The sequence below is a fragment of the Pongo abelii genome, chromosome 3, assembly GCF_028885655.2.
Source record: "Pongo abelii isolate AG06213 chromosome 3, NHGRI_mPonAbe1-v2.0_pri, whole genome shotgun sequence".
Classification (NCBI taxonomy): Eukaryota; Metazoa; Chordata; class Mammalia; order Primates; family Hominidae; genus Pongo; species Pongo abelii.
In genome coordinates, this window is record NC_071988.2 from 175,656,900 (window position 1) to 175,728,988 (window position 72,089).

General features: G+C 41.6%; 2 protein-coding genes across 2 annotated transcripts; both read right to left on the reverse strand.

Moving 5' to 3' along the window:
* Positions 1-859: 859 nt before the first annotated feature.
* On the reverse strand, positions 860-9,475 carry SFRP2 (secreted frizzled related protein 2). The gene is made up of 3 exons (XM_002815226.6): positions 8,605-9,475; positions 6,154-6,234; positions 860-2,035 (listed from the first exon to the last, which is right to left on the reverse strand). Exons 1-3 carry the CDS (start codon positions 9,104-9,106, stop codon positions 1,731-1,733), a joined length of 888 nt encoding a protein of 295 aa, XP_002815272.1. The 5' UTR covers positions 9,107-9,475; the 3' UTR covers positions 860-1,730.
* An 89-nt stretch (positions 9,476-9,564) lies between these two features.
* Positions 9,565-13,201, reverse strand: LOC134761343 (uncharacterized). Its single transcript, XM_063723841.1, has 5 exons — positions 13,085-13,201; positions 12,697-12,893; positions 12,252-12,555; positions 11,804-12,077; positions 9,565-9,968 (listed from the first exon to the last, which is right to left on the reverse strand). Exons 1-5 carry the CDS (start codon positions 13,199-13,201, stop codon positions 9,565-9,567), a joined length of 1,296 nt encoding a protein of 431 aa, XP_063579911.1.
* Between the last annotated feature and the right edge of the window lie 58,888 nt (positions 13,202-72,089).

A 72,089-nucleotide genomic window follows, 5' to 3' on the forward strand; every position in this document is an offset into this window, starting at 1 on the left:
TTCTCAGAACACTCCCCTGTTCTTAAGTTCTTATATATGACAAGAGGCAGACATTTGGGTGATGCCAGAGCTGCTAACTCCTCAAAACATGACCAAAGGTTGAGCCCCATGAATAGCATTAGTACCCTTTTAAAATAGGCTAGAGGGAGCTTGTTCACCCCTTCTGCCACGTGAGGACACAGCAAGAAGGCACCATCTGTGAAGCAGAGAGCCCTCATTAGACACCAAAATCTGCTGCCACCTTGATGTTGGACTTTGCAGCCTCTGGAACTGTGAGAAGTAAATTTCTGTTGTTTATAAACTACCCAGTATATAGTATTTTGTTATAGCAGTCGGAAAGGACTAAGAGACATTTAATGGACAGATGTCTGTCTCTCCCTTTTTACCCTAATTCAAGTTTTCACCATCTCCTTCCTCCTCCTTGCATTCCAGTGGATACTCTCTAAATCATGGCTCTCTCTATCTGAGGGTTAGATTTGAGTCGGGGAAGGAATTAACATTTTTGCAGTGGTGATTCTTTTTTGGTATGAAAAATCTCAGGAAATGAAAAGCACAACTGTAAAGCTCATAAACCTTAGGTTTAGGGTACTGTTTCCACATAGCTGCAGCTGGACTGCTCAGAAGGGTCAAAAGAAGGCAATCCCTTTCTAGAGGCTGCAAGTCGCTGCTTCTGCAGGGTCAGCAGTGGTGAAATCTGTGAGATGTGGGGCATGGTGGTGGAGGGGGAGACACTTTCTGAGTCACTTGAGAAGTAGATCTCTTTAAACTGCTGGAGGGCTGGGCTCATGGAAGGAAGTGACCACCCATGCATAGCTCCATTCCCAGTTCCTTTTACTAAGACAAGACAGAAGACAAAGAATAGGTAAAACAGGATGTAAAGTTTATATACAAGAATATAATGTTTATCTGAAATATTTACAGTGTTGGTTAAAGCAATATTTTTACAACTTTTAAAGGTAAACTACTATGTATATTACAGGTAAGCTACAATGGGTTTAATTTGCAAAAGTTAAGTAAGAAATGTTTTAAACAAGGCTTAAAGTACTCAAGTCAATTATAAAATTTGTATCTTTTGCCTTTTACTTGAAGAAATCATGCTATAGAAATGGTTAATGTGCTTTTAATAAATGGAAGCACTGTAGCTGGAATGTAATACATGTAACAGTTTAAGTTCCCATTGAAGGTATAAAATGATGAATTGTTGTAAGACTTAGACACTGAGTCTCAGTCTGGAGCTGATGAAAATGTTGAGATAACAGCCAGCTTTATCTCAACAGGGTTTGTGACCCACAAGTTTGGGCCACAGAGCAAATTGAAGCAATTTGCATGTTGTGACCTCAGTGGGAAGTGAAAATCAGCTGACTCAAAACAACAAACAACAACAAACAACCAGACCCAAGTCACAGTTGCACCTATTCAAAACTAGCTTTAAAGTGAGCTATTTTTAAACTTCATAAAAATATTCATGATTTTATTAGTTTGAATATTTCTACAAGATTCGGGTGGGCTTTTCCTTTATGTGAAAACAGCTATCCACTCCTGTGGCCTCCTGGGGCCTTATTAACTCAGGAAATGCTGGGGATGCAAACGTGCAAAAGGCAGGGGGAAGCTGCCCAGGCTGAGGCTGGAGCAGCTGGGAGTGTGCTTGGGAAACGGGAGCTGAGATCCCGGAGCAGAAATGGTCAGCCGTGCTCTGGAGCAGGCCTGTCGGAGCCATCAGGATGCCGGGACTAGCACTGCAGCTTGCGGATGCTGCGGGAGATGCGCTTGAACTCTCTCTGCCCCTTCTGCCACCGCTTCACCGAGGTGATCACCAGCTCCCCACCCTGTTTCTGTCCCATGACCAGATAGGGCGCGTTGATGTCGTTCATCTCCTCACAGGTGCACTGCAAGCTGTCTTTGAGCCACAGCACCGATTTCTTCAGGTCCCTTTCGGACACACCGTTCAGCTTGTAAATGGTCTTGCTCTTGGTCTCCAGGATGATTTTGGTATCTCGGTTGATGTAGGTTATCTCCTTCACTTTTATTTTTAGTGCTATGAGAGAGGGCAGAAAGAATCGTGCCAGTTATAATGAGGGAATACAGTATACCTCCCCCCATTCTGCCTACTCGTGTGACTTGGCCTGGATGAGGAAAGAGAGGTTCCTAGAGCTAATGGGACCCTCAGAGGCTGCAGATCGGGGGTTGGGAGCTAGGGACAGCAGGTGGCTCCACTGCTAAAGCCTCAAAGCATTTGCCAGGCACTTTGTTTCCAATCAGCCATTTTTTCAAAACTCTTTCTCTTTGCGGGACTCAATTAACTTTTCTTCTCCTTTCCTCACCCACCCTTGTGTTTGTAAGAAAGTTGCATGTGGTGCCTGCTCTCCCCAACAAATGACTTCCTCTGTTGGAAACTTAAGCACGAAAAGAAATGCCTGACTTTTAGATGAAATATGATCCCTCTGTGGCTGTAAAATTTAAACTCAATTTATTATGCAGGAGGTTTTTGGACAAACCTGTGAGGAAACTGTGTCACACAGTCATTGTTTTCTAAAGAACAGATTACAGGGAAGGAGAATTGATCTTACAGCTGCATTTGATTTGGTAAAGTAGGAGAAAAATATGCAAGTCTCTTTTTAACAGCACATGTTTAGTCATAAAAGTGTTTTTCTGAAGACCTCATCCTTATATGCTCTCATTTGCCTGTCCAAGGCCAAGGCGTTTACAGATCATGTATGTACGGTTTCCAAAATGTATATGTAGACTCGTTAGAATGCGAAGACCAAAAGTAAGTGGTTTACTATAAAGGACACGTTTTATAGTCATGAACAGTATGCTCTGGGAAAGAAAGCCCTACAAACGTGTATGCTGGAATTAAATTTCAAGACTCCATGAAAGCAGGAAAAGAATAGAATTTTAAGGTTAGAAGGGATCATCCCATTAAAATCGCTTGTTAATACACAAAGAATCTTAAATCCAGAGAAGTTTAGTGACTTGCATGAGGTCACCCAGTTTAGGTTGTCTGCTAGAACTCCGGTTGCCAAACCTCCTCCTGCAATACCACTGTGGTGTCTTGAGGCAATCTCAATGTTTTTGTAGTGGTTGCAGCATAAACTTGACCAGCTGCAATGTGTCCTAAGACCCTGGGTGCCCCTGACAGCTATTCTGTATAAATGATGTGTAAGTATGACTTCCTGACTTTGATGGAGTTTAATCTATGTTTAAATTAGTAATAGAGGAAGATTTTCCTGTGTTGCGTACAACTGTTTTTGAGATTTTCTTTTTCTTTTTTTAAATATCAGAATGGGAATTTGACTGAGTATGGCTTTCTAGTCAACCAGGAAATTATAGAAGCTCTATCAGGTAAATCAAAGATACTATGACTTGGCCAACCATGGTTTTGTCTAGTATGATATGCATCTGAACTATGGTACTGAGTTCTCAGTTTTTGAGACTCAAGTCGTGGAATAAGCCATACTTGTGGAAATGTTTCATGCTCTTGTGTCCTCTGCATTGGGAGTAGGGTGTTGGATAGACCTCACCATGATGGGAGAAATGGACTGATTACACTTTACCTGGGAGCCTTGTCTGTAGTACAGATAGGGCATATATAAGATTTCACCTGGCCAAATGAAACATTCTCAAGCTCCAAACATCAGAAAAAACCATCACTTTTAACCAGGAGGAAGATTTATTGGTCATCTTTGTCTAGGTCTAAAATAACTAATTTTGCAAATGTTTATCATGAGAAAACATTAGGGATTTTCTCCTTGGATTTTCAGCTAGGCCCAAACAGAGAGAATTGAATCCCCCACATAACCTTTCCTGTCCTGGAGGATGTGACTGAGGATGCAGAATGTGATAGGAGGCAGAGGTGATGATACTTTCTGGTCCTACAATGGGTTGTATATATAGGAAGGTAGTTCTGAACCATTTTTTATTCACCAGTACTTTCACCACTGAATTTCCCTTGTACTTCAGGAGCACAGTAGGGAAGAGGTGATGCCTTCCCAGAGTAGTCAAGTCAAATAAATCAGATTTCTATGCTCTTGTTCCTCCTACTCTTCCGTTATTCACAAAGAACAGAGGCCAGATGGAATAGTGCTTATAAACCAACAATCTTATGATGCAGTTCTTAAAATCCTGCTTCATTATCCCTCTATGGGTCAAAAAGAGTGAAGAAATAGAAAACAAAGCTTGTGAGGTATCTATGCATGTGATACCTGAAGTGTGATAACTTCTGTGTTGTTTTGAAAGGCTTTCTCTCTGTAAGGAGAGAGCACACTAAGGCACACAGGCATCCATGTTTTGGCTCATGTCTTGATAGGGCATCCTTAGAAAGGGGGTCTTCTGTAAGGTCAGCCACAAAGCAAGCAAGTAATAGGTGTGTGTGTGTGTTTCCCAAAGCCAATTGTTATGGAGCTCCACAGTGTAACAATCAACTTTTCATGGAAGTCAGGAAGGATCTGTTTTATGTGCAGTGCAAAGGATATAAACTGCCAGAAGAATATATTCTATAGGCTTTTTAATAGAAATTTTATAAAATGATATTTTTCTATCTTGCCCTTAATGAAATAATGTAGCATGGGGGCTGAGAACTGTGTTTTGGTAAGGCTCTGGTGATTTGGAATTATCTGCTGCTAACATGCCTGGCCCTCAGCCAGTTTGAGCGTTGTATACATTTGAAAACAGGCATATGAAACCCCGTCAGCCCCATTTGTGGCTCCACCTGAGGGGAAAAGTTGCTAAGGACTTTGAGCTACCTCCCTTCTTTCTCCTTCCTCAGCAGTGTGAAGCCTTTCCCAACACTGGGACTATGATAGTTCTGGGACCAGTCAGAGTTAAACCCAGGACACTTTCTGGAAGAGACCTGGAGCTGTCAAAGAGCAGGGATTGGATGGTTCCAGAGTTTTAGGGACCTGACCAGGCCTGAGATTTCTGGGATGGCAAGGTAAGGAGAGTGAGAGCTGGAGTGATTTCCCTCAGTCTTGAGGACTATGTTGAATATGTAGAAGTGTTAATATGGGTCTAGTAGACTCCATTATTGATTGACAGATCAGGGAACATACCTGCTTATGAGTAAGTTCAGCCTTGTGCCTGAATAAATACTTTTTTAAAAGGTACCAATAATTCCAACACTCCAAAAGGTACCTGCCCTTGGAAAAGGATAAAAGCAAGAATACCTCTGGGTGAAGTTCCTGGTCGTTCCCAACTCTGAATTTAGCATTGATCCTGTGTCTAGCTGGGCTCCTCTTCTGACCTGAGAGCCCTGAAGTCAGCAGATGAGGTGCTGGTGGAGTTCTATGTAGACAAAATCCCACTCTCTTTCCCCTTATAATCCTGTCTTCAGGGGAGTGACTTGCAACTTATGGAACCTATCACACATGTTTTTTATTGTCCCCAAATACCATGTCATCTATCATGTATCTTGCTAAAGTAAATTTCTAAGCTTTTTTTTTCTTTTTAAAACTATTTTCAAAACTGTGGCAAATGTGTCTAGACTTAGTCATACAAAATTTACAAAAACCTTTTAAAAGGGATTTTAAGATGGTGTTTTAAGGTTGTTAGGTGTTCCATGTTAGGTGTCTTCTCAGTAAGCCACTCTTCTTTTTCAATTTAAGGAACCCCTCCTCGACAAATTATTAATCAGTGCCTTGGATATATTCACTAATGGTAGAACACAGAGGAGCAAATCATTATGGGTTATAAAGTAAAAATATTTTTATTTGTGGCCAATTTAATGCCTTGAATCTGTTTGGTTGGGGCTAATATTTACACTTCCATCCCTGGTGCACATGTGAAGTAATCAAAAGAAAATAGAACTTGGGATTATGCCTGTCAGCAAAAAAAAAAAAAAAAAAAAAAAAAAAAAAAAAAAAAAAAAAAAGGATTTAAAATGTGCCATTGGAAATTGATAATCTGAATAATTTTCATTATTTGATTATTGGCTTAACAGAACAATGAGTCTCACCTAACAAGATACAACTCAATGCTAGACAGTTACATAAGGAGGAAACTAGGATAGATCAAGTTAGATGATTTTGGGATACATGAGCTATAATGGTGTTTTACCCAACCTTTATCCAGCAACATCATAATGATTTGTACCTTGAAATTTTACTGGTAAATAAAACTTCTGAATGTGAAATCTGTTGTTGTTATTGTATTACTTACCAAAATCATTTTTACAAAGTGTTTCCATTATGTCGTTGTCATCATCATTTTTATTTTTGCAGGCTTCACATACCTTTGGAGCTAGAAATGTGAAAAACAGTCTTTAGTAAGTTTGCTTAAAAGAGAACAGCAGGTGGCATTTGTAAACAACTCAAAGGGACTTATCCAGGCAAAAGTAGCAATTGTCCTATTTAACCTCAGCTTCTGCCGCCTCTATAAAAGCAGGAACACTCATTCCTAAGAAAGTTCTCCCATGCTTCCCAATTTTTTTGGGGGGGCGGTGGTGGGAGCAAAATGAGAATGCCTATATGTTGTTGTGTTTAATAAAGTATGACTCTCAAATAAAAAGGGAGTTGTGGGCAGAGTATACAAGTGTATGTAGTTATAGTTAACTGAGACACGGTGCAGCTTTTCGGCTCATCCTCCCAACCTCTGGGAAATTCAGTCTGAAAAAGTTATTCCCAAGGCCTTTTGAAGGAGAAAGCACCCAAAGAACCAAAGATCCTTGAGGGGTTTGGGAAAACTGGTAACTAGAAAATATAAACAAAAGATTGTCTTTCTCAGCCACAGGACACCAGTGTAGCTGGCTCTACTTGGCAGAGCTCTGTATCTCAGGGGGGCCAAATGTAGACTGGGAGGGGTGACTGGCTAGCGTTCCACATATGGGCTGTTTCCACCTTGAAAACACATCTCACTAATTACAACAGCCTGCTCTAAGTGGTTCTGTGTCACCTTGTGCCTTCTGCCGAGATTGTGCTTGAGTTAGGCAGCATTCATTTCATTGTTATCTGCAAGCTCCCTGGTACAGGTTCTTCTTGGCCTTCTGTGCCTGTTTCAAACTCTCAAACAAACAAATAAACAAACAAACCTGTTTCTGAAGCTAATCAAAGATGAAGCAAAATGGTTTAGTGGTCTGATCAAACCTAGGGATTGTATACTAGCACAATTATCAGAAGACCTGCTAAAAGCTCTTCTAAGAGTCTGATTTCTTGGGAAAAGTAAAAAAAGAACAATTATATTGCCCTTCTCTCATTTATAAATGTGTTAATTATGTCTTTAAAATTTAGGTGAAATTAGATTTTCACTAATGTGAAATTTAATGTTCATAGAAAACTATGTGACTTAATAGAAGTGTTATTTGTCAAATTAGAAAAATCACAAAGATGGAATTTTGAAGAACATAAACTTTTATTTTGAAGGAGAAAAGTGGCTTTTTGGAGAAATGTAAGATGCATAATGTTGCTGCTGATAGTGGGAAGAAATAAAAGCAACATACGTAAAACTGCCCTTAAGTCCCCTCACCCAAACAAAATCAAACATTTCCAATTTGGAGCTCTGAGAATGTATATAAAATGTTACTAACCTGTATTGGTTGGTCTATGGTACATGTTGGACAAATGTTTGAAAAATGCCAAACATTTGCAATAAATTAGAAATCTAACCAATAAGATGATTGCAAACTCATGGTCCCTGCCAGGAAAGATTGCTAAAGAACTTTGCATTTGCTTTAACTAATGATGTCTGTAGGAAAACTACTAGAGATTGAAAGGAAGAGGCTGCTGAAGCCCTGAAAGGGATTAGGAAGCTCCCTTTTCCAACCCAGGGGACCCAAATCAGCTCAGAGGCATTGTATATGTTTTCCTTTCAGAAAAAATATCGAAAGCCCATGAGGTTTTCATTGCTTTGATGGTTTTTGCACAGGAACTCTCCCTCCGTTTTCTAAAAACTTGGGAATCTCTTTTGCATGATTTTCTCCAGCTAATCAAAACCACTCCTAAGTTAAAAACTGATAGCAATAGAAAAGTGATTTCCAGAGATTCCCTTTATGCCCTCTTCCTCAAGTATCTGAGCAGTTACAACCAATGCTCAATTTTCCACACACTCCGTGCCAGTCCTGGTTTTATTTCCAAAATCTAAATTGACAAAGGACAAAAAGACCCTTAAAAGGTTATCTACTTGTGCATCCTGGTTTTCCTTCCTGTACAGGAAATGTTCCTGTGACTAGAATCCTGTCCAGTGGTAGGAAGGTGCAGAATGAGGCTGAGCGAGGGGCCTCTGGCCAGAATGCTCACCACCAACTCCTCCACCAAACACCACTTCCAACGCTCTGCGCGGCTCCAGTGCTAGCATCTTTTAACAATAATTGTGTATCTATTTTTTTTTTAAACCGCCGTTCAGTTCTTCTTTTTTATTTATTTTATTTTATTTTTTAAACTACCCTTAAGTATAACTAGTACAACTCGGGAGGAGAATGCGAGACTTGGGCGGCGTGGGAGGGGTGCCTCAAATTTGATACAGGCTTGTCGTGATGACAGACCAGGTCAGGAAGAACTTCTGCCCTTCCCGCTACTGGCACCCCAAGCAGGGATGCACTGGGATGCGTGGCAGGGGCGGGATCTCCTGGAGCGTCTCAGCCGAGCAGGGAGTGGGGAAGCAAGAGGGAAGGCTTACCTTCCTCGGTGGCCGGCAGGATGTGGTCGCTGCTAGCGAGGGGGATGCAGAGGTCGTTGTCCTGGGGGAAACGGTCGCACTCAAGCATGTCGGGCCAGGGGAAGCCGAAGGCGGACATGACCGGGGCGCAGCGGTCCTTCACCTGCACGCAGAGCGAGTGGCACGGCTGGATGGTCTCGTCTAGGTCATCGAGGCAGACGGGGGCGAAGAGCGAGCACAGGAACTTCTTGGTGTCCGGGTGGCACTGCTTCATGACCAGCGGGATCCAAGCGCCGGCCTGCTCCAGCACCTCCTTCATGGTCTCGTGGCCCAGCAGGTTGGGCAGCCGCATGTTCTGGTATTCGATGCCGTGGCACAGCTGCAGGTTGGCCGGGATGGGCTTGCAATTGCTGCGCTTGTAGGAGAAGTCTGGCTGGCCGAAGAGGAAGAGCCCGCGTGCCGAGCCCAGGCAGCAGTGCGAGGCGAGGAAGAGCAGCAGCAGCGAGCCAGGGCCCTGCAGCATCGTGGGCGCGCGACCCCGAGGGGGCAGAGGGAGCGGAGCCGGGGAAGGGCAAGGCGGCCGGAGTTCGAGCTTGTCCCGGGCCCGCTCTCTTCGCTGGGTGTGACTCCGGGGGCCCGTAAAGCTGGCAGCCGGCGGCCGGGGCGCAGAGAAGCGGGACACCGGGAGGACGGCGCGGGCGAGACGCTGCAAGACCGCGAGCAGCTCCGGGGGGCTCCGACCCGGGGGAGCAGAATGAGCCGCTGCTGGGGCACAGCCAGAGTTTTCTTGGCCTTTTTTATGCAAATCTGGAGGGGGGGGAGCAAGGGAGGAGCCAATGAAGGGTAATCCGAGGAGGGCTGGTCACTACTTTCTGGGTCTGGTTTTGCGTTGAGAATGCCCCTCACGCGCTTGCTGGAAGGGAATTCTGGCTGTGCCCCCCCCCACCCCAGATGCCACCGCGCGCCCGCCCTAGGATTTCTTTAAACAACAAACAGAGAAGCCTGGCCGCTGCGCCCCCACAGTGAGCAAGCAGGGCGTGGGCTGCGGGAGTGGGGGGCACGCAAGGCACCCCGCGAGCGGCCTCGCTTCCTCGCCCCGCGTGCCGCAGGGGCCCGGGCTTGTTTTGCCCCAGTCCGAAGTTGCTGCTGGGTTGCCAGGCATGAGTGGGAGAGTGTGTGTGTGTGTGTGTGTGTGTGTGTGTGTGTGTGTGTGTTGGAGGTTGGGGGGCTGCGTCCCTGGTAGCCGCGGAGCCGGCAGCCCCTGGGCTCTTTGTGCCCTGTGGTTGAGCCCGGGACCTGCCCGCCCGAGGCCGCCTCGGCGAACTTCGTTTTCCCTCGAATCTCCAGCCACCGTTCAGCAGCCTGTTGGTGTGCTCCCCAATGCCCTAAAAAAAAAATCAGAATTATAAATATATTCGTATGAGCAGAACTTTACATGGAAAACAAAATGCTAATAAAATGGGCTTGTTATTTTGTTGGGGTGAGTGCCTAGGAAGGGTTTTGTCTTTGTAGAAACGCCCCTACAAGAGTCTCACCAGTCACACAGGACTGCCCACCATTTCCCCGTTTTGGAGAAGAGATTTTTCCTTCTTAAATGAATGGCATGACTCAATACTCGAAGGCATCACGGGCTCTAACACACAGCCGCCCTTGCAGCTGTGCGCTCTGGAAAGCTGGAGTATGGGCCCCCAGGGCACTGTTTGTAAAGACTGGTGGCCGGCACTAAAGACGGGCACAAAAGATGGGCAGGCTGGGAGGGAGGGAGGGAGCGAGGTAGAGGAAGGAGTCCTGCCTAGAGATCCACGAGGGCTAGAATTAGCTCATTCATCCCCTACGTACCAGGGGGCACCATGCTGGGCGCTGGATGTGCAGAAATAAACAGGCCGGCCTCTGCTCTCGTGGAGCCTGGGATCTAGTGTCTCTGACTGCAAACAGTAAGTTCACAGCTGTAAACCAGGAATAAGGTGCCAGGAAAGGCAAAGTGAACGTGTGTGTGTGTGTGTGTGTGTGTGTGTGTGTGTGCACGCGCGCTCGCTCTGGGTTGTGGGGGTGGGCTCCTTTTGCCTGATAGTCCCTAGTCTCCCTATGGGGACAGGAGGCCTTCGCTCTCCTCAACCTCTGTCTCCGGGTGGCTGTGAAGATCCAAAGAGATAATCTCCGGAGGGCGAAGTTCTTTCATATGTAAGGTGGGCGCCTTGTTATTACTTCCCGACCGCTTAAGAGCCATTCACAGGCTCAGACCCCGGCTTCCTAATTTCCCTCCTTCCGGAAGATGCATTGGCCTTGGCGGCTCCCAGGCCCAAGTTATCAGGCACGCTTTGTGGTCCAGCTGCTTAGATGAGCCAGGTAATGAATGAGTGGGTGGCAAAAGCCCACTCAGTGTTATCTGCTGACCGTAAACACGCCAGGAAAATCGCCATCTAGAGAGAATGCACATTCTGAACTCCAAGCATCTGCGTCCCCAAGAGCCCAGCTTCCGGGTGCTCTGTTGGGGAAGGGCCCGGGGTAGCTGCAAAAGGCCTCTTTCCCCAAATTGGTCCAGGGCCTTTTCATCTCTAACGAAAGCACTAAGAGGCCCAAAAGCCCCTTCCCAACATAAACTACTTTGCAATGAAACCACAAAGGAAACAGAAGCACACCAAACGAAAGAGCTAATAAAGAGCCTGAGCTCTGAGAGATGCTACGACTTGGGCCTGGGAGTGGGACAAGGGCCCTCTCGCTTTCACGTCCCCCCCACCCCCCGCCGGCCCCGGCCAACCCCTAAATCCCCAACGCCCCCCGCTGGGGTCATCTCCTCCCCGCAGAGCCCCTTGCTGGGAGTTCAAGGAGCCCGAAGTGGGTCTGGCTGGTTTGAGCCCCGCGCTGCCGCACGCCCGGGAGTGGCTGGGCACCCCCCACCCCCTGCCAGCGCTCCGCGCGCCTGCTGCATTGTTTTGGGAGCCCTCGCTGCACGGCTCACCGCCAGGAGGCGCTGGGAGTCGCGCCTGAGTCTCCATCCCTGCCGTGCGCAGTGTCCACCTCTGGCCAGCTTGTTTGCCCAGCCCGCGGCGTCCCCTGCGGTCCATCGCTGCTCCTCCCGGAACCCGCGCCACTTAGTCTCTTCCCGACCCTGCACTCGCTGCTGCTTGCCTTTCCCACCTCAAGTCGCGCTCCCCACTCCCTTCCTTCTGCTTTTGGGCCAAGACCGGTCCAGTTGATCACTGGGGAACAGGGCACTAACCTCCCGCGGAGGCTGGGACGCGCCCATATGAGCAGTGCACGGACTGGGACACTGGGTGACCATCCCAGCGCGCCTCCCCAGACTGGTCCCTGAGATGCTCACACGTGGCACGGCCCCGCGGCGGCGCCTTCACGAACCCGGACTCTTCTCTGCTGCCAGTTGACCTCAGTTCCACAGGTCTCCTTCGATCCTTGCAATTGATCAAAACCCACCAAAGGCTTTTATTTGTACCAATGGACCGTCCATGTTTACCCTCTCCCTGCCCATTTAGTCCCTGCCCATTTTAGGCATGGAAAATCTATTCGCCCAAGCCCAGGGTAAGTGATGGTGGATGCCCACTCCACCGGGCATCTTGCTTAGAGGGGCCTGCCCATAGGTCCCTGGAGAGGGGCTTGGTCCAGACCACACACAGAATGAACATCATCCCACCCCAACGCTGCAGGCCTACGGAAGAGCCTCGACCTCCCGTGTCCTGGGTTTGGCTCTGCTTCTCTGCTTGAGTGTTTCCTGTGCTCAGAGCACTGAAGAAGCTTGAGGCACAAAGAAAGCCCCCAGCAATCTCTCCAGAACAGTTTGGCTTCTTGTTTAAACCTGTGCTGGCTACAAGAATTTCTGGACAGGCAAGAGCTTCACTCTCACGTTCAGATTCTGTCCTGTCGGGGAGTCCGCTTGGCCTCCACGAAGAGCTGGGAAAAGCGAGCCTCCCAACCCCACTCGCGAGTCGTAAAATGAAAGCGGATGGACCCTTATTTCTGAGGAGTGAAAGCGAGAAGAACGATGCGTGTAATATGCTAGTTCCTTAATTCACACAATCCAGCACCGGCTCCCGGATGATCATTTTGCACAGAAGCAGTCACTAGGAAACTGATGCACGGAGAAGTTAAGTAACGAACCGGGCCACACCGTAAGTGGTACAGCTGCTGACGTTACATGTGCCTCGGTGAGGTGAAGTGACTACCGGGCTAGCCTTGGGGACCTGTCGCGACTTGTCGGGTGTCTCCAACCGCGTTGCCGCCTGGCTTTCAGCCTTGCGCTGGCCAGCCGGGCAGGTGACGTCACCTCTCCCCGGGTCAGTGCACCCAGGCCTTCCCTGCTCCGGGTGAGTATTTTTTCATGGGATTCAGCCATCTGGGGGCGCCATTTCCCAAAACAGAGATTGTCCCTTTGTGGTTGCAAGTCAGGTTCCTTTACGCTGAGATCCTTTACATTTTTACTTGTAGGAAGGTTTTTTCGAGGGGTGGGGGGATGACCTCATTCCTTCGCCTTTGACCCTCCCTCTACCCGGCCCCACAACGAGGACGCCCCCGCCGCTGGCTGGGCCGCTTCCTCTCGCCACGCTGGGGGACCTGTGCCCGTGGCCGTGCACCTCCGTGTACGCTTCTGCTCCTCGGACCCCATCGGTTCAGACGCGGATTTCCGAGAACGAGACCAGAGTCAGCGTCTGGAGAGCCTTTGCCCCTCATCTTAGGAAGAGTCTAGTCTGAGAACAAACAGTTTGCCAACTCCTACCCCGAGCTCTTGCGAGTATCTCCTTAAATATTTCAAGGGTCTGGGCCCCAGATCGGTGCTCGGAAAGCAAACGAAGCGTCCAGGGAGGCCGAGGCCGACGCGGGGCTCAGCGCCCCCTTCTTGCCTGAAGGGGCGCGCTGGAGGAGGAAGGGCGCGGCGGAGACGCAGAAGGCGGTTCCTTGGGGGCAAAGCAGGAGCCAGCCTGGGGCCTACCCCTCCTCGCCCCGAGGGATTCCGCCCTGGAGAGAACTGTAATTGCCCAGGTCTGTGTAAGCAATCTGGTCTGTGGGTTCAAAGCCAGTGTGAACCCCACGTTCCCGAGACCTCTTTGCCCCAAGTACAGCGAAGTTTTGAAGCTCAGTAGAAAATGACTAAAAAACAGTCCAAACTCCAAAATGATAAAAACAAGTACACCTACAAGGATAATCTCCTGCAACAGAACATTTTCTTGTTCTTCCCCACCCCATGAGTGTTTTAGTCCACAGCTGACCGGGAATAGACTGAACGCTATTTTGCACCACGCTTCTCTCAGGAAGATAGAGGCACATCATGGAGGCTGGCTGTGGGTTGGTGCCTTGGGAGAGACCAGTTTCTGTTTCTTGTGTTGTTCCTTCAATAAGAAAATAGCCCTAGAAATTTTGGGAGAAGGAATGGGGCGAAGGCATGGCATGTCTTTTTTGTATCTTTGGGCTGCTTCTGATTAAAAAAAAAAACACAAAAAACCTCGAGGGCAGTTCGGAGAGTTCGACTTGTGGGAAGGAAATTCCATTTCTGTTTAGTGCATACGTCCTTACTCTAGCCTTTTATTTATAGCATAAGGTCTCAAATTTGCTGGACCAGTAGAAATTCTTTGGTCTTTGCATTCCAAAATTTGAAATTTATGTTAACGGTGTACATCTATTTTGCAATCTTAAATACTGAAATATTTATTGGCACTTCTTTTCTCTCCCCTGTCCCTTTCTTCCCAACTTTCCCTGTCTCTTTTGGGGGTCCTAGTAGGTTATTGCTCACTGATGTGTTGCAACTACTGATGAGACCCTTGAAATGAAGTATCTCTTAATTGCTCACATTAGGAAATCCTGAATGGAAACAGCAAAAACCCAAGGCCATTCATGCAGGGTGGTCCAAAAACCACAGAGTGTCTCCAAAAAGACCCGTTCCATTGTCTGATTTGAACAGCAGGGGTCACTGGCTAAGCTGGTGTTTCACTCTGGTGAGAATTTATTGCCATCAGATAAGAGCACAAAGTCAAGACAATAGAGCCTGTAGGCTCTAAAGCAACAGATGGAATCTGAGTTCCTGCACACATGTATGATCTTTCCAGAGACAAATCCCAGAATAAAAAGCCCTTTGTCATTCTTACTGAAGTGACTTTTAGGAACACTTTTCCATACCCTACCTGTGTGTGTCTGTTTGGGTCTTTCTCTATAATGATAGGTTTTTATGCTGCCTAAACTGAGACATTTGTCAGAATCATTAAAGCAATTTATCCTTTTATGACATATACTCAGCTTTAGTAAGTCACAGGATTCACAGCAACACAATTAAATCTGTTAATCAGAAAAGCATGTGTTTTTGGCTGATTTAGAGCTAAGTGTGTAATCTGTAATTTCAAACCATAGTATCCAGCATATGCAGATTTAGCACTCTGACTGAATTTATTGGCACTACCAACCAAGTTTCATTAGTAGGCCTAATATTTCCGAATAGTTTGTAAATCTCTGGTGGTACAATGGGGAGTGACATATTATATAGAAATAATATTTCCAAATGTTAAATTTGGTTCCTGGTGGATTTGGTTCCTTGGTAGTCTGTGAAATGTCTAGTGATCATCTTGGCTATGTTGTCCAGAGTTTTGCTGTTTTGCCTTAGTTTCCTGGAAACTTAATGAATTAAAGAAATTTATGATTAAGTTCTGCTCTGGAAGAAAATAAGAGAGTGCTTTTGTGAGTATAGTTGATTTGTTATTATTCTTTATGTCCCAGTTTGTCTAGAGTTTGAAGATGAGCAAGATTATCTGAGGTTTTTCTATTACCAATTCTTGTCTGGAACACATACTGAAAACCTGTCTTTAATTCCTTTCCATTGGTATTAATAAGTTGAAACCCTTTGCTTGTTATGCTAGTTATTGTTCCATTCAGAGGAATTAAGGGTAGTAGGGATGGGGTAGGGAAGAAGAAGGAGGGAGTCACTCTTGCTTGTACCCAGCTTCAAAATCAGATTCCTTGCATTTTGAATTTTTTTGGGAAAGGGTACATTATTCCCCAGGATATTCCCATGGTGTCTGAATGATTCCATAGGTAGTCACTGGAATGATTTTCATGGGATGTCACCATATCACCACAGGCAGGACAAGTATTCTGCTCTGCTCTTCTCTTTAACCATAGCTGATATAATTAGCAACCTGAAACCTTAAAGATGGAATTCCCCAAGTTCTTTGGGGTTTAATTTCATTAATCCAGTCAAAAGACTGTTGGGCCTCTACCATGTGCTATGAGGGTAATAAAAAAGATCTATGCCTTTGAGGGATTTGTCTTAGTATTTGCAGGTAAAAGTAAAATTTCTGCTTGTCTGAATTTAGCTTAAAGGTGAAAAAGGCACATATTTCTGAGAGTAAAGCCTTGTTCCCAGTATACTTGGATAAAGGGTGAAGGCTTATGAAGATCCTCATACCGTGAAATAATCAGTGTTGCTCAGTAAAGGAGTAACCAAGCAAAGGCTAACAATTCATTTGCTGGTCATGTCTGAGGACTTCAGTTGCTTTTTGAATTGTGATCGAATAAGCTTTATTAGAAAGCAGACTACTAGAGAAAAATTCTGGAAAAGATCTTGAGAAATTTGTTCCTTGCCCTTCTATAAGACCAGCTTAAATGAACAAAGGGAGATTATACTCTGTTCAGTTTATAAATTTACTTTCAGAGAATTACATTCCATCTTAAAAACCCTAAATTGTAGTAGATACATAGGAAGTTCTCATGACCTACCGGATGAATGATGGATCTTGAACAATTGCATTTCCCCAAAAAACAGCTGAGAAATATGCTGATAGTCATATTGTGTTTCCCAAATCAACAGGAATGAATTTAAAATTAAACTGAGTTAATATGAAGCTTTTCACTCACAGCTTGCTTCCCCCACCCCAAATGCTTCTTTTTGTGTATAAAAGTTATACAACTCCATGTAAAAATTTCAGACAAGACAGAAAGTTATCAAGAGAAAAGTGGAAATCTCTAATGTCACTGCCTGGATCCACACAAAAAAGTTATATTCTTTTAACTTAAGAAAATAAACATACATGAAGCTGTATAAAAATGCAGTAACATGGCACATACTATTTGTAACAACTTTCCACATGTCAAAATGGAGATCTAAGCTCTAATAAGTTACCTTTGAATATACTATTCAAGTCATATTCAGTTTCGGGAGTGGATACGTGTTATTGATGGCTCCTCTCTAGTTTCCTCCCGTTCTCAGGTGGCGCTGCTTGCACAGTAGCTGAATTATGCATTGTGATCAGGATGGCTCTGGGTGAGCATCTTACTGTCCAGATTTCTGCCAATATGCAAGTTTGATTATAATACCTCTGACACTTGGGCAGATTGGCCAGAACTCAGAAACTGTTTTTCTTGTACTTTTCAATATGGTATTTCCTGTATCAACTTATTTGAAAACAGGAATTTTAGATTTGCAAGGAAAAAAAGAGCTGTTCTGTTAACCTCAAAAATGACGTGGTTAGAATTTGAGAAGGGTTAGCTCTTACTTTTCTGAATCAATTTTTCCCATCCATGTATTTCAAATATTGCTTTGTGCAGAGAATGTACTTTGGGAATCAGAATTTTCTGGTTCCTGGAGAACAGGCTTGGAAGGCCCAATTCTGCCTTCCATGAGGGTGATTGACAGGGAAGGTGGGGGGAAGTTGAGGCAATGTAGTCTGGGAGACGAAGGTGTTCACTGTTAAGTGTAGCTTTGGAAGGGGACAGTGTCAGAATAGATCTGACACTCACAGGAGTGGTGCTCCTTTTGTTTACAGAGTGTGTGCCTACAAGTCCTCTAATAAGGATCTTTATGTTGGCATGAAATAGCTGGTAACTGATTTTTATGTTGTGTCTATCTATAGTTTTTCAGAATTAATTTAGCTCAAATAGATTTTTGATTTACAAGATATACAGGGCTATCCTTTATGCACAAGGAAGGTCCTGTGAACATTGATCACTAAGATATATGCCATTACTTGTTTTTATAGAAGTAAAGAAAATGTATACTGATTGATGCAAATCATCTTTCCCAATTCTCCTTAGAAGCACACATTAGTACTCATTTTTTTAATGCAGTAGGGTTAAAATGATGTTTGGCCATTTATAGAGCAAGTTGACTAGTTTACTCAGAAATTGTACCTATGGCTCTGGGCTTCAGTGTGATGCAAATCATGGAACACACACAGTACTGTATTATAATCACCACCAAACAACTAAAGTTTGTCTCTCACTAATGCAGTTTTCTGTGGAGGAGAGGGGCCTTCTAGGGCAGCGGTTTTCCCAGTTCAGCATTCTTAGCTGCTTGATATCGTGGTACTCCCATATCAAGATATGCTCCTGTAATCACTGAATAGGCAAAGAGAAGGCTGGTGAATCCATCACTGGAAGTTAAATAGTTTCCTTCAGAAGTGACACATCACTTTCACTCATATTCTATTAGCCAAATCAGTAAGAAGGCCAGCCCTAGCTTCAGAAGGGTAGAACATGTAGTCCTGCCAGTGGCTAGAAGTGGAGAAGAACTGGCTATTAGGGACTGATGCTTACCACATATATGTTCACATTTCATATGTATTGCTTTGAATAGCGCTTAAGACACTATTGATCAGTACCTGTCAAGTGATGAATAAACATTGTTGAGATTTATAGATTGACGTGCTGAAAAGTTGGGGCTAGTGAACAGACTGACAGTTGGGAAATATTACACGAAACTTTTTCTATGGTTATGCTTTGGTTTCTATCAGAGCAGAATCTATAGGTTATGATCCAGTTCCACTGCATTTGTAACTAGCAATGTCAACTGACATGAAGAAATAAAAATAGGCTACTGTTAGGAGAGCTACAGAAATATAATGTAACTCCCTAGAACTAGCATGCCTATGCTGATGGTCCTATGAAAGTTTTCCTACATTTCTAATGGATAATTTTAATTAACTCCTATAGGAGTTTCCCATAGGAACAACTATAGGAAATCAAAGCATTACCAAGAAGACATAGCACAGAAAATGTGCTTTAAAAATCTTCTTATATTATGGATCTGAGAAAGAGTGCTTACAAAAATGTAACCTGGGGGAGTAAAGCACTTTTAAGAAAGAAAAGTACTTTCTGAAATAACTTTCTTTAATCAAATAAAATCCTTGAGCCAACTGAAATGTTATGGGGCTGTAGCTAGGGATACACATTTATGATAAATTTGTATAGCATGCATTACTGGTCCTCATGAATTAAATTTTCTTTTTGCATTTCGAGGTGATCCAGCTATGAAAATATGTTCATGAAATGTAAACTGCCAGGAGATTAGATAAATACCATAGATTGAAGGAAGGAAGATAAAGGAACCCTCCAAGATATTTTGATGCTCTTGTTTTCTGTGGAACAAGGAATGGCAAAAAGAGGAAGAACATGCTTCAACACTCCCCAGGGGAGGGGAGTCAGAGTCTTATCGTCAGAGAGGGGGAAATGAGGATTGCAGATGTTTTCTTAAATTCTCTTCTTCAGCATTGTTACAACCAAAGAAAGCAAATCCTGTGGTTTAATTTCAGATATATATTTGGTGCTGGGACTTATCAGTGTCTCCTAGGCTGATATCTGGGACAGACTGATAGGAAGAACTCAATTTGTGTTCAAATCTCGTTTCACTACTTTCCAGCTGTGAGATCCTGAACAAATCATGTAAACTCTTCATGCCTCAGTTTCCTCATCCATAAAATGGGGTTAATAATAGCACCTAGTGAGGATTAAAAAAGAAAAAGCACTTAGAAGAAATACATAGTGTTTTCTGTGTGTGTTATTTTTATTTCATCAGGTATACAGTAGTGTAGCCAACTCCACCCACAGAAGCTTCCTCTGGGAACTTATTGTGCAGATGTAATGAGGTGTTAGGAGACTTACCCAGGTCATAAATAAAGTCCCAAATCATTAGCAGAGTTGGAGTGCTGCTCTGCTGTTAAGGTTGGGGCTGGGAATGAACTCCCAGTATCATCCCAGGCAGGGAAGGATGTTAAGGATGGGGCTGGGAATGAACTCCACAGCATCATCCCAGGCAGGGAAAACAAATTTGACTCACATTTTGTTGCATGTTCAAAAGAAAATCAGGCTCACTAAATTAAAAAGAGATCTAATTATTTAAAAAATGTTGTTACTGTTGTTGGAATTTGAATTTGAAATCAAAATTATATTGCAAAATAGATGACAAGTAGTTGAAATATTAACTGAGGGAAACAGTTTTGGCACTCCAAGAAAAACCCTTGTAATTAATCTTCACTGGTAATCTCCTCAGGCTAACCATTGCTAATTAGAAACATGTTTTGTCAACCCATCCAGACTTTAAGCCTGGTGATGGTAGGAGTATATTTTTTTGTACTGCCATAGCCCCAAGACTGAGTAGTATGCTTTGCATACAGCAAGTGTATAATCAATGAAGTTTGTTACTACTTTGCACTGAGGGCTAAACATAACATCATACCCTTAAGGCAAACACAGAACAGAACGCTTTTCCTGGAATGGAGCTATTCTCTTTTCCAATCACGTGCTGTTGTTGAGAGACCATCTATGTGGAAAGAGTGATTTGGTTCTGACAGTGTGAGCCACAACATCTGCAGGCTGGCCCTCCACCCCAGGCCTTGACCTTCTCAGTCAGAAACAGTAGATAAATAGTGCTTGTAAAAAATGATTTAATCAGCAAAAAGATGCAACCTTGTAAAATCCACGAGGGCAACATGACTGGTGTTTTGCAGATAAGTTCATACTGAGTATCATTCTTAGCATGAAGGCATTTACAGTCTTTACTTGATAAGTTATCAGAGGAGGCTTCTGTGCTTTGGGTGCAGATGATATAATTCTCAGCTTCCCATTCCTACCTGCTCTACTTTGCTGACCAACATGGTTTTATTAACCATGCCCCTTCCTACTCTCTTAGAAGGCTGGCATGCTTACAGGTGCTCTCTTATGTGATTCAGACTTTGTGTTACTTTTTTTTTATTGTGGTAAAATACACTGTATGTTAACATAAAATTTACCATTTTAACCTTTTTAAAATTTTTTTAAATTTTTTATTTTTTAAAGAGACAGGGTCTTGCTCTGTCACCCAGGCTGGAGTGCAGTGGCATGATCATAGCTCACTGCAGCCTAAAACTTCTGGGCTCAGGGGATCCTCTTGCCTCAGCCTTCCAAAGTGCTGGGATTACAGGCATAAGCCATTGTGCCTGGCCCCATTTTAATCATTTTAAAGTGTACAGTTCAGTGGCATTAAGTATATGTGTCCACTTTAAAAATCAAAATATTATTCACATTTTGGGGCATTTACTACTCATTAACACTTTTACCAAAGGAAAACCTGGCACAGAAGAGCAGAGCAGGGACACCCTCATCACATGAGTTCTCTCAGCAGCAGCTTATTGTAAAATGAGTTGGTGGAGTAGGAATTAGAATTTATTGACTAAAGCAGAAATGTTGTGTTAGCCATAGCCATTATTCTTTTTTTTTTGATTTCTTGAAATTTTTATTAATTTTTTGTTTTTTTACAGCTTGATCCTCTTATGAAAAGGAAAGAATTTAAAGATGAATAATTACATTTTTGTTTAAACAGCAATTAATCCTCATTACTGAGAACAAAAGATCTGTGGCACATTGTCTTTGGAAAGATCTTTTGCAGATTTTTCTTCTAAAAAAACTATAATTCTCTCACAGATCACATATTCTCTTTCAAACAACTATACAAAGCAGCTAAATTTTATTCACAACGCCCCAAGTTGCAGTTCCACTGCTGAGGTAGGTAAAATACACGGAGTTCCCCTTAATTTGTGTTGCACATCTTCCCATTGAGAGCATCACTGCTTCCCTACCCTATGTGCAAAATCATTGTGTTGATGATAGCTGGCACGTTATTCCACAGTAGTTAAAGAACAACTCATTATTTTAAAGATAGACCAGTGATTTTCACTTATCAACTGGAAAATTTACTCCTTTTTAAAACAATTTTAATAATACCAAGATTTGACTTTCCTCCAAAGTTATAAGAAAGCAAAAAATATATAATATAATATAATATAATATGATATAATATAATATATAATGGTAATAAATAAAAAAAGGCAACCCTGCTCAGGTATCATCCAAAACGTGATCACATTCAGAAAAAAAAAATTAAAACAAGATTTGGGACACATGCGTGCATACATACACACACGCATACACACACACACACCCCCCAACATGAACTGTGTATACTTGATATCTGAGGGGGATGTGCAGTAGTTTTAACAATACATGTTGATGGCCTGAACAAAAGGTGAAGTTAATACTGCCTGTGTTAAGCATTGCTTAAAAAATCTACTTTTAAGCAAAGCAAGTTGTCTTCCTTAGGTCAGCCACTGCCTGGTCCAACCAGTGCAGCTTGGCCAGCCTCACTATGAGTCGTCTTATTCCCTTGTCCTCTCCAGGCCGATATACTAATATATAGGCTCACAAGGAGCTGTAGGGTTTCCCTCCTGCCCTCTTAGGTAGAGAAATATAGGCACTTCTCTATCCAGTACAGTGCCTGCTGACCTCTGACGCTCAGTGGAACAGAATATAGTGTCATTTCCCCCTGACAATAAGAAACTTATAGCCGCCTAAAGAAAAGCAGTAGTTGGTATTTGTCAACTCACCATAAATAAGAACTGAAGAACATGGTCAGTGCTCACAATTCATGAAGAGATGAACACTCTAAGTCACCGAGAAACCAACACAGCTGGATCGCATATTTGAGGTTCACATGGTGGCAATACCACTTGCAGTGTTTGAAGGAAAACCCCCAACACTATGCTATTCTGCCATTACACCTCCTTCCAATAGAATGACACAAAATAAAGGCACAGGAAAAATACCTTACATCCATTAATCCTAAGTGGGACCCAAAACAAAAGAGGCAACTGGCTCAAGAACAGGAGGGGAAAAAAGGTACTGCCATAATTGATCCTAGCATCCCTTCATGGCTGCAATGCGTAGCTCCCACTTTTCAGTGAGAAAAATCTATACTCTTGTGTTTCTAAAGGAAGCACAAAATATTCTTGCAAGATTTAAATACTGCTAATCAGTGGCAAAGAGTGTAAACAGATGAAACGGCAAAGTTTTAAAAGTTTTTTTGTAGTGTTTGGGAAAATAAAGAATCTGTGGTAGGAAGCAAGCAGGTTTAAGTACATTAAAAACAAACAAACAAACAAAAAAACCGAAAGCCCAGCCTCAAGCCTTAATCTACTTTAAGATGCACAAATACAACTCAAACTTCATAAAGCAGAAGAGTAAAATGTGCAAGAGCCATGTAGCATCCCTGAAGCCAACCATAGCCATTATTCTTGCTATTCTTTTCTCTCAACAGAATTGGTTAGACTTTCTAATAACTTCACGGAGATCACAGCTCTCTAAGCTGAGTGACTCTTTAGAATGAACACAGAAGCAGATCTGTAGAACTTTAAGCCAGGTGGAAAATTCTGGAATACTGTTTTCCTGTGGTAACTGCAGTTTTTGAAAGACCACCTCACCTTTCCGTGACTCTGACGGTAGAGACAGGGTGACATCACCTTCCTTCCTACCTGGAAAGACAGTCCTCAGTCCTTTTTCTCTCATTTGGTAAGAGCCAATCTGTGCTTTAACGCCTATTCCAAACATTTGTGTCCAAAAAGTAGGGCAAAGATGATGGCAGCAGTAAGAGAGAATGCGCTTGAGAAATTTAGGAGCCAAAGGAAGGAGGGGAGAGAGGGAGTCAAGTGAAAGTCTTTAAATGTGCTTTTGTTTTCATTTTAATTTCTAGATAGGAGAGTATATTTGATGATGGAAGTGATAATTCTCTTCCGTGGAGAAATCAAAGTTTGTAGAGAAAAATGATAGAATCGAAATGTTGGAAGCCAGCTGGTCTATTCTCCACCCAGTGTTATGTCCCTGATGGGGAATCCAAATTTCTCCTGGACACACACAGGGATGGGGAGCTCCCTCTTGAGCTATTCTCAAGATTACCTAACTCCCTTCACTGTCTCCTGCATTCACCAAGCAACCCTGATCTAGGGAAAGATACTGTATTAATTTGCTAAGGCTGCCATAAGAAAATACTACAGACAGCGTGGCTTAAACAGCAGAAATTAATTTTCTCACAAATCTTAAGGGTAGAAGTCCAAGATCAGAGTGCTGGCAGGGTTAGTTTCTTCTGAGTCCTTTCTCCTTGGCTTGCAGATGGCTGCCTCTTGTTGCCTCATCACAGGGTTGTTCCTCTGTATAAGCACATCCCTGGTGTCTCTCCCTCTTATTAGCACACCAGTCATATTGGATTAGGACCCAACCTCAATGACCTAATTTTAATTTAATCACCTCCTGAAAGAGTTTATCTTCAAACATGGTTACATTCTGAGGTACTGGGAGTTGGGATTTCAATATACAAATTTTGGGAGGTAGAGGACACAATTCAGCCCCTAAGAGATGCTCTGGATGGAGTCATACCAGGGCACTCCAGTGAGCCACAGAAATCTTACAGATGTGCTGTGGTATCGATTCCTTTAGTCTTTGAGGTGGCTGTTTAGGGTGAGGGGCTACTGGGCACCAAGAGGAGCTGCCAAATTTTACTCCAGTGTGTCTTTCAAAGATCAACGTTTCGGGCTCTGCTTGGCCTCCAAGGCTTTCTCTAGAGGCTGCTCTGAATTTCCCTCCCCCTGACTCGCCTCACCCTCATGCTCATGAAATAGAAGGACTGCTTGGGAACCTCCAGACCACACCAAGATGTCTCTACTCTCTATGGCTTTTGTCTTTCTCGGTCCCTCTTCTTTTCTCCATGCTTATCCCTTCCCCACCCCTAACTCAGTCGGCTTCATGAACATGTACTCCTCTTTCAAGAAGAAGTAGCTTCAACATCTCTCCCTCCAGAAAGCCTTTCCTTGACAATCAGTGAGGAGCATCTCTGCCCGGCCGCCCATCGTCTGGGAGGTGAGGAGCGCCTCTGCCTGGCCGCCACCCCATCTGGGAGGAAGTGAGGAGCATCTCTGCCCAGCTGCCCCATCTGGGAAGTGAGGAGCGCCTCTGCCCGGCTGCCACCCCCTATGGGAAGTGAGGAGCGCCTCTGCCCGGCCGCCCACTCTGGGAAGTGAGGAACGCCTCTGCCCGGCCGCCCCGTCTGGGAGGTGAGGAGCGCCTCTGCCTGGCCACTCCGTCTGGGAAGGGAGGAGCGCCTCTGCCCGGCCGCCCCGTCTGGGAGGTGAGGAGCGCCTCTGCCCGGGCGCCACCCCGTCTGGGAGGAAGTGAGGAGCACCTCTGCCCGGCCGCCCCGTCTGGGAAGTGAGGAGCGCCTCTGCCTGGCCGCCACCCCGTCTGGGAGGAAGTAAGGAGCGCCTCTGCCCGGCTGCCCCATCTGGGAAGTGAGGAGCGCCTCTGCCCGGCTGCCACCCCGTATGGGAAGTGAGGAGCGCCTCTGCCCGGCCGCCCCGTCTGGGAGGTGAGGAGCGCCTCTGCCTGGCCACCCCGTCTGGGAAGTGAGGAGCGCCTCTGCCCGGCCACCCCGTCTGGGAAGTGAGGAGCGCCTCTGTCTGGCCGCCACCCCGTCTGGGAGGAAGTGAGGAGCGCCTCTGCCTGGCCGCCACCCCGTATGGGAAGTGAGGAGCGCCTCTGCCCGGCCGCCCCATCTGGGAGGTGAGGAGTGCCTCTGCCCGGCTGCCACCCCGTCTGGGAGGAAGTGAGGAGCACCTATGCCCGGCTGCCCCATCTGGGAGATGAGGAGCACCTCTGCCCGGCCGCCCCGTCTGGGAGGTGAGGAGTGCCTCTGCCTGGCCGCCACCCCGTCTGGGAGGAAGTGAGGAGTGCCTCTGCCCGGCTGCCCCATCTGGGAAGTGAGGAGCGCCTCTGCCCGGCCGCCACCCCATATGGGAAGTGAGGAGCGCCTATGCCTGGCCGCCACCCCGTCTGGGAAGTGAGGAGCGCCTCTGCCTGGCTGCCACCCCGTCTGGGAGGAAGTGAGGAGCGTCTCTGCCCGGCCGCCCCGTCTGGGAAGCGAGGAGCGCCTCTGCCCGGCCGCCCCGTCTGGGAAGCGAGGAGCGCCTCTGCCCGGGCGGCCCCGTCTGGGAAGCGAGGAGCGCCTCTGCCCGGGCGGCCCCGTCTGGGAAGCGAGGAGCGCCTCTGCCCGGGCGGCCCCGTCTGGGAAGCGAGGAGCGCCTCTGCCCGGGCGGCCCCGTCTGGGAAGCGAGGAGCGCCTCTGCCCGGGCGGCCCCGTCTGGGAAGCGAGGAGCGCCTCTGCCCGGCCGCCCTGTCTGGGAGGTGAGGAGCGCCTCTGCCCGGCTGCCCTGTCTGGGAGGTGTACCCAACAGCTCCGAAGAGACAGCGACCATCGGGAGCGGGCCATGAGGACGATGGCGGTTTTGTTGAAGAGAAGAGGCGGAAGTGTGGGGAAAGGAAGGAGAGATCAGATTGTTGCTGTGTCTGTGTAGAAAGGGGTGGGCATAGGAGACTCCATTTTGTTCTGACTAGGAGAAATTCTTCTGCCTTGGGATGCTGTTGATCTATGGCCTTTCCCGCAGCCCCATGCTCTCTGAAACATATGCTGTGTCAACTCAGGGTTAAATGGATTAAGGGCGGTGCAAGATGTGCTTTGTTAAACAGATGCTTGAAGGCAGCATGCTCTTTAAGAGTCATCACCACTCCCTAATCTCAAGTACTCAGGGGCACAAACACTGCAGAAGGCCGCAGGGTCCTCTGCCTAGGAAAACCAGAGACCTTTGTTCATGTGTTTATCTCCTGACCTTCTCTCCACTATTATCCTATGACCCTGCCACATCCCCCTCTCCGAGAAACACCCAAGAATGATCAATAAATTCTTCATAAATTTAAAAAAAAAAAAAAAAAAAGATCAATGTTTCTATTAGTAGCACAATGCAAAAAATATTGTGAAGCACTGGTGGAAGACCCATATATTCCAGTAACTAGAAAGATTATGTTTATTATTCTAAATTAATATGTTGTCTCGCAAAGTGGACATGAACACTCATCACCACTGTTATGCAGTGTGAATGTAAGATAGGATTTATTTGGAGGAGAAAACTTAAAGCAGAGAAGTGCACAGGAACCTCCAAGCTCTCATGATCCCACATAGAGACACACTTAGGCTAGGCCCAGCTGGAATGGTTGTATCATGAATGGACCCACCCTGTCTTAGTCCATTTGTATCACTATACCAGTATACCACAGACTGGGTAGTTTATAAAGAAAAGAAGCTTATTCCTTATAGTTCTGGAGGCTGGGAAGTCCAATATCAAGATGGTGGCACCTGGCAAGGGTCTTCTTGCTGTGTCATCCCAAGGTGGAGGATGAGAGAGGGAGAAAGGGGAAGAAGGCAAGCAAGAGAGGGCTGAACTCCGTTGATAAAAAACTCACTCTTGCAATAATAAGTCCATTCCTGCGATAGCAGCATTAATCTATTCATGAGAACAGAACCCTCAGGACCTAATCACCCTTTAAAGGTCCCAGTTCTTAACACTATTGCATTGGGGATTACAGTTTCCAGAAGTGGGCTTTGGGGCACACATTCAAACCATAGCACACCTGTACAATGCTCTGTGTCAGTGCTGCTCACGGTGTACTCCATTGGCTGGCAGTTAGTTGCCAGTCCATGAGGGACACAAGGAGATGGCACCAGTATGTAAATCTACTATGTCCCTAAGCACAATGTGTAGTTCAGCAGGCATTTTATTTTCTTATAGCAAGGCTTCCTTGATGAAGAGAGTAGTGTGTTGATTTACAGTGTGATACAACTTTCAGGCCAGTATCAAACAGTTCCAGTCTGTCCTTTGAGCATAGGGACATATGAGCAGAAAGCATTAATGGAAGCCTCTGGTGGAGGAAGTGGCCTCATTAGGAAAGAAAGTCTTTGAGGCTCAGCAGCTGCTGTCAGCCTGGATTCCTCTGAGCTAACTCAGATTTGCTGAGTCAGCTTCTAAGCTAACAAACATTGGAAGAAGTGAGCCTTCAGGGTTGTCCAGCTTTATTTCTCCTCACATACTATCCTTTAGGCTTATTATCAATTTCTTTAGTACGTGATAAGCCTCCGATCAATTCTCTATGCACTGACAGATTGTGTTTCTGGATCTGCAATACTGAAGACCATGCTCTGGTCTATGGTGACACAGGAAACTACTGCCACCTTTTGAGCAGCTGACCTTCCACCCAGCCACACTTTCTGACATCTTTCCATCAGGAAATACTTGACACACAGTATTTTCTCTTTTCTCATTTTCTACAGGATCTGATTAATTTAACAGTTTCCTTTGCCATGTTTCAGTCATGAGCCTTGATGCTATCTTTGTTTGACACTGTACTTACCTCCTTTATCTTTTTAATTATCATTTTAAACATACTTAACTTGTTATTCAATTTGTGTGTGCGGGTAATAAGTAGTGTTCACAAACATTTTTCTATTTACTCCCAAGAATTGTTAGAAGCTGCTGATAATATTTTCTGTCTTAATTGTTTTTTGACCATGGAATTTGGTATTATGGCTGCATTTGGATGATTCATCCCTCCTTCTCAGATTTTCATTTGATGTCTTGCTCTTTTTCCGATGAGGAAGCTGCCTTTGAAGTGCATTTCCACCTGACTTTCCACTCTTCACCTATCAGTGGTCCAGTATTTAGGCATCATAAACCAGGATCTAGACAAGTGAACTTATTCTTTGACATTATTTACATAGCAAGTTGCTCATTTTCTATGCCCTCTTCCTTCCCAAATTGTTATCTCCAACTGGAAAGACATGAAAATTCAAGATAGGTCTCCATGTGCCAGTTTGTGCAGGATTTCAAAGCCACTTCAGGTGCAATCCATATTTCTTTGAGGAACGTTAAGTGGCCTGAAAATTGAAGGAGAAAAAAGATGGAATATCTCCTCAAGCGTACAGATGAAGACAGCCAGGTGACCTTGAGAAAGTTACTTTACCTCTTTATCTTGCTTTCTTTCTCTGTGAAATGAAAATCATGTATAATGAAATAAAACACATAGGAAACAAATGCTTAATTATGTTTGTGCATTTATGAAGTTGAGTTGACTTATTTCATGTGTATGTACATTTTGAGAGGTGACAACGTGCTAACAGCCCTGGCTCGCTCTCAGTGCCTCCTTGGCCTCGGCGTCCGCTCTGGCCATGCTCGAGGAGCCCTTCAGCCCTCCGCTGCGCTGTGGGGTCCCCTCTCTGGGGTTGGCCGAGGCCGAAGCCGGCTCCCTCTGCTCGCGGGGAGGTGTGGAGGGAAAGGCGCGGGCGGGAGCCGGGAAGGCGCGGGTTCCAGATGGGTGCGGCCCCGCACTCGGCGCGACCAGCTGGCACCTGCTGGGCTTGATCGAAGGTTGGGTCCTGTGCATGGACCACTGCTCCCTCTTCGCGGGGTCATTGGCCACGATGGCGGGTCTCCATCTCTTTCTCGCTTCCTCTCTTTTCCTCTTGGTTGTCTGGGATGAGCTCCCTCTGGGCTGCCAGAGTGTCCGGGATAGGCGCTGCAAAGTCCAGCGGGGGTACCAGTGAGAGGTGAAGCTGGCTGGGTTTCTCCCACGGGTGGGGACTTGGAGAACTTTTCTGTCTAGCTAAACGATTGTAAATGCACCATTAAGCCCTCTGTGTCTAGCTAAAGGTTTGTAAATGCACCAATCAGCACTCTGTCAAAACAGACCAATCAGCTCTCTGTAAAACAGACCAATCAGCTCTCTGTAAAACAGACCAATCAGCTCTCGGTAAAATGGACCAATCAGCAGGATGTGGGTGGGGCCAGATAAAGGAATAAAAGTAGGCCACGTGAGTCAGCAGTGGATGCCCACTCGGGTGTCTTTCCTAATGGTGGAAGCTTTGTTCTTTTGCTCTTAGCAATAAATCTTGCTGCTGGTCACCTTTTGGGTTTATGCTGCCTTTGTAAGATGTAACACTCATTGGGAAGGTCTGCGGTTTCACTCCCAAAGCCAGCGAGACTACAAACCCACTGGAAGGAACGAGCAACTTCAGATGCACCGTGTGTAAGAGCTGTAACACTCACAGTGAAGGTCTGCAGCTTCACTCCTGAAGTCAGCGAGACCACGAACCCACCAGTAGGAAGAAACTCCTGACACGTCCGAACATCAGAAGGAACAAACTCCAGACACACCGTCTTTAAGAACTGTAACACACACTGCGAGGGTCCGCAGCTTCATTCTTGAAATCAGTGAGACCAAGAACCCACCAATTTCGGACACAATTTCATTGTAGAGGATTTTAATTGAAAATAAAAACTAACTTATAATACCAAGTCTTTGTATAATGCTCACACTACGAGGACCTGTTTAAGTCCTTTGCATTTATTTATGTAGCTCATGCTCTTCTATGGGGTAGGTATGATTGTCTCCATTTTATGAATGAAGAAGCAAGGCATGAAGATGTTAAAGATCTTGCCTAGGGTCACACAGCTAGCAGGTGCTGTCAAGTTATGGAGTCTGTGTCCTTAGAACCTCTATAGCATGGGGCAGATTTGTTTTTCACATGCAGTGTACAAAGTAAAGCCCACTGGGGCTTTCAGAGCCAGATACCACTCTTCTTAGGATAGAAGTCATTCATGAATATTGAATACATGACATTTAGACTACCTACTTAAACCAGGCAGGGTTTAGTTAGGAAAAAGTTAAGAACATTTTGGGATCACAAGACAAATTATACTTTTTAGGTCATGGCTTGGTCCATATTATGCAAGAAAACCAAAGACCAGATCATGAAAATCTGAATTCTAATACATAGAAATCAGAATAGCAGTGAAATTTCTTAGGGATACATACAACTATATAATTTAGATTTAAAAAAGAAAAATTGACCAGGCGCGGTGGCTCAAACCTGTAATCCCAGCACTTTGGGGGGCCGAGGTGGGTGGATCACGAGGTCAGGAGATTGAGATCATCCTGGCCAACGATGTGAAACCTCGTCTCTACTAAAAATACAAAAATTAGTTGGGTATGGTGGCGGGTGCCTACAGTCCCAGCTACTCGGGAGGCTGGGGCAGGAGAATGGCTTGAACCTGGGAGGTGGAGTTTGCAGTGAGCCCAGATTGTGCTACTGCACTCCAGCCTGGCGACAGAGCAAGACTCTGTCTCAAAAAAACAAACAAACAAACAAAAAGAAGAATCACATAATTTTTTAAAGCTAGAAAAGGCTTTTGGTATTGTTTATAATAACGCTTCTCTTTACAGTAAAGGAAGCTCAGGCTCAGAAAAGTTGAAATACTTGACCAAAGTCATGCAGAGAGTTTGTGAGAGAACTCCTGGTTCATGGCTAAATATTCTCAACAGCCTTGGTGAGCCATGTTTTATGGCGTAGTCTGGGGTTAGATAGCACAACAAAAATCCACTCTGATCGTCTGCGTTAATCAGGCTGACTGCATAGTTACTGAAGCTGCACTTCACCTTGAGTTGTGTACACAAAAGTGTTGAGTTAAAGCCTTTCTGGCCATCATCATGCCAGTCAGAAAGAGAGAATCAAATTTAAAAGGGGAGAAAGTAAAAGAAAATAATAGAAGACTGAAACTGCAATAACAAGGAATCCCCATGTTTCTGACCTTCCTGTCCCCCTTAGAGTGGACATAATTTTCTTCAGGAAAAAAAAAAAAGACAAGTAGGAACCATGGTCACCTCTCTTGGACTTCAGTTTATCCCTTCTTCTGTTTTTAAAAAATGCATTCTCTAAAAAGCCCTGAGGATCTAACTTAAAATGGATTTCCTTCCTTCCTTCCTTCCTTCCTTCTTTCCTCTTTCCCTCCCTCTCTCCCTCCTTCCCTCCTTCCCTCTCTCTGTGCGATTTGTTTTTTTTTTCTTTGTTTATTTGAGACAGGGTCTCACTCTGTTTCCCAGGCTGGGGTGCAGTGGCATGATCATGGTTCATGGCAGCCTTGATCTCCTGGGCTCAAGCAATCCTCCCACCTCAACCTCCTGCATATCTGGGACTACAGGCGTGTGCTAAAGTTTGTGTGGTGTTTTTTTTTTTTTTTTTTTTTTGAGATGGGATTTCGCCATGCTGTCCAGGCTGGTCTTGAATTCTTGGGTTCAAGTGATCCACCCATCTTGGCCTCCCAAAGTGCTGGGATTACAGGCATGAGTCACTGCACCTGGCTATCTGTGCTGTTTTTAAAAATACATTTTTTGTATATAAAAAGTGGCATCACTTAAAGCTTTTAAAATTTGTGAATGAAATACAGGTATCCTGTTTCTCTATCATAGGCTGTGAGTCCAGCAAAGTGTTTAGCACAGAGTAAGTATTCTATACTCAAATGCATCAAAGTGAAATGATCTGAAATTCATGTCTTTATTCACTAGATGGTCTATGAGAAGCAGTAAGAGGTCAAAAAGGTTGGAAGAAAGTGAGAAAACAACCTCATGATGGTGCCTGGGCGCATCAGTACTCTTGCAGCTTGAAATTGAGATGAGCCATTGATTTTCCATGTGGTTGAGCACATGATACCATCAGGTAGGTTTTAAGCAAGTCTTCTGGGATTTCATACTTAATCAGTAATGCAGTGAGTTTCCATTGCAACTGAAAGGCATTTATATTGGAAACGGGTGCCAGCTCTAGTGTGATGATTTCTTATTTCCAACTAGCTAGGGAGAGATAATTGCAGGTATTGATAAAGCCAACAGATTCGCTCTGTATGGTTCAGTGAACTGCTTTTTTTATTCTGTGTAGACAAATGTTATTATCGTTTATTTATGACCTGTGAGCAGGTTGTTATATCCTAGATTACTTATATTCAATGAGGCATCCTCTTTTATTATGCTTATTTCTTTGCCCTTCTCATTTAATGACTTCTACAAACTCTTCAGTGCAATAGGTTCTTCTATAGCAGCAGAAGAATCATCCTGCTTTGCCTAATGATGCACTGCCCGGTTTCAGCCATCATTGGTTGTTCAGTTGGTGGAGGCTGCATCCATCCGGCTTCCCTGTTTCTTGTTATGTACTCTCCTTTCTAATGTCACAGACACCCTTATGTGATGGGCACTTTCATTTTCTTTATTTGCTTCTGCTTCTGTTCTGGTGTCCCTTCCTATTTTTTTCATGTTACTATGAATTTTGAAAAGTCAATTCTTAAAAAATACTTTTAATTCCATAAAATAAATATTTCAAAACCAACATATTATTTTCACCTTCACTATCCAATTTTTTTTCATTTGGACCTAGTTAGCGAATATGGAGGATAAAATTTGTTCATATTGCTCAGAGTATAGTGGTGATTATTCTCCCTGACCTTTGAATATCATGCACCGAAGAATACGGAAGTAGTCTTCTAGAACTGAGAATGAAGCATAAATAAGTTCACATGCTGCACTGTTGCTTAAAGCCATAGGAAATTATGTTGACAGTCAAGAGAATGCTGGCCGTCACAGGACACTTCCCCTGTTATTTACACAAAGGCATAGTGCAGGTTCAGTAGCATAGCCTATGTGGCTTGTGGTTCATGAATCAGACTGCCTAATCCCTGGAACCACAAGGGACATCTGTAAATCCATTGGCCAGTTCCTGAGGTAAGGGCCCACAGGCAAACAGACTATTTCTAGAAAATGGACAGTAGAAAAAGCCTGATGTGGGGTGGGGGATATCAAAAAATGATATTAATTTTCATAAACATTTTATGAGATTAAAATACCATGTGTATTTTAATGTGAGACAAACCTCACATTGAGTGTGATAAAATAGAATAAAATAATTATGAAAAATTAAAATGGTGACATGCTAATAAACCCACAACAATGAAATCCTTTTGTCAAAGGAATGGGAAAAACTCAATAGAAATATTAGAAAAGTATGTAAATAATATTTCTTTAGGGAATAAAGAATTAATGTTACCAGTATTTTATTCAACAGAACTGAATAGGATTAAAATAATAATTTAGGCTAGGCATGGTGGCTCCTAGTCACCTAGCCTAATCCTAGCATTTTGAGAGACTGAGGTGGAAGGATCATTCGAGGCCAGGAGTTTGAGACTAGCCTGGGCAACATAGTAAGACTTCCATCTCTTAAAAAAAAAACTAGTCAGACATAGTGGCATGCACCTATTATCCCAGCTACTCTGGAGGCTGAGGGAGGAGGATCGCTTGAGCCCAGGAGTTCAAGGTTACAGTGAGCTATGATCTCACCACTACCCTCCAGCCTGGGCTACAGAGTGAGACTCTGTCTCAAAAAAAAAAAAAGTTTAAAAAACTTAAAATTGTTTCTCTATATGGAAATTGCTTGATTGTCAGACTTCCAGGAAATACCCTGAACAATACCTTGCTAATATTCTTGTACAGATTTGCACATTTCTGAGTTTTTATGTTTTTACCAACTCTGAATGTACAAAACATGCATGCAAAGTGTGTATATTTCTTTCGGTGAGAACTAATAACATGGTAGTTTTCATATGTGAAGGATGGTTATTGCAAGATTGGGATTCTGCTGCAGTTAGCTGTGTAACTCTCTGTTAAGTGGAGAAGAGGGTATGTGGTTGAGGCATAGGGAGGATGTCATCAACAGATATTTTCTTTCCGAAATTCTCCCTGCAAAATCCTGTTTTTGTTATATAACTGAAGACTGACATTCAACCTTAGAGTTCTTGAGACCCTGGCTGTTGATTAACAGGCTCCTGTGAGCAGTCTTCTTGATGGCCCAGTTTTTTGCTGTGATAGCTAAATGACAGCAGCAACAATGGCAACCTAGACACCTGCAACAACACTGCCACCCATTGAGGCTTGTAAGAAACTTGTGGTGCCCGCCTGTGGACTGGTGAATAGGTGAATTCCCCCACTTTGTCCCATAACGTGATGACTTGGGGACATTTTCAAAGGGGATAGGCCGTCAAGACCAGTCCTCCCAGTGTGTTACCTCACTCTTAAGACATTTCAGCAAGTTATTAAGCAATTTTATTTTTTTACAAGGAAAAATTCAATTTTCCAGTCCTGGACTGTTTTACAGATGTTACTTGGAGGCATAATTTTTCATTTAGGCTTATGAGTGCCACTACACTTATGACAGGCTGAACTGAGCAACAGCCTGGAATGATAATGCACAAGTCGATCCAACTAAATTTGGCTTCAAGGTCCTCAAACATCACTGGCATTGGTTACAAGTGAAGCAAGTGTTCCCATTAATTTAATATCGGAAAAGATTTGTGTATCATCTTCTAATGTTCTTTAGATTGGCCTTGGAGGTTGGGAAGGTGATGCAGGTGGTCACGTTGCATAGAACATTTATGTTCTCCTTTGACAACCAACTCACCTCTGGGCTCCTGGGAGCAGTTTCCACTGGAATGGAGAGCAGAGAGAATCATAATTATGTCTCAGCCCTGGTTCATCACCCAATGGGGACCTGTATTTCTACATGTGCCCTTATAAATATTTTGGCTAAATCAGGATCTCAAATGTAAAATCTAGTTCCCTGGGGAACTTTTTAATATAAACCAAAGTCTGGTTTAGGCTGATTTAAAAAAAAAAAAAAAAACTTTGTGAAATGTATTTACTCATGATAATTGCAGATTTAAAACAAAGTCTTATTTATTTTACATGACACTAAAAACTAAAACAAAAAACCCCAGATGAACAAAAGTGGAAACATACTTCAAACACCTTATGACACATGATCAAATTCCTTATAAACTTAAATTTATGAAAATATAGTTTGGAAGTGGATAGGATATTCAGAGGAAGCACAATATTTATGGGCAATGCTATCATCATTGTTTTGCATTCTAATGGAATGTTTTTACTTTCTTATAATATGCACCCCTGAAGAGATAAAGTAGTGGAAATATGACATGCTTACCCATTCTGACTGTTCTTGTGTCCTGCGACAACCATAAAATCTGATAATCAGTTAACCAACTGACTCAGTTGGGATTTAGTCCAGGTTAAAGCCTGGGCAAGTAGCATTCTGGAGTACATCTCGTAAGTAGCTCTATCTGATGATGTCCTGACTATCCTCAAAGGAAGAGATTCTGTTTGTTCAGCATTTTGGGAGCCAAATGTTCTTTTAAAATCTGGATTGTCTGATGCTCATGTCAAAATCCAGACAGAGTGATAAATTACTCATAAATAAAAACAGAGGAAACTATTGCAGTGATGGTCGCTGGCTATGATCTTGGTAATTCCAGTTCTATAGCTCTACTTTTAGATACAAATCATTTTCATATTGAACATTTGATTCCCAATTAGAACCTCTGAATTTGAATGGCAGAAGAAGTTGCTGGAAGCTGTTAGCAAAAACTGTGCTGCCTGCAAATGATCCTTGGAATCTCAAGAATCCGGCAAAAAAAAAAAAAAAAAAAAAAAAAAGAAAACCTAGGGACTGGCCGGGCGCAGTGGCTCATGCCTGTAATCCCAGCATTTTGGGAGGCCGAGGCCGGTGGATCACGAGGTCAGGAGATCGAGAGCATCCTGGCTAACACGGTGAAACCCCATCTCTACTAAAAATACAAAAAATTAGTCAGGCATGATGGCAGGTGCCTGTAGTCCCAGCTACTCAGGAGGCTGAGGCAGGAGAATTGCTTGAACCCGGGGGGCAGAAGTTGCAGTGAGTGGAGATCACACCACTGCACTCCAGCCTGGGCGACACAGACTCCGTCTCAAAAACAAAAAACTAGAAACAAAAAACAAAAAACAACAACCTAGGGACCACCAAAAGCCATGTGAACTGCAGAGTACAAATAACTTGCATTTTCTGGAGAATAGATGACTATATTTATTTAATCGTTTCAATTATGACTCTGCTTATTAGCTGCAAACCCCAGAATCATAAATTTAATAGGAATCTTTAAAAAAGACACGTGTTAAAATTAGGGAATAAAGTTACACATTTGCAGAATTCAAGATTTATTGGGATGAGTATCTGTCTCATATGTTAGATAGAGTCTTCATAGGGAATATTGGCTTCTGGCACATACTCTCTTGGCTTCTGTGTTCTTTCTGTCTGCACAAAGTGCTTTTTGTTCCTCAAACCAGTAGAAACTATTTAAGCCCTAAGTGATTCTCCCTCCATTCAGCATCATGTAAACTATAAACATACATGTTATGTAAAGATACAAGAAAGGGTCCTAGCAAGTAAGTTTGTAGTGTTAGTAATACACTTCTATATGTTAGCACACTACCTATTTTGGAGTAATTTTTTTTTGGTCTGAGTGTTTTTGTTAATTCGCTTTGAATTTATAAATTTTAATTTGGTTCAAAAGTTTATTTTCTGTTTTTTTGTTTTTGTTTCTTTCCTCTTTTGAGACAGAGTCTTGCTGTGTCACCTAGGCTGGTCTTGAACTCCTGGCTCAAGTGATCCTCTTGCCTTGGCCTCCCAAAGTGTTGGGAATAGAGGCGTGAGCCACGCACCTGGCCTTCTGTGTTCTTTTGTTTGTTTGTTTGGTTTTAGCCTCCTAAGTAGCTGGGACTACAGGTGCATGCCATCACATCCAGCTAATTTTTTTTGGTATTTTTGGTAGAGACCGTGGTCTCACCATGTTGCCCAGGCTGGTGTCAAACTCTTAGACTCCAACGATCCACCCTCTTTGGCCTCCCAAAGTGCTGGGATTACAGGTGTGAGCCACCACCCTGGCCTTATTTTCTATTTTTAATATGTGCTAGGATGCTGTAAATGAGTAAGACAGAAGAAATATAAATGAAGAATTAGCACATAGAAAAATTTCAACCTCAGGAGTCATCAAATGAATGTGATGAATGTACATTAAAAAGTCCCCCCCACCATCAGATTAACTAAGGTTTTTAAAAAAGCCCGTTGGTGAGACTAGGATGCTAGGGACAATTTGTTGTACTGCTGTTGGAGTGAATGTCATAAGAGAGATCCAAATAAAAATCCCTGGGGGAAAGATCGAGATTGGAAACAGCAGAGAAAATTTCTGGAGGGATTAGTGCTTCAGGAAGATTTGAAGGAGGAATAGAATTCAAACAGATCGAAGGTAAAAATGGAAGGCAAAGCAGAGAGCTTGATTAAGGGTAGTACTTTTTCACTCCAGCATGTTTTGGAGATTTATCCCATTCATTTTAATGTTTTTATAGCATTCCATTGGATAAATATATAACAATTTATTTACTTATTCCCCTTCTGGTAGACAATTATGTTGCTTCCAAATTTTTATTGCAAACAAAGCTGTTTTGTGAACATCTTTGTATTTGTCTTCTTGTGCACATTTGAGAGATTTTTTTTCCTGGATGTACGCTGAGGAATAGAAGTGCTGAGCTATGGGGTATGCATTAGATAGTCCAAATTGCTCTCTAAAGTGCCTGTGCCAATTGAAACTACCACTGGCAGTGTTTGAGAGTTCTTATTTTCCCACATCCTTATACTTGATATTGGCAGACACATACATTTTAATCAATTTGATAGGTGTGAATGAATATCATAATCATTTTTTCAGTTCCCTCATTACAGGTGAGATTTGCAATATTTTTCACATATTTATGGCTCATTCAATTTCTTCTTGAGCACATTGTTTTTCTCTATTTTGTATTTTTTGTCATTTTCTTTATTGATTTGTAGGTCTTTATAAATTCTTGATGTCATGTTTTTAAAAATACGTATTCTTGATGTCATGGTTTTTAGAAATCTATTAAGTGAATTGCAAATATCTCCACTCCTTCTTAGTCTTGTTTTTAAAAATGTTATTATGGTCTTTTCTCTCATCCAGAAGTAATTGTAATTTAGATAAAATTATCAATCTTTTTCTTTATAGTTTATGCTCTGTATGACTTGCTTGAGAAATTCTTTCCTAACATATTTTCTAAAGAGAGTGTTCTACCATTCTTTGCAGAATTTTTGCTTTTTCATATTCAAATCTTTACTTGGCTTGGAATTGATTTTTGTGTATGGTGTGAGGAAGGCTTGTAGTATTTTTTTCCCAAAAGATTGGCCAACTCTCTAAGCTCATAAATAATTCTTTTTCTATTTTATTTTTGTTATGTATGCATCACATGCCTGGCAAGTTATACAGGTTTCAGTGAACAAAACTATGGAAATCCTCTCAATGGCAAAGAGTGTGTGCATATCCCTATAGTCTGGGTGTTCCAGAAGCAGCTAGAGATGAGGAATACAGATCTGATTGAGTTTGAGTTCCAACTCTCTCATTTACAAACCAAGCAGGGTAAAAAGGATATTAACAGAATGAATTGATTTGCAAAAGTTGGAACTGAAATAAATATTATTGGGCAAAAGTTTGGGATAGAAATATAGCGTATCCACATCAATTTCAAATAGTTGGAAGGGGTGGAATATGAGGTTCTTCACTGGGCTCTGAAAGTATGGGAATGAAATGAAGAGAACCTTTAATAATACTAACTCCGAGAGCCTAAATAAAAACACTGAATTAAATCAGTTGAATGAAACAATATCAATGGAGTGCAAGGTGGTATGTATGTGAAAACCATTTGTTATTGGAAAAAGAGCTGTTTGCATATAGCATCAGGACTTGGCTTACTCAGCTCCATTCCCGACTGACTTTTCCCTTGCCTTCCCCTTTTGTAAAGGCTAAAAGTGAAACACTCCGTTTTCTTAGGCACCTCCTGCCTGAGGTGACCACTTGGCTCAACTCTAGCCAGTGATGCAAATGGACAACATTTCTTTCCACACAAAAAGACAAAAGCTGCCTGGGAAAAGGCCTTTAGCCCTCTCACCTTCTTCCTTCCTGAAAATTGGATGTGGGGTCTGGAAGTGCAGAGGCCATCGTGAGATACTAAGGACAGTGACTTGTGGAATTCTGAGCTACTCTGACAGCCCTCGTGTTTCTACCCTTAGACTTCTTGTTGCCAGAAACAAAATAAACCTGTATCTTTTTAACTTCTTGCAGTGAAGGTTTTAATTTTTTTATAGCCAAAATATGCATACCTGATATAGCTTTGATACCTCATTCCTTCATTTGTTCAATATTGTTATCACTGAAAACATTATAGTAATGGATGTATGTTAGTGAAGTGATGGAGGATTGAACAGAGGAAGGGAAAGAAGAAGATGGAACATGTACATTGTGTATGTGGAGTTTAATTTATAGTAGGAAGAATAAGACATGAACACAGTAAGAGATAGTTTATGTACCAACATTTGGCCCCAAGTTTTATCAGATAATCTTTTACAAGCATGTGGAATTCACTGTGGCAGTTTGGGTATTACATGGACATCTTTGTGCAGCACTTTTTCCTGGGAACACATGCTATGTGCTCTGAAGGTTACATCAGGACTATTTTGTAGTATGAGATGTCAGTATGTAGTATGAGTGATAACCAATATTGACATACTCATGCTACATACTCTGGCCACATGGCTCAGCTCAGTTACATCAGGACTATTTTGTAGTATGAGATGTCTAAAGGCATGTTTTCTGCTGCAAAGCAATCCATAAAAAGTTTCAACAAACAATTCCATCTACCTGTTATAGACACAGGATGTCCCTCTTCCATTGATGTGGCTTTGAAAGAAATAAGCAGCCTGCTGTTATTTTGTGTTACCATCCTAAGCAGGCAGCAAGAATGCAGGAAAAAAACCTGCTTACAGCCAAGGGTCAGGATTAGGATGTAAACTCCTGGGAGTGTGTGTGTGTGTTTTATCCTGGTATCTCTCATGGTGAGTAATTCCTTGCTTGTACATTTCAAGAGCTCAAAATATTTTTGCTCTTTGCAATGGTCTGAATGTGTTCCCCCAAAATTCATATGTTGAGACTTAATTGCCAATGTGATAGTACTGGCCAGTAATGCAATAAATCAGATTATATCTTTGTAAGATTTAAGAGATAATTAAGTTATGAGGGTAGAGCCTTCATGGAAGGAATTAAGGCTCTTACAAATGGGCTTAAGGGAGTGGGTTCATTACCTTCTATCCCTTCCTCCATGTGAGGACACGGCATTTACTCCCTCTGGAGCATGCAGCAACAACATACCATCTTGGAAGCAGACCACAGTGCAATCAAATTGGAACACAAGATTAAGAAACTCACTCAAAACCACACACCTACATGGAAATTGAACAATCTGCTCCTGAATGACTTCTGGGTAAATAATGAAATTAAGGTAGAAATCAAGAAGTTCTTTGAAACCAGTGAGAACAAAGAGACAATGTACCAGAATCTTTGGGACGCAGTTAAAGCAGTGTTGAGGGAAATTTATAGCACTGAGTGCCCACATCAAAAAGCTAGAAAGATCTCAGATCAACACCATAACATCACAACTAAAAGAACTAGAGAACCAAGAGCAAATAAACCCCAAAGCTAGCAGAAGACAAAAAAAAAAAAATAATCAAGATCAGAGCAGAACTGAAGGAGATAGAGACACGAAAAACCCTTAAAAAATCAATGAATCCAGGGGCTGTTTTTTTGAAAAAATTAATAAAATAGACCACTAGCTAGATTAATAAAGAAGAAAAGAGAGACGAACCAGGTAGACACAATAAAAAATGATTAAGGGTATATCACCACTCAGCCCACAGAAATACAAACAGCCATCAGAGAATACTATAAACACCTTTATGCAAATAAACTAGAAAATCTAGAAGAAATGGATAAATTCCTGGACACACACACACTCCCAAGATTAAACCAGCAAGAAGCTGAATCCCTGAATAGATCAATAACAAGTTCTGAAATTGAGGCAGTAATAAATAGTCTACCAACCAAAAAAAGCCCGGGGCCAGACAGATTTACAGCTGAATTCTACCAGAGGTACAAAGGGGAGCTGGTACCATTTCTTCTGAAACTGTTCCAAACAATTGAAAGGGAGGGATTCTTCCATAACTCATTTTAGAGGCCAGCATCATCCTGATATCAAAAGCTGGCAGAGATACAACAAAAAAAGAAAACTTCAGGTCAATATCCTTAATAAACATTAATGCAAAAATTCTCAATAATACACTGGCAAACCGAATCCAGCAGAACATCAAAAAGCTTATCCACCACGATCAAGTTGGCTTCATCACTGGGATGCAAGGCTGGTTCAACATACACAAAACAATAAACGCAATTCATCACATAAATAGAACTACAGACAAAAACCACATGATTATCTCAATAGATTCAGAAAAGGCCTTCGATAAAATTCACCATCCCTTCATATTAAAAACTCTCAATAAACTAGGTATTGAAAGAACATACCTCAAAATAATAAGAGGCATTTATGACAAGCCCACAGCCAATATCATATGGAATGGGCAAAAGCTGGAAATATTCCCCTTGAAAACCAGCACAAAACAAGGATGCCCTCTCTCATCACTCCTATTCAACATAGTATTGGAAGTTCTGGCCAGGACAATCAGGCAAGAGAGAGAAATGAAAGCTATTCAAATAGGAACAGGGGAAGTCAACCTGCCTCTGTTTGCAGATGGCATGATCCTATGTCAAGAAAACCCCATCATCTCAGGCCAAAGGCTTCTTAAGCTGATAAGCAAATTCAGGAGAGTCTCAGGATACAAAATCAATGTTCAAAAATCACAAGCATTCCTATACACCAGCAACAGACAAGCAGAGAGCCAAATCATGAATGAACTCCCATTCACAATTGCTACAGAGAGAATAAAATACCTAGTAATACAGCTAACAAGGGAAGTAAATGACCTTTTCAAGGAGAACTACAAGCCACTGCTTAAGGAAATCAGAGAGGAAACAAAAAAATGGAAAAATATTCCATGCTCCTGGATAGGAAGAATCAAAATGGCCATACTGCCCAAAGTAATTTATAGATTCAATGCTATTCCCATTAAACTACCATTGACATTTTTCACAGAATTAGAAAAAACTACTTTAAAATTAACATGGAACCAAAAAAGAGCCCATATAGCCAAGACAATCTTAAGCAAAAAGAACAAAGCTGGAGGCACCACACTACCTGACTTCAAACTATACTCCAAGGCTACAGTAACCAAAACAGCATGGTACTGGTACAAAAACAGACACAAAGACCAATAGAACAGAATAGAGAACTCAGAAGTAAGACCACACTTGTACAACCATCTGATCTTCAAAAACCTGACAAAAACAAGCAATGGGGAAAGGATTCCCTATTTAATAAATGGTGTTGGGAGAACTGGCTAGCCATATGCAGAAAATTGAGACTGGACTCCTTCCTTACACCTTATATAAAAATTAACTCATGTGGATTAAAGACTTAAATGTAAAACCTGAAACCATAGAAACCCTAGGAGAAAATCTAGGCAACACCATTCAGGACATAGGCATGGGCAAAGATTTCATGATGAAAATACCAAAAGCAAAAATTGACAAATGGGACCTAATTAAACTAAAGAGCTTCTGCACAGCAAAAGAAACTATCATCAGAGTGAACAGACTGTCTGATAATAAAATATCAAAGAAAAACACCTATTTTTTTTCCTCCAAGACTTGAGTAAACAGGAGAAAATTTTTGCAATCTATCCATCTGACAAAGATCTAATATCCAGAATCTACAAGGAACTTAAACAAATTTACACACAAAAAAACCAAACAACTCCAGCAAAAAGTGGGCAAAAGACATGAATAGACACTTCTCAAAAGAAGACATTTATGTGGCCAAAAAACATGAAAAAAAGCTCAACATCACGGATAATTAGAGAAATGCAAATCACAACAACGAGACACCATCTCATGCCAGTTAGAATGGTGATTATTAAAAAGTCAAGAAACAACAGATGTTGGCAAGGCTGTGGAGAAATAGGAAGATTTTTACATTGTTGGTGGGAATGTAAATTAGTTCAATCATTGTGGAAGACAGTGTGACGATTCCTCAAAGACCAAGAACCAGAAATACCATTTGACCCAGCAATCCCATTATTGAGTATGTACCCAAAAGAATATAAATCATTCTATTACAGAGATACATGCATGCATATGTTCATTGCAGCAATAGTCACAATACCAAAGACATGAAATCAACCCAAATGCCCATCAATGATAGACTGGATAAAGAAAATGTGGTACATATACACCACAGAATACTATGTAGCCATAAAAAGGAATGAGATCATGTTTTTTGCAGGGACATGGTTGGAGCTGGAAGGCTTTATTTTCAGCATACTAACGTAGGAACAGAAAACCAAACACCGCATGTTCTCACTTGTAAGTGGGAGCTGAACAATGAGAACACATAGATACAGGGAGGGGAACAACACAGAGTGGGGCCTGTTGTGGGGTTGGGGGAGGGAGAGCATCAGGAAAAATAGCTAATGCATGCTGGCCTTAATAGTTAGCTGATGGGTTGATAGGTGCAGCAAACCACCATGGCACATGTTTACCTGTGCAACAAACCTGCACATCCTGCACATCCTGCACAAGTACCCTGGAACTGAAAAAAAAAAAAAAAAAAATTGATGAATCCCAGTGTTGGTTAACATTAGTATTGGCCCACACTGAAATTCATATTGACCTCAGAGTGGAAGTTTATCTTTTTTTTTTTTTTTTTTTTTTTGAGACGGAGTCTTGCTTTTTTTGTCATTGCCCAGGCTGGAGTGCAGTGGCACCATCTCGGCTCACTGCAACCTCTGCCTCCTGGGTTCAAGCGATTCTCCTGCCTCAGCCTCCCAAGTAGCTGGGATTACAGGCATGAGCTACCACACCCAGCTAATTTTTGTATTTTTAGTAGAGACGGGGTTTCGCCATGTTGGCCACACTGGTCTTGAACTCCTGACCTCAGGTGATCTCCACCTCAGCCTCCCAAAGTGCTGGGATTACAGGGGTGAGCCGCCATGCCTGGCGGAAGTTTATCTTTTGTGGTTGCTTTGACTTTGGGGGAGGATGGATATTGGAACTTCCCATGGGGAATACTGCTTGCTTGACTTATTTTTCTTCTCCATGATGTTAGGAGAAAAATCTCTCTGACCAGAAGGCTAACTCCTCAGCCAAAGTGGCAGTCCATCTGCCGTATCACTGGCTTTATAGGGGAAATAATCCCAAGAGGTCAGTTGATCCAGGATCCAGTCCTAGGCTGGGAAGACATTTCTGCTGTTTTACAGGTGAGGTACCTGAGGCCCCAAGAAGGCCAAGCAACTTAGCCAAATCACTAAGAATGATGCTGATGGTGGAGTGGAGATGCAGTGGGTGTAGGGGAAGACAGGGGTTGTAGTAGTGAGGGAATGAGAGTAGATGCTAGAATTCCTGGTTCTCAATTCAAGTCTACCAATCTGTATTGCAGAGCTGTCGTAGGTCAGCTTGTTGAGTGGTCCTGATGCTGATCTATAGGAATCGGAGACTAAGGTCCAGGCTGGATGGTGAGGAAGACAAAGCTTGTCTTGCTACCCTCTCCTGTTTGATAATTGTTCACTACCTCTTGTTTTTCAAAATCTCTTTAATAAAATATCAAAGAAAAACACCAATTTTTTTTCCTCCAAGACTTGAGTAAATTCTCTGCTACGGTTTCTTCATTGACTGTGTTCCTTTAGGAATCTTTTTTGTTGTTGTCCACTATACTTACAGTCTCTCCTTCTGTGACAAGTCTTCCTTGCAGTTTACAAGCATATTCAAGTCCCTCCTTATTAAGAAAAAAAACTCTATTCTGCATCCCTCATTATGCATTTATTCATGTCTTAGCTTCTTGAATGAGTCTTCACTTATTTTTTCCACTTCCTCACCACAAATTTACATTGAGCCAGCTGCAGTCTCTGCTTTGATAATTTTATTTTAACAGTGCTGTCAAAGGTCACTGTGATATCCTAATTATCAGTTGAGTAGATTCAGTTTTGGTTCTTATTTGACTTCTCTATGTCATTTGGCAGCTTTTCACTCAATTTGGGGTGGATCTTGAATATAACTCATAACATTTAAGGTAAAAATCTAGCTTCTTTTTCAACATTAACCCTCAATTATTAGCACAGATGTCAATTGAACTTGTTACTCAACATAAACATGTTTTAAAAAATAATTAATTGACTTGATTTTTTAGAATGGAAATTGAGGGGAAGATATAGAGATTTCCCATGTACCTCCTTTCTCCCTGCACAGATTCCTCTATTATTAGCATCTTACATTAGTATGGTGTATTTCTTATAACTGATCAGTCAATATTGACACATTTTTGTTAACTAGGTCCATAGTTTACATACAGGTTCACTCTTTGTGTTGTATATTCTGTGGGTTTTAACAAATGCATAATGTCATGTATCCACCATTACAGTATCATACAGATGAGCTTCGCTGCTCATCTAAAAATCTAAAAATCCCCTGTGCTTCACTTCCCTCTCTCCCTCCCTTCTGCAAGCCCAACAATGGATCGTTTTACTCTCTCCATAGTTTTGCCTTTTCCAGAATGTCATATAGCTGGAATAATACAGGATGTAGCCTTTTCAGATTGGCTTTTTTCACTTAGCAATATGCATTTAAGGTTCCTCCATATTTGCCTGTATCTTGATAGCTCATTTCTTTTTATCACAGAGTAATATTCCCTTGTAAGTATGCACCACAGTTTGTTTAGCTACTCATCTGCTGAAGGACATTTTGGCGATTATGAATAAAGCTGCTATTAACATTCATGTGCATGTTTTTGTGTAAACATATATTTTCAAATTATTTGGTAATTGTCACTCAATTTTGAAAGCTTCTCCTTTCTTGACTTTTATGGCATCCTTCTCCCTTTTGTTCTCCTCTTACTTCTTTGAGTATTCCTTCCTGTTTCCCTTTGCGGATGCCTCCTCTTCTGCCAGCTTCTCAATGGTGGTGTTTCCTAGGGTTCTATGCTGGGCCTTTAAATATCTTCAATATTTCACATATCCTTCAGAGATGGTCTCATCCACTCCCAGGGCTTCAGCCATCACCTCACTGTTGTGCCCTAGCTTGTATTTCATTGCAGACCTTTTGCTGAATCCCAGACACACATGTGCACTTTGCTTCTTAGATGTCTCCTGTACTGGATGTGGGAAACACCCCAGAGAGGAAGGTCATTCAATTCTGGGGACTGTTTGCCACATGGAAGTAAAAATATTTCTGTTTTTCTGACAAATACATGAGTGATGAAGCTTTTCTATTCTATTTCCTCTATGTAGGGTTTCTCAACCTCAGCATTATTGACATTTTGGGCCATGTAATTTTTTGTTGTAGGGGCTATTCCATGCATTGTAGGATGTTTGGCAGCATGGCTGGCCTCTACTTGCCACATACAAGCAGAACCTTCTCCCTGCAGCCCTCAGCCCCAGGTAGTGACAACCATAAATCCCTTCAGACATTGCCAAATGCCCTCAGGGGGTGGGAGGCAGCTCAAATCACTCCCCAATGAAAACACTTCTCTAACATAATATGTTTTCTCCCACTCAGTGTCTTTGCTTACACTTCTTCCTCTTCCTGAGTTGCCCTTCCCCAAGGGGAAAAATCTACCCATCCTTTAAGACTTGGCTCATTCGTCATCTCCTGTAAGAAGTCTTCTCTCATATCTCTCTCCCTTCCTTTCTCTGTAGAATTCCCTATTCCTTTGTGCCTTATTGTCCTCCTGTGATGTTCCTGTGCCAACTGTTTACATGGTGATGCTCTTCTCTGCATTGCTAGTTGATTGGGGATTGGCATCTTGTCTTCATCTTTGAATCCCTGGCACCTTCACAGTGTGTGGCAATTAATGTGCCCAATTAATATTGTTGAATAAATGAACCATAATGGCCTCCTCTGGTCAAAATCTTCTATGATAAATTCTCATAACATTACGTATCGTTCTTTCAAAGTATTTGTTACAGTAACAACTTTCCATTTTTTTGGAGTGTGATTATTAAATCAATGTATTTCCCCTTCACTAGACAGACCATAATAAGCTCTATGAAGTTTTTAGTAATCACTGAATCATGCAGTGCTTAGCACTTAATAGGTGCTTGGGACATATTTGTAGAATGAATAAATGATCTTGGGCAAGAATGGCCTTGGGAGGTTCAGTTTGGGATTAATAATGGCAGCAGCAGCAAAAACTAGTATTAGTTTAAAGTGTTTTCATAGGTATTATTTTCATTTAATAATTTAAAAACTCCTACTAAAAAGATATTATTTCTATCATATAGATGAAAAAACTGAGGAAGATCAGAGAGGTTAAACATCTTAAAGTCTCATACTTTATGATCACAGTATTACAAATGTGGGCCCTGGGTTATTTCTTGTCCATACAGCCAGACTTGCAGAGATCGGTAAATGTTTTATGGCACATGAAGTGAATGAGAGAATATGTGATTCTTTTGTATTTTTTGTGTATTGGTTTAGAGCAAAAGCATTTTTACATATGAGAAGAGCTCACTGGAATTGATAATAAGGGCTCACACCCCCTCACTGGCCCTGTAGTAACACAAACACTATCTTCATTTGTATTCCAGGGGCCAGCAGAAATGGTTGATGTAAGATGTCTTATAGGTCCAGTTGATGCTAACAACCAATGAGAGAAAAATTTTCATGCTTTGAAGACTAAAATACTTTCTCTGTATGAATTTATAATATAAATGATTGACAACCTGAATAAGATAAGGGAGGCCTAGGTCCATGGTTCTTAAGATTTTGTGGCACATAGAATCATTTGATGGGACACAGACTAATGCAGACCCCTTAATCTGGTGATTTCTTACTACTAGAAACATGGGGATAACAATGGTCACTCCCACTAATGTGGAAATAGTGGAAAGGATGGATTTGCATGTATGAGTGCCTTATGGGTAAATTATAAATATATTCCTGAAATTGACTAGAGACGTGAGCACCTTGTGAACTTGAACGCTATAGGAGACCAGCAGAAGCTCCTTTGTGGAACATTGGAATTCCCAGGCCGCAGCCAAATGCCACTGGCTAATCACCTTAGAGTTTTAATTCAGGAATGATGGGTTGAATCTTGAAAATACATGAATGTAGAAAAGGTGAAAGGGGATGTCAAGTGTATACTAATGACCTTTAGAAGACATATTAGAAATGGGATTGGATTCTTATGAAGTGGACAATTATTACTACCTGGTAATATGCTTTATTTCACCATGCCAGTTCAATGAAGGCATTCAACAGTTACTTGTTGAATAAAATAGGACCTCCATTCTATCATATGAATGCCTAGCTAGAGAAAAGCCTTCCCAGACCAAGAAACTTACCTCTATTTCATGTAATATTTGCTGAGGTGTACGGAAATCTATCCTGTGATGACATCAAAAGAGTCTATATTCTGTCATTTTATGTCTTACATAAAAAAGGATGGCATCAGAGACATTTGAGATGACATGTGGAATTCCTGTAAAACATTCTTGATGAGGCTGACAAAGACAATTCCTTAATGATGTTTGGCTCATTTTTGATATAAATGGAAAGACTGAAGACAAATGTGAACGAAGGAAAGTGTTTCTAATAATAACAATAATATGAATATATGAGGTATCAATCTTTGCGTTACTGATCATTGATTGATTTCTTGGTGAGATCTTTATCACAGGATGACCTTGTTGCCAAAAATTACCAAGTGTTGGGAAAATGTGTAGCTACTGATAGGAGCATGTGCAGATTTGCTTTTTGTCAGTGTGTGTTTATGTTACATGTAGATATTGTTACTTTATTTAGCAAGGCATTCTTTCTTCTTGAGTCAAGAATATAATGTAAACTCAAGTGAATTTCTCTTTAGTGAGAAGAGTGTTTTATTTTGTCCTTTCTGACCCTTATATTCATACTTTTGGCCACCCACAGGCGAATCCAGGAGAACCAGAGATAACTTCCATAGACTGGAAAACCAGGATGAAATTGTGTATATTTCAGTTTAAAAGATTCCTTTCAGGGGAATTATCACTGTGATGTTGGAAGATATTCTTTCATTCACAAGGCATTTGCAAGATCTATTATGTATGAGATTACTCACATGTAAATATTTTGTAGATGTAAAGCAAATTTGCTCCCTGCAAAATGGACCCAGTGGTGGGAACCAGTTTGAGGAGATGAGGCTGTATTTCCCTTCTCTAAGCATCACCAACAGAGCTGCTTATTCTGAGTCTGGAAGAGATCCAGTGGGATTTAGTTTTATGAGTTTTAATGTAAAGGTGTTGTATTTCATGAGATGAAATCATAACACAGTGGATTGCAAGAATTTTGAGAGATTATTTTTTCAGAGTGTTGGCAAGCACCATCCTCTAGAGAATTTTGTGTCTAAAAAAGAAATATAGATATTCTTTCATAGGATTCACATGATAACTAACCATTAATTCCTTCTAGATGGTCAGGGTTTGACTGGAGAGGCTGATTTGGAACATCTGGAGCAGGTCTGACCTCTCTAGTTGGCCTTTATTGAATTTGTGACTTCCACAGCATCCTAAAACTTCAAGGTACATGGGCAATGCATTTTTTTGGGGTCTTCTACTCCTAAGCCATGATTACAGTTCTTTTTATTTATTTATAGATTGTACTTCACCTTTAGTCTTCATGCACAGTTTGATTATCTATGAATTTTGACAATCCAAATGAATATTTGGCCAAGACAAGAAATGTTATCAAGCTGTATCTCAGGTTTCTTTCCTCTCCTGTTCTTGTTATGTTTTCAGCTGAGAAGAAGTTCTCTGTCTCTGTTTTAGAGAAAGCTGAGCCATTTCCTTGACTTAAGTTTGACCTTTTTTTGCTTCATTCTGGAACATGAATAACTGTCCTTAGGCTAAACATCTCTCTACTTTTGTGACTGTCTCATCTCCAATTTCCCTGTAATGCAACATGTTGGAATAGGTTTCTCATGAATGGCAGGGGAGAAACAAGACACTCTGGGGGATATCTGGCACTTCTTCTGATTTTGATGTATATGGAAGGGAGTTTGTGTTCTATGTAGCTGAGAGCGTTCTTGAAACATGGCTCAGGCAAGAAAGTTTCGGAAGTGCAATTAGTTCAGCATGGGAGTCTAGCAAAACGAATGTATGCCCCAATGTATGTAGCTCTTTTCCCAGGGAGATTTGTTCCTACCTTATTTCAGAAATAATAGATGAACTCTTAAGACTTTATAAAAGTTCTGCAGCGGCTGACATATCATCTGTAAAGATAAAAAGATGTGTACATCAGCACAGATGTGTTTGTATGAAATCGTGCACATGATAGACCTCATGTGGAGCCTCTAGTGAATTCTCATGGTAACGCTGATGAAATTGGTGTTATGGAGGAAGGGAAAGGGGAGTTATGAGTTATTACCATCAAGCAACAAATGTTACATTCCTTATCTTTCTCAAATGCTGTCTTGCAAATGCATATCAGAGGAGGCTGTGATTGGAGAGAGTCCAGGCATTAGTATGCTGAGGGAGTCAAGCTGAGGGAGATTAAGCAGCTAGGGTATGAGCAGCAAGAGGAGCAAGCTTACTTGCAGCTGTAGACTATCACCTATCACCTTGCTTTCCAAACTTGCCTGCTTACCTGGGGAGTGTGTTAAAAATGGAGATTCTTGCAGACTTAGCAAATCAAAGTCTCCAGGGGAAGGACCTGGAAAATAGATTTTTTTTTTTTTTACTTTCTCTGTCTACAAGGTTGATATGCAATGCCACTGAAATAATGTAGATGACACAGCCTCGAAAAACAGAAAGGGGTTTGTTTGTTTTTTTAACCACATTCTGAGATTTTATTTATTTATTTTTATTTTTAAAAATTTACTTTAAGTTCTGGGATACATGTGCAGAATGTGCAGGTTTGTTACATAGGTATACACGTGCCATGGTGGTTTGCTGCACCCATCAACCCATCATTTACATTAGGTATTTCTCCTAATGCTATCCCTCCTCTAGCCCCCACCCTCCAACAGGCCCTGGTGTGTAATGTTCCCCTCTTTGTGTCCATGTGTTCTCATTGTTTAACTCCCACTTATGAGTGAGAACATGCAGTGTTTGATTTTCTGTTCCTGTGTTAGTTTGCTGAGAATGATGGTTTCCAGTTTCATCCATGTCTCTGCAAAGGACATGAACTCATCCTTTTTTACAGCTGCATATATTCCAATTGCTACAAAGAGAATAAAATACCTAGGAATACAGCTTACAAGGGAAGTGAAGGGCCTCTTAAAGGAGAATTACAAACCACTGCTCAAGGAAATAAGAGAGGACACAAACAAATGGAAAAACATTCCATGCTTCTGGATAGGAAGAATCAATATCATGAAAATGGCCATACTGCCTAAAGTAATTTATAGATTCGATGCTATCCTCATCCAGCTACCATTGACTTTCTTCAAAGAATTAGAAAAAATCTACTTTAAAATTCATATGAACCAAAAAAGAACCTGTATAGCCAAGACAATCCTAAGCAAAAGAACAAAGCTGGAGGCATCACACTACCTGACTTCAAACTATACTACAAGGCTACAGTAACCAGAACAGCATGGTACTGGTACCAAAACAGATAAACAGACCAATGGAACAGAACAGAGGCCTCATAAATAACACCACACATCTACAACCATCTGATCTTTGACAAACCTGACAAAAACATGAAATGGAAAAAGGATTCCGTATTTAATAAATGGTGTTGGGAAAGCTGGCTACCCATATACAGAAAACTGAAGCTGGATGCCTTCCTTACACCTTATACAAAAATTAACTCAAGATGGATTCAAGACTTTAATACCTAAAACCATAAAAACCCTAGAAGAAAACCTAGGCAACACCACTCAGGACATAGGCATGGGCAAAGACTTCATGACTAAAACACCAAAAGCAATTGCAACAAAAGCCAAAATTGACAAATGGGATCTAATTAAACAAAGAGTTTCTTCACAGCAAAAGAAACTATCATCAGAGTGAACAGGCAACCTACAGAATGGGATTTTTGCAATCTATCCATCTGACAAAGGGCTAATATTAAAAATCTACAAAGAACTTAAACAAATTTACAAGAAAAAAACAACCCCATCAAAAAGTGGGCAAAGGATATGAATAGATACTTCTCAAAAGAAGACATTTATGTGGCCAACAAATACATGAAAAAAAGCTCATCATCCCTGGTCATTAGAGAAATGCATATCAAAACCACAATGAGATACCATCTCATGCCAGTTAGAATGGCGATAATTAAAAAGTCAGGAAACAGATGCTGGAGAAGATGTGGAGAAATAGGAACGCTTTCACACTGTTGGTGGGAGTGTAAATTAGTTCAACCATTGCGGAAGACAATGTGGCGATTCCTCAAGGGTCTAGAACCAGAAATACCATTTGACCCAGCAATCCCATTACTGTGTATATGCGTATATATCCAAAGGATTATAAATCATTCTACTGTAAAGACACATGCACATGTATGTTTATGGCAGCACTGTTCACAATAGCAAAGACTTGGAACCAGTCCAAATGCCTGTCAATGATAGACTGGATAAAGAAAATAGAATTTTTAACAAGCTGACCAGCTGATTGCTATGATCAGGTAAGTCTTGGAACCCACTCACTGAGTGTAATCAGACGGGCATTGAAAAAAGGTTGGGTTTTGTGAGTATGGGTGTCAAGGGTGGGTATGGATGCTAAATAACATAGTCAAAGGGACATTTCCAATGCTGTGTTTGTTGAAGAACACTGACTTTATGTTCTTCAATGCCCCATCTGTAATGCCCCACCCATTATATTTCTTTCAAAATTGATTCAAGAAAGACCTTTGTCTTTCCCAAGAAGATGGTTTATGTCATTTATGAGATGAAATGTTGCCACTTCCTGAGCTCCCATTCCCTCAGTTTCCAGGAAATGTGATGCCAGGTTTTATGCTCTATCACTATTACCACATCTACTACTATTATTGGCCTGTTAGATTTTCTTTTCCCACCATTTTTACCTTTTTTAAAACCCTATTTTGATTAATTTTTATTTGTTTTGTAAGTGACTTCCAATTTCTTTTTTTCCCTGAAAAGTGGCAGAGTATAAATGTATTAAATTGAACCCATAATTAGTAGTTGCTAATGGAAGGAAAATAAGATGGTGATTAAATGATGACAAATTTAAATAACTTTCATTTCTGAATGCAGTTGTACCTGTACCAAACATACGTGCATTTTATCCTTACTCCTGCCAATGACCTAATGTGGGTTAGGGAGAGAGCCAGAGAGGCCTAGGTCAAGTACGGATACTTGGGAAAATGCATATTTTAAAGCTAACTGATGTAATTTGCATCTGCAAATAATAATAACAGTTCTATATAATAACAATAGGTTATAATAATATAATAGTTCTAATAATAATAATAGCTCTATATAGGTAGGGTGACTTTTTCCCTTTTATTCATAATTCACAATTATGGGTGTAATTAGAGATATGGTAGGCAGCATTTTTACTTCTTTTGTTTTCACATTAAAATAAAGATCCACCCAGGGAATGCACAAAAGCAAGAAACACAAAGCAGACAAAGGAATTTCTAATGAAAATCAAGCCCCTCACCCATTCTGTCCAACAACAGTCCTTATCAGAGGTTGTCACTTTGAACTGCTTCAGTTTTCAATTATGTCAGTGGCCACTTGATAATTTCAGGTAGTATGGATATACTATTGTTTTTGAATTTATCTTCTTTTGCTCTTTGCTGTTTTGAGATTTCATTTCTGTGTCCAAGTGGTTCCCTTTATATGCAGCGTATTCCATGAGCCCACACAAATAGAAGACTCACTTTCTTCAGGTCTGAGAATATTTGATTATTATTTCCCTAATAATCTCTCACTCTTCATTATCTCTATTCTCCCTTTTAGGAAATCCTACTGGATCGTTCCTCCTCATGTTTTCCCTCCCTCCATCCTGCTCCCTTTCTTTCCGTTGCTTAGAGAAGATTTTGTTTTTCTTCCTGGAAGGTAAACACTGGCTTACCTACCTCTCTGTGAACAGGGTAACTGGTCCAACTTTTCTATTGCCAGGTATTCAACTAATTCCTTGTTTTCAGTTCTGTGCCTCACACTTGTCCTCCTCCTTGATGGCATTTGTAGGTTTCTTCTGCAAAGGCTGTTTCCCACCTCCACTGTAGACTTAACCTGCACATACTGGGACTGTAGCTGTCTCTCCTCTATTTGTCATCAATTGCCCCCCTGGGCCTTCTCTCTTTCAGAATGTATTTATGAATTTATCTCCTGTGGATTTCCTTACTTTCACTAAGTTTTTAGTCTATTAGTCAGAGTGGGTCACATTATGATGCATTAACAAACAAACCCTGAAATTTCAGTGGCTTCATACAATCAAGGTATATTTCTGCCTCACACAAAGTCCAGTTTGATGCTCCTGTTTGGGCAGCACTTCTGGTCATTTCTCAAAGCTGTGAGTCCTTCACTTCTTTTTTTTTCTGCTTTACTATTCTATTAAGTATATATATCATATTTTACTAAAGCATCACCTGATCATTGGATCTTTAGATGACTCCAATGTTTTGCTTTTATAAACATTGCTGCTACAAACTTTTTAAAACATACTTTAAATTTTTCTTGACTTAGAATTTTTCCTTAGACATGGAATTACTTAATGAAGAGTCTAAAAAATTTTAACATCTACCAAATTGCTCTCCAGAAGGCTTTTTCAATTTATTCTCCCACAGCATTATTATTGTTATTTTCTAATTTAATTTTGTACTTGAAGAATCTTTATTTTATTGAAGTTTTATGCATGGGAGAGAAGATTTCCTCCCTTTTGTAACAAATTACATTTCCTCTTTTTATATTGTTTGTTCATGTAACTTTAAAATTTTTTCTAATGGAAATTATCAATTTTTAAAATGAACTCTTCATATATTAAGCCTAGTAACCCTTTAGATAACTCATTTTATCACGTGCTAGAGGCTTGTATAAAAACACGCAAACTTGGTTTCAATTTACAAAAAACTGCTGGCTATTTTATCTTTTCTCCTTTGCTGTTTTTCAGTAATGGAGGAATGAGCTATAAACCCACTTTAGAGGATTTATAGTTTCTCTTTTTTCTTCAAGAGGTTATGAACAAAGTTTTCCTAGAAAGTTTATTTATCAGTTTTGCTTAGAGGAGTGAGTGTAGTGTATAGTTTATTGGGAGAAGGTGAAGCAACGTTTTAGGACTGAGAGACAATGGTGGAATGGGGGCAAGGAGAGTAGCTAGCAGAGAATAAAAGGTGAATCTTTTTAGATATTTGGAAATGAAATGGCTGAGTGTCAGAGTGGAGACGGAGGGGTGTGATGGGGTCAAATCTCGAGATTGGGAAATTGTTAAATGAGACTATAACATATAAAATAGTTAAATGACAATGAGACTATATTGCAGAGAAATGTCTGCCACAATCAGAGCTTCAGCTAAAACCACACAGGGGACTTAATGATTGTTAAAAGCATTAAGGAAAGGTGAAACCTAATCAGTTTTTTATACTTCACTCTTAATGTGTTAATGACTTGTTCTGATTCTTTCCTGAGAATGCCCTTTGGTAGGAGGAGGGAGCAAACCTGCAGCACTGGCGTACGACTTGGAGATAACAATGAGAAGGAAAAGTCAGAGAGAGAGAGGTGGAGGATCCAAAGGCACATTTTCCCCTTTTGGTTGAGTGTGATGCATTCTGGACAATGACTTGGGCGCCACCAGGAAACGTGAGAATGTAAAGGGCAGGCAATATATGGAGCCTGTTCCCTGAGGAAGTGCTGGAGAGCACGCCACAGCTTGAGAGAACTAGTTTCTGAGGTAGGTAGGATGCAGAAAACCATGGCAAATGCAAAGGCTGCCCCAGGAGCCATGTGGGTGGATGTCTTCCATTTTAGCAGTGAAAGCTGCAGGGATATAGTTACAGCAGGATCATCAGGGATGCCTCTGCTTCTGATTCTCTGTGTGTCAAAACCTGCCAACTCTGCAAAAAAGATCCCAAACAAAAAGATACAGTTGATTTATTCTGTCTAGGTTCAGAGTAGAAGTTTATATAATATATTGGTCAATGATACTGAAAGAGCCAAAAATATGACAGTAGGGATTAAATGTCAAGCCAGATTTATCTTGTGTGACCATTTCTGGAGGATGTAAAATAGCACACTATCTTTAGTTTGGAAGCATATTAATTTATCTGGATTTTTTTTTTTACTTGAGGGGTAAACTCATGTTGAGCATTTCATTAAAAATGGGTAATTCAATCCAACAACTAGACCTTATGTGGGGTGATTCTTTTTTACTTTAAGGTGGGAGAGCAAAGAGTATTTTTCAAAAACTAATTTCCTAATTCTCAATTTCTAGAGATCTCTTAAAGCCATCAGAACTATTACTGCCTAAAACACGCATGGCAAACAAAAGTGTCTCACTAGATTTCAAATAAGGGGAATAATCAATGTTAAGTGCTGCCTTATTGGATTTCTTCCTGATTTTTTTGAAGCTCCGGTAAATCTTTATAATTTCGCTTTTATGCACTAAATTGTGGGTATACTCTAGAATGTATCTCATTGTGAAGCAGATATAATACTAGCTGATACATATTAAAATGGTTAGGAAACATTGCTTTTAAACAATTGTGACTCACACCAAAATTTGTATTTAGCAACCTAAATACACTTATAAAACAGATGATATCCTGTTGTCCTAATTGCAGCTGATGCTCTGAAGCTGAGTACAAAGCAATAACTACCTCCTACATTCCAGAGGCGGGTGGATTAGTGACCTTCCTGCTGGATTTATAAGAGGATAGCAGAGCCAGTCACAAAACGATCAACCCTGTCTCTCACCTTCAAGCCATCCAAAATAAGGTTAGACCTTTGAAAGATGGGTTGGAGAAAGCCATCAAGGTAAACAGTTAAAGGTAAAAGGGTTGTGTCAGCCCAGGAGGTAGTGGCTGTGTGTGTGCATGTATGTGTGCATGTGCATGTGTGTGTGTATGTGTGTGTATGTGCGTGCGTGTGTGCGTGTGTGTGCGCACATGTATACATGGCCAGGGAGGTGGGCAGTAGCACTTCAAGAGAACTGCTCATAGATATTTGGCATATTCTTAAAAAAGAGAGAGAATCTCATTTCCTTTCCCGCCTGGCTGTTTGCTGAGCCACAGAAGTTTGTCAGCTCACTCCAGGTACTGGAGTGGAGCTCATAGAGATTTTTCTGGAAGCTGCCTGGCTCTGGCAAAGGGGTGGCAGCTGCAGGGCCTGTATTCCCACTGGTAAGAACGGCAAGGATGTGAATTTTCCACAGGTCAGCTAGACATTGAGGAGTGAACCCAGGTTGGAGTCATTGTTATGGACTATTAAATTAAGTCTAGCCTAAAGCTGCCTCCTTACATATTTTAAGTTCAGCCTAAAGGTTTCTCTGTACATAGTGAAGTGTGACCTAACTGGATGTGTAAATAGGCAAACATGGAGCTGAAACCAATCCAGCTGTTTCTCTACCTCCCTTCCATTTTTGTACATCACTTTCGTTTTTCTGTTCACAAATCTTTTTTAACCACATGGCAGCACTGGAGTCTCTCTGAACCTCCTCTGGTTCAGGGGCTGTCTGAGTCACAAGTTGTTCTTTGCTCAACTAAACTCCAAATTAGCTAGGCACGGTGGCTCACACCTGTAATCCCAGCACCTGGGGAGGCCTAGGTGGGGGGTCACTTGAGGTCAGGAGTTCCAGACCAGCCTGAACAACATGGTGAAATCCCCTCTCTACTAAAAATACAAAAATTAGCAGGGCTTGGTGGTTCATGCCTGTAATCCCAGCTGCTTGGGGGGGCTGAGGCAAGAGAATTGCTTGAACCTGGGAGGCAGAGGTTGCAGTGAGCCAAGATCGCAGCACTGGCACTCCAACCTGGGCGACAGAGTGAAACTGTGTCTCAAAACAAAACGAAACAAAACCAAACCCTCCAGATTTAATTTGTCTAAAGGTTTTCTTTTAACATGCCTAAGAGGGCAAACTTCAGGCCTGAGGTCCAGAAGCCCCTTAAAAAAGAGTTTAAATCTCATCCAAAGCTGATGTTCACACCTATCCTGATGCATCTGACTATCACTGTAACAGAGGCTTACCCCATGGGAACCTGGTTCAAGGCAGATTAGGAACAGGGTCCCTGGGAGAAAGTTACCCTCAGTGAACAAGGAGTTGGAAAGGATGGGGAAGACCAAGACTGCAACCCAATGTCAGGATGGCACACGGGATCTAAGATGGACAACTATGCCCTCCTGCCCACACCTATGTGTTCTGTGTAAGAGGATCGTGTATGAGGAAGATGCAAAATAATAATGCCACAAGAGCCCCCAACCCCATTGTTGTGAGTGCCCTTGATTCTTCTGAACAGAAAGGACATTAAGAAAGAAGCTGCTGCCCTGAGATATTAGCAGGAGAGAGGCAATAGTGGCCACCACAAGATGGAGGCCAATGCCTGTGGCTGGCAGTGCAGAGAGGGCTGAGGCTTGGTAGCCAAGAGCAGGTGAGCACAGGATGTAGTGGCCTCAGTAATCCCACAGCAATGGCATTGGAACCCAGGAACCCCAGAACTGTGTGATGGAGAAAGCAGTTAGAGAGCAGGACTGGGCTGGTCAGATGATGGCTCCACTCTGAAAATAGTACCATCACCACTGTGTCTGCTCTCTTGGAGCCTCTCAGACACCCTGGGGCTGGGAGCTTGAAGGTAATTCCTATTTAGTAGATGAGGACCATTCATTCAGCCCACCTAGACATACAGTGTCAAAGTGCTCTTCTACGATTCTCAAGCTGCATGGGACCTTGGGAACCCCTGGGTTACACTACAAACTCAAGTGTGACTCACCCATCCCCAAGGAGGGTATTTCTTTAGAAAGCCTCTGTGATACTCATTAGAGACCACTGTAGGATCTTGATAAGGAGGACAAGTGTGGCAACTTTCAACATTTAGTGGGCTTTAAAATAGTTTTTCCCAGACTATAATCTAAGACTAAAAACTCTAATGTTCATGAAGAAGTTAACATCGAATAAATCTCTGGTTGAGAAAAAAAAGGGAAAGAAGTATACCTCAAATGCTTTGAGGTGTTGCTCTACTTGCTTCTCTTCTGGAGGACAGTGACTCACAAGTGAGATTCCTTGTAGGAGCCTTGAAACGGTGCAACAGCTGGTTTTATTGGAAAGAAGGGGTGCCAGTGCATATCAGACACCTCTCCCTGTCCATCAGATAGATTTCCTAGATGGCTGCAGGGTCAATGTGCAGTCTATGATAAATGCACTCACATATTGTAACCCAAAGAGAAACATGAAATGATTCCTTTGTCCAGGAGAATTTCAGAGGCTGAAAACTCCATGACCCTCTAACCTCTCAATCCCTTTCCTCTGTGCACTCTCTTTCCTCTTGCCTTGTTTTGTTGAGGGATTTTCTTTTGTCTTCTGATTCTGCTTCATTTGGCCAGCTCTCTGCGGGTCTTTGGCACCTGGGAAGGTCTGAATGTGGCCTTTGTGTTTGCTGAACTGCACTGTGCCCAGCCAGGCAGAGATGATCACTAAGCTTTTCTATAGCTTCATAACTGCAAATTGCTCAGCCATTTGTTGTTTAATCCTCACAAGCCCTTTGTCCTGGAGGCAGTGTGGCGTTATCATCACCCTTCATTTTCCAGTCGAGAAGGCGGACGATATGTGACTTGTTCAAGGACACAGGTTGAGTTGAGAATCTGTCTGCTTGGGCTACGGGAGACTTGCAAGTGAACACAATAGCAGTGAAGCCCAACTGGGAAGAGTGGGTTAAACTGGGCTAGGCTGAAGTTTGCATCCTTTTGAAGAAATTCTGATACCCTAAATTGAAGGTGTGAAAGAGTTACTGGTTGAAGACCTCTAGGGGGGGAATCATGCCACAAAGAGAGCTTGTAAACTCAGATTATTTCTGGGTGGTAGCACTTATAGAGATATAATTTTGAGGTTAGTGCCATATAGGTTCCTTGATTACTTTAGGTGATCTATCCAGGCAATAATGAGTCAATAAAAGTCTCTAGCTTGTACTCCCATCCTGCCTATTGTGAAGGCTTTGTCCCTTCCCCTGGACCATGTCATTTTCCCCCCCTTTTGAAGGTATCTTTGTTTTCTGCTTCAGGAGATATACCTAATGCTAAATGATGAGTTAATGGGTGCAGCACACCAGCATGGCACATGTATACATATGTAACTAACCTGCACATTGTGCACATGTACCCTAAAACTTAAAGTATAATAATAATAATAATAATAATAATAATAAAAAAGAAAATCTAACTCACCAGGCTTTTAGCTTCCTCATTCTTCTCCTTTTCATATTTTCTAAGCTGTCCTTTTATTAATCCTACCTCCTGTCCTTCCGTTTTCAAGAAAAAGTGGATCTGTCCTTTTGTCTGGGGGCAATCTTACCTTCCTCCCCTTGGTTGCCTTTGATTTACCTTCTCAGTGATTTCCTTCACTGTCCCCAGTCCCCTCTTCCTCTCTGGCATATAAAGCCTCTTCTATTGACTCCAATCCCTACACATATGCATTCACGATGCTCCTTTACCTTGATTCAGGTGATCCTAATAGTCCTTCCAGCTGCCTGAGTATTTTCCTCTTTCCTCCTTTTGTAAAGCTTTTGAACCAGAAGACTCCACTATTTGTCTCCGCTTCTTACCTCCCACCTTCAACTTCTCGTGGTCTTGCTCTGACATCACATGCTGTGGATGCTGCACTCATTCTTCTGTGTGTTTGGTCTCCAATGACCTGTGATTGGCCATACACAGGTTTTTTTTTTCTTGCCTTCATATGTGATTATTGTATGCAACATTTGCCATTGTAGATTATCCCATGCTCTTGGAATATTTTTCTCATTGAGTCCCATAATGCAACCTGTCCTTGTCCCTTTCTGTGTTGGACTGTTCCCTATGTCCTTCATAAGCCCCTTCAACCATATCCAGAGGTGATTTCTTATCTTATGTCCCTCACAGAATTCACTTAGGGCTTTCTCTAATGATCCACTATTATGACAACATGACACCTAAGTCTCTACTTCTACCTTGAAATACCCTGCTGTGCTCCAACTCCTAATTTCAGACTTGTCACTGGACATTTCCAAATTGATGACATGACAGCAGCTGAGGCAAAATGTACGTAAAATGGAATTCATCATCTGCCCTCTAAAGTCTGCTTCTTCCTCCTGAGTTCCCATTTCTGTTAATTATGTCACCAAGGGCTAAATCTTAGGGCCATCTTTGATCCCTTTCTCTCCTTGTCTCCTATCATCCAACTAAGTCCTGTCACTTCCTCCATCACAGTGTGCCTTGGATGTGTCCTTTGCCCTCACACTGCCGTGGTCCTGGTGCACTGCCTCTGACCTTGGCCTTCCTCATCTGTATCACTTGCTCCCTGGCCTCCCTCTCTCCAGGCTCTCCTCTACAATCCATGCAGCACATTCTCTAGAATTTCCCTGCATTTCCAGTTACAGAGTGACAGTTATTTTGTTCACATTGTTTCCTGGTTCAGAAATTAGCAGTAGTTTCTTATGACTTCTGAAATCAGCTTCAAACGTAGCTGCCTTCAGACTCTCTGCCTCTGGGCCCTGCCATACATTTCTAGCCTGTTCTCCTCCTTAATGTCCCATAAGATTCTGCTCCACTCAAACTCAAAATCCCTGAAATGCTCCTGGTTCTTTTTCACATCTTTGTTTTGGTTTATGGCATTTCCTCCTCCTCTGACGGACGCGCTTTCTCTATTCTCCATCCCCAATGCTTCAAAACTGCCTATTCTTCATGACCCAGTCCAAATGCTGCTTAACTCAAGGGGCCAATTCAGGTGAGAGGAAGGAAGGAAGGAAGGAGATCCCTACAATGTCCTGACAGCTGTGCACTGGCACCCTCAGCCATCCATGTACTGTGTGTCTCTCCATTGCTCTTGTAAGCAGTGCTTCTCAACCTCAGCTGCACAATAGAATCACCTGGGAGCTTCTAAAAAGTACCAAAGCTCAGGCTCCATCCCAGACCAGTGAAATCAGAATATCTGGGGCCATGACCCAGTGATTCGTATTTTTAAGGCTCATTGAGTGACTCCTCTGTGCAGCCAAGGATTAATGTCTACTACTATGTGAATTTTTGTAGATTATTTTTAGTGGCTCTGCATTTTTTTCCTTTTTTCCAACTTTGGTTCTTGTGGGATTCTTTGTTTTTTAGCCTCTGGGATGTCTAGCACTGTTGTTTGTTTGTTTGCTTTGAGACGGAGTCTCGCTCTGTTGCCCAGGCTGGAGTGCAGTGGTGCTATCTTGGCTTACTGCAACCTCCACCTCCCTGGTTCAAGCAATTCCCCTGCCTTAGCCTCCCAAGTAGCTGGGATTACAGGTGCACACCACTACGCCTGGCTAATTTTTTTGTATTTTAGTAGAGATGGGGTTTCACCATATTGGCCAGACTGGTCTTGAACTCCTGACCTCAGGCAATCTGCCTGCCTCTGCCTCCCAAAGTGCTGAGATTATAGGCATGAGCCACCGCTCCCAGCCAGCACTGTTTTTTATACTCAGTGGAACTTCAAAGAAAAAAAGTGTTAAGATTTAAGAATGGAAGACAAATAAAAAGAGTTGATTTTTAGGGAAGGAATGCCAACTGGCTCAGTGGCTATCCCACACTGGAAATGTCGAGTTAAGGGTCTTTTGTATGTTAAATAACCGACTTCAAGTGTTTGGTGTAAACTATTTGTATCCAAGCAGTTAATATGCCAATTAAGCATTTATTAACATTTGTCTCATGAAGCCTTACTTGCCCATGTAATAATATTAGTTTGGTGCAAAAGTTAATTGTGGTTTTTGCCTTTAAAAGTAATTGTATGTAGCAATTAATATAATGCTACATACAACTCAAATACCTTGGATGAGTACCTGTTCTACCTCTTGGGTTGTTCTCAAGATTAAACACACAAAACTTCTGGGAAAAAACGAAAGCTTTAAAAACCATGGTTAGATATTATTTTTAATGAAGCTGTATTTTTTTTTAAAGAAATGAATCTTAAAGAGCTCCTATTCAATGCATTCTCCTTTTCAGGAACACCATTGAATACCTTAACTCAAAAGGAAAACTTGTCTTGTGGTGGGCATATCTGCTTTTCTCCCTATGCTATATTTCTGATAACAATTTGTGGATGTTGCAGAGTTCATTTTAGTCTAGGGGATGGGAATGAATTTAAATTCATTTCTACCTCAGGTGAGGCAGACCCTTTCAGAAAAAAATAGGAAGTAAAGAAGGAAGACTGCTGAGAAAATTCTGTTTTCAACTTAGAAAAGCACAGAATGCCTCTTGGAGAGTGATTTAATGGCCTGGACTCTGTAGCTTATAGATTCATGTTCAAAATCTGGCTCAGTTTACCAGCTATGTTGATCTTGGACAAAGTGCTTGGCCTCTCTGTGCTTTGGTGTCCTCAGCTGTGCATAGAGAGTAACATTTAGGTCTCAACGTTGGGAGGATTGAGCCATATGATATATGGAAGGTAGCTGACACTTAGTAGGACCTCACAGAAGTTCCCTTTTCCTTAAGGCACCATGGATATCAATGAGTCCTGTTTTTGTCGTGACCTTGGCAGGCTTCCTCTTAGTGTTTTTCAGGGCATGCATTTTACTGGTATGTTTGTAAACAGAAATATACACTTTCACTTTGGGTCTGAGAGGTTTTCATTATTTTTTGAACCACATAATGATTTTCTTTCTTTCCTCTTCTGTAAATTCATTGAATGTTGGAATTCCTTTGCAGTACCTTAGCCATAAATTCTACTTACTACATATAATTTAAATCAAGCAGGTATAACATAGTTGCCCTCATTAGGAGAGTGTAGGATGGTATACTAACTTTGCTTCCAAGGAATTCACATTGCCATTTGAAAAAATTTCGAAACTGATTTTCTCAGTTGCAGAAGTTTCTGGAAACTTGGATTGAAGAGTCTGCGTACTTTGGTGGGCTTCTAGTTAATGTATTGCCTTGAACATAGATTTCTTGAATGAGTCACAGTAGTCTCTTGTAAATCACAAAGAAAAGTTCATCCTCATTCTAGTTACAAGTCCTACGCCATGAATCAAATCTTAGCAAAGACCAGCTTAGAAATCTTGAAAAGGCCTGACATTTTGTTAAAATGACAGGCAACTAGATTCCTCCTGCCCTTCCTCCTCACATTTCCTTTCCTTGTTCAATAACAGTACAATTTGTGTAGTGGTATTTTCAGTCTTCTTTTTCTATACTGAAAGTAATTTTTTAAGCATGAAACTGGGTACTTTGTTGCCCCCATACAGAAAGACTTTACAAGTTTAGCTGGAATAGAGTTGAAGAGCACATAAAGTTGATGTCAAGGCCTACTTACATTGAAGTAAAATTAGATTTATGGATTGAAATGGGAAGCCTAATTTGTATGTGCCTCCTTCCTAAAAGCCAGCTCTAATCTAGAGGGAAAACTATCTGAACCAATCTGAGTGAACCCAACCCATTTCATCTTCTAAGACTGGTTTGTTCATTACTTACGGGATAAAGACAGAGACTAGCTCATGGGGATTAAGAATGACAGAGTGACCCTCCAACGCTAAGCTATAAATGTATTAGCATATTTTAGTACCTTGCCCAGATAGCCTGGGTCTTTCAAAAAAATTATTTTTTAAAGAATGATAAGATACATTTTTCCTCCACCCCAATTTAAATTTTCTGAATTTCTATTCACTGTTCAATATTTCCAATTCCTGGGTAACTCATCAATTTTTTTATTATTGTTTCTTTCCTAGCTTCTTCTGTTTCAGAGCTATGTTTCCCCAGTGGGCTACCACATCTTTGGGTTTCCAGTACTTGGAATTTTGCTTTCCAGTTGCAGAGCTAAGAAGCCAATTCACATTCCATCGTTGTCCGAAAGTCTTTTTCCTATTTTGAATACCCCATCTTGTCTGGATTTATCAAGGGGTAAGAAATATGTATTACTTTGGCCTGAAAAATTTCTTGCTGAGTCCCACTCCGTTAGAAAATAATAATATTTGAAAGAAATCGGCCAGTCACAATTCCTAGGCCTGAACAGTTCAGACGATTTCAGAGAGAGTCTTTTTGTGATTGTTTCTCTTCACATAGTGACTGAAACAATTCAGGCTTAAAACACACCCTGATCATTAGTTGTTATTACAGATGGTAGGACAAGCAATTATGCCGAATTGAATTTTTCCCGTCTTATCTATTTCAGGTAAAAGAGTCAGTGTAGAGGATGAGCTCTTAGACGAGGTTTTCCGACGTTCCAAAGTTTTCCAACCCAGATGAAGTTTCTATCTGAGCTCCTGGCAAATCTTGAAGTTTTCCCTTCAATCCTGATAGGTTTCACCACAATTCTGATACATATTCCTTGGTTTAATTATGTGCCGTAGTCACAGAATTTTGGAAGCAGAAAGAAGCTTAAGGGTATCTAGTTAAATGCCCTCCTCCATATTCTACAGATGAGAACATGGAGTTTGAATGGGATCTCAGAGAAAAATGAACTAGGGTATTTTTTTGTTTAACTTTCCTCCCAAGGAAATAATCCTTATCTCAATATTTTCTAAATTAGACCAGCCACATTTTTCTTGCCTTGACATTCTCATTTCCCTTTGGACAGAGTAGGTTAGCCAAAATTTAGTGAAATGATAGACAATGATATTGCTATTTAATTCAGATTCTGTTTTTTTTTTTGAGACAGAGTCTCGCTCTGTTGCCCAGGCCGGAATGCAGTAGCGTGATCTCAGCTCACTGCAAGCTCCGCCTCCTGTGTTCACGCCATTCTCCTGCCTCAGCCTCCCGAGTAGCTGGGACTACAGGCACCCGCCACCACACCCGGCTAATTTTTTGTATTTTTAGTAGAGACGGGGTTTCACTGTGTTAGCCAGGATGGTGTCGACCTCCTGACCTCGTGATCCACCTGCCTCAGCCTCCCAAAGTGCTGGGATTACATGAGCCACTGTGCCTGGCCTAATTCAGATTCTTTAGCACAAGAATTTATCCTAAGTAAAGGCAAAAGGTAACATTATTGGCAGTATTCAAACTGCCCTTGATTAGTGCCGTCTATGTAACTTTCCTGATTTATTTCTTGAAAAGCAGTCATTTGGTGTAAATATGCCCAACCTCTTACCCCTGAAAATGGCACCCCCATTTATTTTGCTCCTTTTGTCTAAATAAATAAGTTGATCTATACAAGTGTACTACTTCAATGACAATATATTTTGTAACACCTTTATTGAGATATAAATCACATACCAAATGATTCACTCGTTTACAGTGTATAAGTCAATGGTTTTTAGTATATTCAAGGAGTTGTATAATCGTTACCACAATCAATTTTAGAACATTTTTATTACTTTCCACAGAAACCCAGCATCCTTTAGCCATCACCACTCCTCAATACCCACTCCTCCAACCACTAATCTACTTTCTGTTTTTATGGATTTGTCTATTTTAGATAGTTCATACAAAAGAAATAATACAATATATAGTCTTTTGTGACTGCCTTTTTTTTCCCCTCTCAGCATAATGCTTTCAGGGTTCATCCATGTTGTAGCATGTATTAGTACTTCATTCTTTTTCATGGCCACTTAGTATTTCATTATGTAGATATACCACATTTTGTTTATCTATTTATCAGTTGATGAACATTTAAGCTATTTATACTTTTTCACTATTACATATAATGCTGCTATGAACAATTGTTTATAAGTTTTTCTTTTTTTTTTGAGACAGGGTCTTGCTCTGTTGCCAAGGCTGGAGTGCAGTGGTGCAATCATGGCTTACTGCAGCCTCAACCTCTTGGGCTCAAGCAATCCTTCCACGTCAGTAGGAGCTACATGTCATCCTCCCAAGTAGCTGGGACTATAGGTGCATGCCACCACACCTGGATAATTTTTTATTTTATTTTGTAGAGATGGGGTCTTGCTATAATGGCCAGGCTTATATAAGTTTTTTTTTTTTTTGTGGATGTATGTTTTATTTCTTTTGGGTAAATATGTAGAAGCAGAATTGCTGGGTCAAATGGTAACTTTATGTTTAACTACCAGCCTGTTTTCCAAAGTGGCTGTACCATTTTAAATTCCAACCAGCAGTATAAGAGGGTTTCAATTTTTCCACATCCTTGTCAATACTTGTCATCGTCTTTCTTTTTGATTATAGTCGTTCTAGTGGATGTGAAATGGTATCTCATTGTGGTTTTGAATTGCATTTTCCTGATTACTAATGATGTACATTTTCATGTGTTTTTTTTGCCATTTGCATATCTTTTTTCAATGAAATGTATTCAGATGATAACAATATGTTTAGGAAGAAAAAAATGCATGTCATTGGTAATTCAGATGAAAAGATTGGGAATAAGGACTGTTAATAGGAGATTAACATTTGACTACAGAAATCCAAGGAAAAGATTTAATTCTGTGTGGTTGTTATAACTTTTGTGTATTGAAAAAAAGACATTAGAGGAAACAAGTATGTGTGTATAATAATATATGCATACATGTACACACCTCATATATATAAATACATGTACAATTAGATATTGAAAAAAAAATATATATGTATTCTTCACTGCCTGGGATTCACATTTGGAATCCATACATATATCTATATCTATATCTATATGCATATCTACATATTATATCTATATATTCCCTACCTTCCAAAAAGTGACCTGAGGCAATAAAATAGGAATTTAAATTCATCCATCTGTTCAGTCAGCACTAGCTGTATCCTAAGAATCATGCTCAGTTCATAGGATAAACTAAATGAATATGACAGGCTAAATAACTTTAAGGCAAGTAACCAAAAACATCTTATAGCACACATGTCATCTAAAACTTTATATTCTACTACTCATGGGCTGCAGAATCCTGAAGTAGATGGAGTCACCTTGATTTGTCCAGTTGCAAGCCTGCACAATGGATGCATCACGAAGTCTTACTGATTTTTGTTTTGAAATATAATTTCATTTTTATTACTATAACCCTAGATTAGGCATTTATTACTTTGTGCTTGTAATATTGCTTTGGTTGGCCTCAGAAGTCTAGTCTCTGTACTTCATTTTATTCCAAAGACACAACAAGACTAATCTTATAAAACAAAACCAAGCTTAGCTTTTATTGTTTCATCCTTTTTGCTCAAAAATATTAATGACTCCCTTTTTCTTATTTCATAGTCTAAATGTTCTGCCAGGTTTAAAGTTCTCTGTCACCTTGCCTCTCCTTGCATCCATTAGTCTATTCATTAATTCATTCAATATATATTTTTGGGTACCTACTTTGTGCCAAGCACTATACCAGGGTAGAGACTATTTCATTGAACAAGGTCCCTGCCCTCACAGAACTCACCATCTACTGGGGAGCCTGGAAGGTCAGTCGAGGAATAGACAAGGATGAGAGAAGAAAGCTCAGATCATAGTAGGACTGAGCTTAGAGGATGGGTGTTATGACCTCCCTTGGGAGTTGAAAATGAGAGACTTCTTGGTGGAAGTGGCAGAATGTGAATCCCAGCAAATGAAGAGAAGAATAACATTATTCTTCTGTGTAGTAGAGGACTGGAGGTGAGAATGAGCCTGCTTACTTGCTAATGGGAGTGAGAAGTTAAGACAGTACAAGAAGCAGAGGAGAATGGGGAATCAGTAGGCAAGGTCCCTGAGAAGTGGGTGGCATGGAAGGAAGAAGGAGGGATGAAAGGATGGGGTGCTAATTTAATTGGGTTGGTGATGGGAAGTGAAGGCAGGTATTCTGTTTTTGTATGGCTCTTACTTTTTCCGTGAAGCAGAAGTTGAGGGCCTCAGCTTCATCTGGGAGGTGGGGGTTAGAAGAAGGAGGCCTGAGGATAATGAGGATGTAGAGTAGCTGCTGTGTTATGAGAAGAACAGCACTGTAGGGTGCTAGAGACTGCCAACAGTGGTCCACGCTGTGCTGGTGAGGAGCACAGGCTCTGAGATAAGACATGCCTGGACTCATTCCCTGTGAGTCCCTACTCTGACATCATGTGTGTTAATGTGGGCAAGGATGTAATGTCTTTGATCATCAGTTTCTTCCAAGAATGGAGATAATGAGTACACTGAGTTGTTCATGGGGTAGTTGTGAGCTTAGATAGCACTTGTAAAGCATTTAGTACAGTGTCTGGTAGGTAGTAAGCACTTAATAAATATTCCTCTTCTTCTTTTTGTTGTTGTTGTCATTTTTATTGCTGTTATGTTAACTTATGAGTTGAGTCTCTAGCAGTGCTAAGCAGCATAGATGTGGCATGCAGAAGGTAGAGAGTTTTTTGTACACAGAGCTGGGCTTTTCCAGGCCAGAGGTGATGGAAGGCCAGGTGGGCAAGTGAGTTGATGATATTGCAAGGAGCGGTCAGATGACAGAGTCCAAGCTGGATAATATGACAGATGGGGCTGATTGATAGGTGTGTCAGGAGTAATTCAGTGAGAGACCTAGGGCAGGAGATTGTGAGAAGACATCAGGAAGTTTGAATGGAATATTTCAGAGTTGGAGTGATCACAGATAAAGATATTTACTCTACGTCAGTATGACTATCTACTCAAGATGATCAGACTTGATAAACTGTCTAGTAAAATCTTTCATTACCTCTGAACCCCTAAGGAGCAGTCATGTGAAGGAACTGAGAGGCTAGGATGGAGTTTTGAGATTCCCACAGTGTGGGAGCATTTGCAGGTTGGGATGAAGACAGTAAGTGGGTTCTATCATGTTAAATGAAAGTGAGGAGTGACTGGGACATATGGCAGATAAAGATGAGGGGGATGAAGAAGAGTAGGGTTTTCCCAGAAAGTTGGAAGAGGAATGATCTGGAAGAAGTATTAGGGAATAAGAAAGATAGCTTCACCCTTGAAGGCTGTGGAAGAATATGAGGCCTCCACTTGGGAGTGGGAGCAGGTTCTCAACGACTCGCAGGATTCTCCTGAGGCAGGGAGGTCAAGGACAGAGAGCAGCTGTGGTCCCTAGGTGAAGATTGAGGGTATGGCGGAAGCTGAGTTAACAATGAAGTGCAGCACACAGCAGAGGGAGGGAAAAAGGGCCAGTGGGTGCTCCTTCAACTGGATTTCATTTTCTTCTTTGGGGTTTTCTGTGTGCAAATTAGTGGTGATTCATGAGGTCAGAAAGCTGTGCTGAGGCAGGGGGTTCGCATTGTTTATTGTCATCTTCGTGTTCAACTGTAACAATATTTGTACTGTAAGAGATAAGATGATCTTATAAGAGCTTCTTAAAAGATAAGAAGCATTTGTCCTTAAATTCTAAATTATAAAAGTTGCATTTGGTTTGACATTTTTTTCATTTTTAAAAATTATTTTTGCTAATAATCAATGAAGTTTTAGCTAAAATCTGCCAGGGGAGAGAAATTGATGTTAGCTCTTCTAGAAATGCTTATGATGATTTTGTTTTGCATCTAAGCATTCCATGTGTTTTCAGAGTTCATAAAAAAATTTAATAAATTTTATTGGTTATTACATGTGTTCTCTATCAGATGAGAAAAATAAAAAGAGAGTAAATTAAGAAACTTACTTGCTCACTTTAAATTTTTGAATAAAATCTTTTTCTTTTCTATATGCCTTATTCTCATGAAAGAAATCATAATTATTTTATTTTTTCTGTTTATCAATATGATACATGGTCAGCGTAGAACATTTTTAAAACATCTACAAGGTAGGACATAAAAGAATAAAGTATATACTTCTTCAACTCCCACGACTCAAAGGGGAAAAACATTGCTAACACCTTTTAAAGAATGACCTATAAAAAAAATGGTGGTGTGTAACTCAAAAGAAATTATGGAGAAAGGTTAATGATACATGGTTTAAGGTTTCTCTGCGATTATTATTGTCTTTTTTTTTGCCCTTAAAACTTGGTCTTTGCATCATGTAAGTGCAGCAAAAGTGTGTATGCTTCCCAGTGGAAATGAATCCACCAGGAGGCCTCTGTGGACTTGCTGCTAGTCCTGCCATGGGAGGGCATCTGTTTAAGTGCTGGACAACCTAATAGTCAGGAAGGTCTTTTTTATATGGCTTGTGCTTGTTAGAAAACATTTACCTGTGGTCAGATTTATGGTTAACAAAACAAAACAACCTGATGAATACCACTAGCTCAATATCTAGAATCTCTTAGTGTAGGGACTGTATTTGAGGAACCAATCTGGGACATTTCAGACTCAGAAGAATACTATTCAATACCTTATTGCCGCAGGGCACTAAACTTTAGTAGGATTGAACATATTGGTTTCCTTTCATTGAAAAATGACTTGCATGTTTTCAAAGGATGTCTAACAAAAACCAAGAAGTCCAGTGACTGCTAGTGCTATTGGGACTGGGACATAAGAACCCTGCCCAATTCATGAGAGCCCCTCAGTGGCTGCTAGGAGACAGCTCTGGGAAATATATTCCTCAATGGGATTTGGTAGACTGGAGGTGTGCTATCTTATTTTGAACTGTGATCCTCTGTGACACTTGCATCTCCCATGTGAATTTATGACAAAGTTATCTGTCTATGGGGCAGAAAGGAGGTGATCAGAAAAGGTCAGAGGAGAGTATGGAATAGCTCTGTGGTCAGTTATTCCAAAGCTAGGCTACAGGTAGGTGAAATAGTGGATGGCATGAGCTGGGGACATGGGCAGGATGAAGATGAACTTACCTGGAATTATGTATTCCATGGGCCTGCACAAATACCCCGATCCCCTTTTATAGATGTAGAAATCACCTGCTAAGATTCACCTACTTTCCTGGAGACACAGAACTGTACGGGGGAAGGAGCTTGGGTTTACATGTCAGGCAAGTATCATCCTAATGCTGGTCCTATAAACTA

Coding starts and splice junctions, on each gene's coding strand:
- SFRP2 (XM_002815226.6), bottom strand. CDS start 9,106: ATGCTGCAGGGCCCTGGCTCGCTGCTGCTGCTCTTCCTCGCCTCGCAC. Junction 6,235..8,604: donor CCTGCCGGCCACCGAGGAAG/GTAAGCCTTCCC, acceptor TCACATTTCTAG/CTCCAAAGGTATGTGAAGCC. Junction 2,036..6,153: donor ACTTTGTAAAAATGATTTTG/GTAAGTAATACA, acceptor CCTCTCTCATAG/CACTAAAAATAAAAGTGAAG.
- LOC134761343 (XM_063723841.1), bottom strand. CDS start 13,201: ATGGGGTCCGAGGAGCAGAAGCGTACACGGAGGTGCACGGCCACGGGC. Junction 12,894..13,084: donor CGTCCTCGTTGTGGGGCCGG/GTAGAGGGAGGG, acceptor CACCCGGAGCAG/GGAAGGCCTGGGTGCACTGA. Junction 12,078..12,251: donor CGGGAGGTCGAGGCTCTTCC/GTAGGCCTGCAG, acceptor TAAAATGGGCAG/GGACTAAATGGGCAGGGAGA.